The sequence below is a fragment of the Leiobunum rupestre genome, chromosome 10 (genome assembly GCF_980474605.1).
Source record: "Leiobunum rupestre chromosome 10, qqLeiRupe1.1.hap1, whole genome shotgun sequence".
Taxonomy (NCBI): Eukaryota; Metazoa; Arthropoda; class Arachnida; order Opiliones; family Sclerosomatidae; genus Leiobunum; species Leiobunum rupestre.
Genome location: NC_143393.1, coordinates 36,375,803 through 36,436,750, shown reverse-complemented (window position 1 = coordinate 36,436,750; position 60,948 = coordinate 36,375,803). Strand labels below are relative to the sequence as shown.

At 38.0% G+C, this 60,948-nt stretch overlaps 1 protein-coding gene across 1 annotated transcript; it reads right to left on the bottom strand.

Annotated features, from left to right (window-relative positions):
* Positions 1-529: 529 nt before the first annotated feature.
* Positions 530-50,910, bottom strand: LOC149925545 (alkaline phosphatase-like). The gene is made up of 8 exons (XM_090160732.1): positions 50,517-50,910; positions 12,839-13,059; positions 12,606-12,780; positions 12,372-12,550; positions 10,402-10,750; positions 10,043-10,234; positions 6,758-6,880; positions 530-1,001 (listed from the first exon to the last, which is right to left on the bottom strand). Exons 1-8 carry the CDS (start codon positions 50,584-50,586, stop codon positions 616-618), a joined length of 1,695 nt encoding a protein of 564 aa, XP_090016858.1. The 5' UTR covers positions 50,587-50,910; the 3' UTR covers positions 530-615.
* Positions 50,911-60,948: the final 10,038 nt, after the last annotated feature.

Here is a 60,948-nt window from a genome sequence, read left to right as displayed (position 1 = left end):
TTAACGTCAATTTATTCTATAACGAATTTGCGTTAGTAAGTTTATAAAAATCCATTCATTCTGTAAAGTTTTTATTATTTATAGATTAAATTAAAAATAACTTATTTAATTTACGTTTGTGGACAGGAATCGAACCCAAGTCTTAATTTTAACAGGCAGATATTTCACCGCTAAACAGTCCTGGTATTGCTAGTCTTCGGAATTGTTTATTCATTATCCCCAAATTTTCCGATTTATTTAAAAAACGTTGGTAAAACGAATATCATTTTAACTTATTTAATTATGTTTTTTTACGCAACCAAGCATTTATTTGAATAAAAGTGGTATTTATTTAAATAATTGTTTGTTTTATTTATTCAACTATTGGTTATTTAAATAAATATTATTTAAATATAGCCGAGCTTATTTTATTCATGGATAAAAATTAATCGACTGCCGAGCACTAGGTTTTTCTCCATGGACAAGCTCTTCCGAGGAGAGGTATATTTTGGCTTGCCAACTTGTGTACATTTTAAAATAACGAAAAAAATTTAAAGTATAATTCTTTTATTTACAAACTGAGATAAATACAGTGAATTAAAAATCATAAATAAATAATTATCAGACTATATTGTTTTACCTAACGACAAAACACTCGTAAAGAGCCAGTAAGAGTAAACATAATTCGCGTAAGTATTGATGTCTGTAGCTCGTTGGCGCGCCGCCTCTCGGATGGTGGCGCATGTGTCGTCCGGAAATAGTCCTGGTGCTCTTGATTTCCGAAGGGCACTCTTTGGATTCTTCCTCGGCCACCTGGCGGCGTTCGTCTCGCCATTTTTCGCACTGGTGTTTGGCCGGCCCGATGCAGGCGGCGAAGGCCATGGCGTACGGCACGAAGGTCTGTTCCACGACCCCGCGAAACAAGTGCGCCATGGGCCCGTGGGCGTACACCGGCACGTCTTCTCCGCCGTGAGTGTCCCAGCGACGAGGCACGGCCGCTTGCTGCACGTAGTTCTTGTCCTCTGAAAGGATAAATAATCACCAAATCACAACTTTTAATTTATAGGAATCTACAGTTTTCAACTTAGGTCGACCACATTTGGTATACTATCTCATGGTACCCGGACTGTGGTGTTCGACGGTTACGGTCGGCAAAACAACTTTCATTAATTGAATTAATTTAATAATTAGGTATATCCACTATACACAAGATACTACACTTTGATCTTATCCAAAAAACCGAGTTTCTTAATTGGAAGTTCCGTCACTGGCGTTTGGTTAGACAAATATGCATATTTCCGGGTACCCTAGCTAGTATTTAATAAACCTAACGACAATATTTCATCAAGTGAGTTACATTTTCGGAAAACCAATCATCAAATGAACGATAAAAATATAAAGAAGTTAAGTTTCTATTCCGAAAGTCTATTTGCAACTTACTCTTTAATAAAAACTTTTTAACCATATCTGCCGACGTAAGACCAAACGTATCTGGGCGGCAAAACAACTTTCATTAATTGAATTAATTTAATAATTAGGTATATCCGCTACATAAAAGAAACTACACTTTGATCTTAGCCAAAAGACTGAGTTTCTTAATTCTTTAAGCTTAAATTATTGCAATTTTTAAAAGCCTTCTTCTACAGGGTGTTACGGATAAGAGTACCGAAACTTTCTACATGCATTCTATGGGTCTCTATGAGTAAAAAATGTCTAATAAAGATGGGTCTAAAAGTGATTCGTTTCAGAGATATGGGCTCAGTAGCGGCGCTAAGGTTTTTTCACAAGTGGGCTAATTATTTTGTGGCCCTTAGCGGGAACCTTGGATGGACCATATTTCGCAAAAGTGGTGAAATCGAATAAACCCAAAATTTTCCAGGAAGCGAGAAGAGCAAGGTCGTTTTATTGTTGCGGCTCTCGTCGCGTTTTCTGGACACCCTACTGACCTTGTATCTGACCTGGAGGGGACACGTGCATGCCTGGGATATTTCCCTAAATTCCCATAAGCCCCTTTCTTTTCAACTTTTTCTCAATTTCCGCTACCTTCCTCCCGAATCTATATGTTTATGGTCTACTACCTTTTTGAGTAAACAAATTGATTTTGAAAGATTTTTTTCCAGAAAAACGTTTCTTCGCAATAAAGCAAATTTCTAGAGATAATGAAAATTCATAAATTAAAATATGTGGCCTCTTAATTATGAATATGTGGCCCTTTTAATATAAATATGTGGCCCCTCTCAGAAATGCAGGGGGGCTAAAGCCCACTTCAGCCCACCCTTAGCGCCGCTACTGTATGGGCCCCCAAAAAACTACCCCAAAAAACCGGACACAGCCAAACAATATTCTTCCTTGAACCAAATTGTTTTCATTAAACTATCAATTGTTTTTTATGCTTGTCTTCAAACTCATTTTACTTCTAAAAGGACATTAATGAACGTTTGCCACTTGTTATTAAAGTTTCTCGCCTCACGAATAAAAAACAATTGATAGTTTAATGAAAACAAATTGGTTCAAGGAAGAATATTGTTTGCCAGATTTAAGGCTGTGTCCGGTTTTTGGGGTAGTTTTTTGGGAGCCCATATCTCTGAAACGAAGCACTTTAGGACCCATGTTTATCAGATATTTGTTTAGTCATAGAGACCCATAGAATGCACATAGAAAGTTTCGGTACTCTTATCCGTAACACCCTGTATAGACACTAGGCCATATAATAAAAGGTAAATTATTATGTTATCAACGTATAATTGGTTAAAATTATCATTAACCAGTTGGTTATATTGGGTACGGTATCATGCGTGGAGACAGTTATTGCAGCGTTCTAATTTCGTGTTTACTGTGTCGGAGTTCCGTCACTGCCGCGTTTTCATGGTTATACAAATAGGCATATTTCCCCGTTAAATACCAGGTACCCCAGCTAGTATTTTAATTTCAAAGTAACGTGTCATTCTTGTTAAACCGGAAATGGCACAAAATTTTCAGATTCAAATACCCTGACTATTCCTGGTTTTCCTGATCATTTTAAGAGATTTCCTCGATTTTTAAGGCCAAAATGTTTATCTTATATTTTACTTTTATCAGATGTTAATAAATTTAAATGGACTTATATACGAGTAAAAAGGTTATTCTAATGTTGAAAACATTTGCCAAACTTTCAAGGAAATAAATGATAATCATAGAGTTTGTCATAGATCCAGAGTAAAATTACCTTCTAAAAGTGACAAGATAAAATTAAATTCCCTAACTTTTCCCCTGATTTTTTTATAAATTCTTAAAATTCCCTGACCTTTCCCTGACTTTTTAGGCCCATTTTTTATATTACCTGACTTTTCCCGGTTTTCCCTGACGTGTGGCAACCCTGCCAAACATTTTACATAAAAATATACTAAAAGTCCACACTATATTGATAGCCAGTTGATAGTTAAAATTTAAAATATATATATATATTTTTATTATTAATTTCCTTATGTTTTATAACATGAGCAAATGAATAATTTTTCTTGTTAATTAAAAAGTAAGAGGGCGAGAAATGGGTTAGTTGGAGACATCTTGGAAAATGTCCGCCGTTGGTAGTAAAAGTACAGTTAGTATATTTTTTTGGTCTAAACATATAGTAAAATTATTGTTAATTTTTCTAGTTATATAGAAGAAAGTGTGACTTATTATTGGCTTTAACTGAACTATTTTCTCTTCCCGTTTTAACAAGTTGGGCAGGCGAAGCGGCCTTTATTTGTATTATTGTTTCTGTAAAAGTGAACTAATTTCAATAGGCGGTTCTATAAATGCCATTCTCTTTTTCTTCCCTCACTCTACGCGCATGCGCGAGTCTCTGAATAAAATAATCAAGCAACGCGCATCCCAAAATATCGCGCTTTTACAAGTATTACTACTTCTAGGAAAATCGCTGAACCGGTTTTATTAAAACGTCTATTGAGATCAAACCTACCAACTAATATTATTAATATTAATCAGCTAGGCCATGGATAGTAGATTTTAGAGGATCGGTAAAAAGCCTGGTTTTTAGTCCCCGTAAACCAATCACACTAAGGGAGTCGTCCAAGGTTATTTGAAAAAAAAACAAGTATCGCTAAAAGTGGACGATACTGTTCGAAAAAAGAAAGAAGATAAACACGAAGTACATTTTTACGCCAAAAGGTATTTTTTCGCGTTTTTATAGATTAAATATGATATACTAAATATCAGTTGATAGTTTTTATTGAATTAAAAAACCAAAATTAAAAATTACTAAAATATAAAGAGCAAAAAATTACGTAACAATATCAACCGGATTAGATTGCCATTTAGAAATTTTAAGATCACGTGGTACAAACGACCTTGCAAGACTCCTTCGGAGTCTCTCGAGCTGATTGATACGCGGGGAGAAATAAAATGCACTGTGGAAGGGTATCGAAAACCTGTCCTCTTAATTTACTGTCCATGGCTAGGCGAATACCCAAGGCATCAAGCGACTTTTAAAGCCATTATTTCAGGTGCCCGGGTTACTACGCGTAGGAGGGTGGTGGCAAACCCTTCATGGCACGCGAGCCAACAGCTCCCTACACTCACTATTACCATTACCGTTAACCTCCGCTAAATTTTATGGAAGGGGAAACCGAAGAACTCGAGGGAAAACCCCTTAAACCAGTGGAGGAGAGAACTTGCAAACTCAATGCAGAAGGAGTTGTTCTGAGTTTTCATCCAGAGCCACAAGCTGGGTTCGAACCTACTCCTCTTGCTGCGAGGCGAAAGTGCTAGCCCCACAATGGTGCTTTTTTAATTTCATTTATTTTTCCAATAATTAAGTATTACTTACCTTTACGCTTAACAGAATAAACTAGAACCTCAAAATAGGTTATTATGAAAAATATCGGCGGTCACGTGATTTGGTTAAGTACTACCAAGTTGAATGTATCAAAATTGGCCCTTTTTGTAAATTCGTCTGGCTAGTTGGGCAAGGGTTAGCGAGATTTCTATAATTTCATTGTTCAATCGAAAGGATTTTTCGTTTTTCGTTTTGAGAGAAGTTTGCAAAGTCGTTAAATTAAGGTAATTGATTTATTAAATGAAATATTTTAAAATGCTATCCAAATTGATTTTAATTCATTTTCAGGTTTAATCTAGATTTAAATCCTAATTATAAGTGTGGTCATTTATTTTACAGCCTTTGAAATTTCAACTAAAATTGGGCTTGTTTCTTTATCAATACTTGGTCTAGAACTATAAGAAATAAAAAAAATATATAATAAATTTGTTAACTTCATGTATTTTTAATAATTTTAGAAAAATACTAACTTTTCAAACAATCAATCCATGGTTGGTGCTTTTTACTAAACGCGGACGATTGGGGGCTCGGTAGGTGCAGACGAATTTAAGCAGCCGACGCTTTGTCAAAAAATAACCAGTTCCCGTGAGCCTCTGCGCGCAATTATTTTTCATAATCACCTATTGTAGGTCTAGGTTCATAACCGAATTATACGTGATATCAGAAGTGTATAATATAATTCTTACGAGATAAGTGTCCATCTAGGTCGCTCGTAGCTTACTCGTGGGTGTGACCTGTGTTCGTTGCCCTGGTAACGCGTTAAGATCGGCCATGAAATTAAGACGCGTAATTATTTGCATCGCAGGATCGCGTGAAGTTTTGCCTCGTGATCTGTGACGTGAAATTATGTCATGGTGGCTGTTTTAAGGCGGGGCTTAGCTAAGACGTAGGCATACGACGCTACGAGTGAGCACCCAATCAAAATGAAACACGTACCTTCGTACTATCTTTTCATTGCCATTTTTCTTTCTAACCTTTCTCTTAACAGAAATATTAACGTAAGATGATAACAAGCGCCAAATTGGTACCGTTGGAGAGTTAATGGGTGGAGGGGCGGAGTGGTTAGCACTTTCGCCTTGATTGTGGCACCTAGGAGCAACACAACACCCCACACAAGGAGAACGCAACCCGCCAAAAGTCGTTCATTTTCTGGTGTACATTTTTCATTGGGTTAGACGCTTTAGCGCTTGCTGCCGTCGGAAGGGGAAAATTCTGAAATTGTCTTCCCCCCGCCCGTAAAACGTTCAGCGTAAAGCCCCGTCCAATGAAATTTGTACACAATACTGTTTTAGCGGGTTTAAAGGCTAGCTGCGTTCTCATTGTGTTTGTTGCTCCTAGGTGGCACTGGCTGAAAATTCGGAACAACTCCTTCCTCATTGCGTTTGCAAGTTCTCTCCCCACTGGCTAAAAGGCTCTTAACCGAAATCTCCTTCCATAAATACTTGTAAATGTCAACGGTAATAGTTAGTGTAAGGAGCTGTTGGCTTGCGTGGCATGAAGGGCTCGCCACCACCCTCCTAGGCATTGTAACCAGACAACCTGATTTGAGCCTATGCTCTTGCCTTGAGCATTAGCCATAGAAATAGAAATGAGACTAGACGCACGATTAGATTGTGATGAGATGCACGAGTTAGAAGGCTGCCATGAGAGTGGAATCAAAAGTATCCTTTGTGGGAGCATGCCATCTATTTTTAAAAATTTGAAGTTTCAATTGTTTTTAATAGATGGCGCGATCTTACGTGGATTGGTGGCGATTTCACTCTCATTACAGCCTTCTAGCTTGCCCGTTTTCCTTGAGATTACCAGATAGCGCAGTGGTCCTAGTCTCATTTCTATTTCTATGGCATTAACCGAGCATTATCCTAGCTGATTAAATATGTAATTTGGCAGTAAACTTGAATTCTAATGTGGTAAACGTAAATAGATTGATTGAGAAAGAAAAACGAAGGTGCCAGTTACCTGTGTTGATGTAAGTGAGGTTTTCTCGTCCAGCGGGGTGTTGTCGGCGGAACCCAGGACCATTGGTGTACAGCAGCGTCGTGTACGGCATTCCGTCCACGTCCGACACTTTGTCGTCCACACCTGTGTCAAAATGATCAGCTTTAGGAAGATATACTTAATGAACTTAATAAGTGTTTTTGTGATTATTATTCAAAATGTTTCTACGATATTTAGTAACGCCTGGGTGGACAAAATTACCAGGTTGTATGAATTTTTTTATGTGGTAGCAATCTCGAGATGATTGGTAGCTAACCGGGAAAAGAGGTCCAAAGGTCGTTTTGGTAAATGTTTCGATGCTTGTATCTCGTCTCCTTATGCTCCGATTAGAACACGGATTACACCATCAATTTTGATGGGAGAGGTCACGTGCAAACACCACACCCCTAATATATCATTTGGGACGACCAAATAGACTTAATATCACCGTGTTTATATTCGAGTTAAAGCTGCAATTCCTAAATATATCACTTAACTACTAATATTAATTATATATTAACGAATATAAAATGCGTACATATGAAATAATTTTTAGTTTACTTTTAGGTCATATTTAGGTTATATCGCGTGTGCCAAACATTTCTACAAAATAAAATTACAGATCGTCTTTTGATTTGTAATTTTGTGATAAAAATTAAATAAAAGATATTAAAAATGAGAAATTTTACAACTCTTAAGAAATCGCTATTAAAAATGGCCAAATTAAATCTAGGTTTTTCAGATTTTAATCTACTTCTAAAATTGAAACGATAAAACACGCAAAATTGTTTTTTAGAGTTACATTAGAAGTAACGTGCTAAATTTTTTCAAATATTATTTTATCTAATACGACAATAATGTTGTCTCACATGGCTTTCGCGCTAGCCTCAAACATTGCTAATCTTGGAGGTCGTGACAAACAGTAGCCTAAATTAGGGGAGACCTTAAAACCATACAAAATAACGTACACAAATATTACCCTGATTCAAGTTTGAAAATGGTTTGGAAAGATAAAAGCAATGTCCGCTCAGAGTTTAAGAGCATGTTTTCTGTGAAGAGGAAATGTTTTTTACCATTTATTAAATGCTGTATCTCATGTAAAAATTAGTGTAGATAAAAGCTCTGAAAATACATGTGCGAATAATTAAGTGTAGTTTGTAGAGATATAGTTAGCACACCATAAGTAACATAATAACAATAAGTATGACACTTCCTATTGCTTTAATGCTAATTTTCTAACCGAACCTTTTTTCGGCACTGATACTATCTTCAAGCTGTGACTTGGACTCGGGACTTACCGTTTTGGATGACTACTTTTTGATTAAAATTTAAGCCTTATTCGGAGAGCACGTTCTGGAGTCGCGAGGGGCTTTGGCTTTGTTTCGAAGCCCGCGTGCGAATCACGCGTGATAAAAAAACATGAGCTCGTGGCGCCGAGAAAAACATTTTTAATTTTTATCATTTTAGACTAATATTCCGTCTATCTATCGGAAACCAGATATTTCGGCTTATAGGAATACTCGCGTATTTTAGACGCTAGAGGGCTCTGAGCTGAGAAAACATCTTGATTACGCAAAAGCTGTGAAAATCAGTTTGGTTGTAAATCTCGTTAATTGTCATACTTATTGTATTAAATCTGTGGGCTAGCGTGTGGTACCTGCGGTTAAAATGTATTCAAAAAGGGCTTAAGGGGGAAGAATACAGAAAAACCTCTTTTTCGTTCAAGCTGAACGTTTCTGTTTGAACAATTACACAATTGAATTATAATTTTGTTATTAGGCTGAACCTTCCTCTAGTGCTTAAAATAATTTTGATAATTCTAATATTAATAGTTAACGAGATATAAGGTTCTAACTAAAGGGTAGTTTGGGCGCTTGCCCAACTTGTTTAGCTCCGGGGGTCCGATTTAAAACGTAATAACTTAATTACTTTAAAATATTAATTTTATAAGTTAAAATACACAACTAAAAGAGTTTAGCTTGAAATAGCCCGAAAGTAGACAATGGCCACTGTAGTCTTCCCCCTTAAGACATAACATTAATTAAAAGGTCTAAAGCACCTCGAGACGATAAAGTTGCTATTCCTCTTTTATATTTGCTATAGGTAAATAATAACAATATTTAACTTTATAAATGGTCTCATCTAGTAGCAACAAACACAGCACCCGACACAAGGAGAACGCAACCCGTCAAAAGATGTCTATTTTCTTGTGTACAGTTTTCATTGGTTAAACGCTTAAGCGCCTGCTGCCGTCGGAAGGGGAAAATTCGGAAATTTTCTTCCCCCCCCCCCCGCCCGTAAAACGTTCAGCGTAAAGGCTCGTCCAATGAAATTTGTACACGTTTTATTTTAGCGTGTTTAAAGGCTAGCTGCGTTCTCCTTGTGTTTGTTCCTAGGTATCATTGGCATAATACCCAATCGCTAAACTATATCCTATCAGATTATCCGCATTTATTTTCCGATATTATCAGATCAGTTGATATGGATCCAAATACAAACCAGATAGTTTAAGCTCGAAACTAATCTGAATTCATTGCAAATCGTCAGACCGATTGCGAGCAGATCTCAGATGCCTCACAGTTATCGATTTTAAATATCCCTTGATTACATTACTTTTGAAATTTTAATTACTGTTAATTTGGATTTGCTTCCAGAATATTATATATATTTATCACATTTCAGCTAAAACTCCTTTTAACTTATCATTTCGTATATACTATTCTCCACCATCTCCCCTATTCGGCTTCCTGTTGCTACGCAACGCGTTTTGAAATTTTAAAGATTAAGCTTAGTTTCTCTTTTTGGGTGTAATAGTTGCGAGCCAGATTTCCAGCACGGTACTGACGGGTCCCAAATAGGCTATTTTAATTTAATTTAGTAAAAATAAATTTTTAACTCGAAAATCTATTTGGTCCGAGTTTCGCGTTCTTATGTTTGCTCGAAAATCTATTGGTACGAGCAGTAGTCATGTCTACTGGTACGAGCTACTTGTAAGTTTTTTTAAATACCTTGACAATTATATCCCGAGTAACCCGAACAGTTGGCCGTTGAAAGAACCAACTTGCGTAAATTAATTCAATCATTATACTTTTTAAATGGGTATAAATAAATTATGTCGTATTCCTAAAAGTAAGCTTCGATAAAAGCGAAAACCGTTTCTAGGTAGATGGTTTCCTTTCCCCGAAGTAATTTGAGAGAGGGACTATTGAGAAACGCGTCGTGTTTCCAGAGAAGGGAAAAACGGTCCCCGAAACTTTAATCTCTCACCGAATATTGGATTTCCTCTTCGGGGATAACCTCCGAACGTAAAAACGTGCGAATGGTCAGCGGTGACCACGATTAGAGTCTCGTCCGGTTTGGTCATTTGCAGGGCCGTGATGACCGCGTCCTCCATAGACAGCGTGTCCACCAAGGCCCGATGAGCGTTGTTGATGTGGTGCGAATGGTCGATCCGACCAGCTGATGCCCCAGACGAAAGACGGAAAGAAAAACATATAAACGTGTAAAAAGGGAAATAGAGAGTTTAAGGCGAAAGGATTTACGATCATTGGCGTTTGCCGCCACTCCGGAACGCGCTCGTAACGGCGGCGATCCGGAGTGGCGGCTTAAGGCGGCGCCCTCATTACCTTCGACCATTAGAAAATATCCGTGGGGATTTCTGCGCAGAATTTCGATGGCCTTTTTGGTCATTTCGGCGATGGAAGGTTCTCCGTCGGGGCCCGAATCGCGGTCGGCTTCGAAGGCCAAGTGACTGGGGCCGAACAGACCCAAGAGATAGTCTGTTTTGGTGGGATCCACGTTGTCAAAGTCCTCTTTCCTCCAGACGTATCGGAACGGAAGATCTCTGGACTTTTTATCTTTTTGCCAGTCGTCGATGAGGTTCTTGCCGTCCACTCTGCGACCAGCCTCCCCCGGTTTGCTCGGGTCCCGTTCGAAGTTGGGCAGGAACTGACGACGACCCCCGCCCAGGATGACCTGACAAATATACCAGTGGGAGAGAGGACAGAGTGATCAAATTAAACTGCTGATCGAGAAATCCTTAGAGGGACTCGACGCAACCTATTTATAAACTGAGTAAGCGTGTCCTAGAAACTAGAGCTTAAAACCCAGTTTAGGTCGTTTTGAATGCCAGTTTGACCATCGACGATAATTCTTGGTTCACACGTGCGAAATCGCTTCACCCCCGTTCGCTTATAGCCAAGGCTTAACGTCATTTCAAATTATGACCAGAATTTTGAAAATACTAAAATATATCCCACAAAAATTAGTTAATCATGTTAATATACACACAGTAATATTATTTGACATTATTTAGAATTTATTCCCATTATTTTGGAAAATATGAGAAATTTTACTTGGTCCCGCCTTGTCATTTTGAAAGCATTCTAAGCGAAACGACTTGGATGAGTTGCTTCCCAGCCGAACCAACACCATGGAAGAAGTAGAGAGCGATTTCTCACGCTGGTTTTGAAAAACTAGTTATCTAAAACCAAGCGATTTTTGGTGCTAGTGTTAACCTGGCTTAAATCAATTCTGATACCTTGGATTAAGAATGTGTTGCAGCCTATTTCCAGGGGCTAGTAGGCCACACTTTGAAGCTCTCTGGTGCTCTTTTAACTCATCGTTGGAAAATGGGTAAAAAACAGGCATACTTCTCAACTCACCCCCTACAACTCCTTCAATTTTTTTAATAACCTTTTGAAACACCCTCTATAGCCTTCTCGAATACCTCTCAAAAGAGATTATAAAAAAAAACTAGCTCTAGACGCGTTGTCATGGGAACGGTGGTACAATTTTTTTCCCTTTAGTTTGGCGTATTTGTTAGTCCCACCAAAACGCGGAAAACCGCTCATCTGATTTTTGAGATCGAGTCCCTCGAAGAAGTTTTTCGTCCATGGTTTAGTAAAACATCTTCAGAGCTATCTCCCGTTGAAAGTTTTCAGATTTTATTTGGTAACCCCGAACCGTTCACTGACGAACCCCGCCATTAAATATTTTGGCCGGAAGATGGCAGTGTGGCAGTGATGCCAATTCAATTATCATAGTGAAACTTCGGTGACGTTTATTGGTAAGCGAACCGTTCGTCAGTAAACGGTTCGCTTACCAAATAAAATCTTAAAACTTTCAACGGGAGATAGCTCTGAGCTAGGAGCAACAAACACAAGGAGAACGCAGCTAGCCTTGAAACACGCTAACGCCGTGTTGTGTACAAATTTCATTGGACGAACTTTTACGCTGAACATTTAACGGAAAGGGGGAAGACAATTTCCAAATTTTCCCCTTCTGACGGTAGCAGGCGCTAAAGCGTCTAACCAATGAAAACTGTTCACAAGAAAATGCGCGACTTTTGGCGGGTTGCGTTCTCCTTGTGTGGTGTGCTGTGTTTGTTTCTCCTAGCTCTGAGGATGTTTTACTAAACCATGGACGAAAAACTCCTTAGAGGGACTCGATATCTTCTATCTGAAAATTACGCATTTATACGGAAAAATATTTCGCCCGGAAGATGGCACTTCCATCCCCCTCCGGTGCCAGAATAATATTCGACCATGAAGCCAGCAGATCAGTTCAAAATAAATAAATTATCAATTGAACTAACGTTTAGATTTCTGCCCGGATCGTCTTCGACCATCTGTCGGGCAATGTCCTTGCACGTCCCAATCGCGTCCTCTGGCATTTTGTCATCGCTCTCCCAATAGCGGCTGGCTGAGTGGGCGTACACGGCGGCCGGGGTCGCGTGGGTCACTCTAGTCGTCGTCACCAGTCCAGTCGCTTTACCTAATTCATTGGCAATGTTTTCAAGGGGATATTTTAAGAAATGGAGTGAGCGTACCGTCTTGTTGAGCCCAATCGGTCAAGCTGGTGACCCTGGCCGTCACGCTTTGAATGCACTTGTCGTAGATGCCGCTATCGTCCAACCCCACCGTTTCGCGGCGGCCTTTGACACCGCAAAGAAGGGCCGTCGCGCAAGCCCCGGAGTCGCCCACTTGACTGTCCGTGTTGTAAGTCTGCAAATTAAGTCGTTACATTACCACTCTGGATATCGATAATTCCCGGTACACCTGCCTTTGCCAAGGCGACGTAGTCGAATTTGTCAAAGGCCAGATCGGAATCTTCCCCGCTTCTCTCTTCTCGTTGACCGCGCAGTATTCGGGCCGTGGTCACTGTGGTAATCCCCATCCCGTCGCCCACGAACAGAATGATGTTTTTCGCCTTATTCAGATTGCGCTCTTGCGTCAGGTGGCTCTTTAGTTGGCCCTCCGCTTGGTCGTACCAGTGCCATCTATCTGTAACGGATCACTCGTTCAAAACAATGCTTTTATTCGTTCCTTTCGTTATCGACGAGCTCTTATTTTTGTGACTTTGTTTATACCAGTTATTTTTCTGACTTTTTTAATACCGGTTTCGGAGCAACGGTTTATATCGATTATTTTCGGAGCTATGTTTCTACGGTTAATTTGTTTGTTTATATCGGTTATTTTTTGAGAGGCTGTGATTATATCGATTATTTTGGAGAGCAATGGTTATATCGGTTATTTTGGTGGGCTAGGTTTATATCGGTTATCGGTTATTTTGGAAAGCTTTATTTATATCGGATACCTGTTATTTTTTGGGATATGTTAATATCGATTATGGGTTATTTTTTATATTGGTTATTTTGGACGGCTATGTTTATATCGTTTATCGGTTATTTTGGACGGCTATGTTTATATCGTTTATCGGTTATTTTGCACGGCTATGTTTATATCTGTTATCGGTTATTTTGCACGGCTATTTTTATATCTGTTATCGATTATTTTGGACGGCTATGTTTATATCGTTTATCGATTATTTTGCATGGCTATGTTTATATCGGTTATCGGTTATTTTGGAAGGCTATTTTTATATCGGTTATTTTGGATGGCTATGTTTAAATCGTTTATCGGTTATTTTGGACGGCTATGTTTATATCGTTTATCGGTTATTTTGCACGGCTATGTTTATATCTGTTATCGGTTATTTTGGAAGGCTATGTTTATATCGGTTATCGGTTATCGGTTATTTTAGAAGGCTATGTTTATATCGGTTATTTTGGAAGGCTATGTTTATATCGGTTATTTTGGAAGGCTATGTTTATATCGGTTATTTTGGAAGGCTATGTTTATATCGGTTATTGGTTATTTTTGGTCTATGTTTATATCGATTATTTTGTAAGTCTATGTTTATATTAGTTACCGGTTATTTTTTGGGCTATGTTTATATCGGTTATCGGTTATTTTGGAAGGTTATATTTATAAAAGTTACCGGTTATTTTTAGGACTATGTTTATATCAGTAATTTAGACAACTTACTTACAAAATATGTTTACGAGTTTCGTCTATATCTTTAAATTCATTGTTTTCCTTATACATAGTTTGCACCGAAGGGAGGGGCCTATGGTCTCCAAGGAAACTGGGAGGGCGATCAAAACTTCAAACCATTTCGCGCGTAGCTACTAAATAGGTAGCCATTTTGTTGGTAATCTCGTCAAAGCTACAAAACGTATTAGATTTATGCTTTAAAATTTTAAATGGGCCCTAAACAAAGCCAGATAAGATTCTAAGGCCGGGTTATTTAAATAAAATATCAAATTACGACAGAAATATCTACGAAAAGAAGTTAACAAAGCTTATCAAAGTTAGGCCTTTGCGGTCATCCTTTTTACAATTACCTTCACTATCGTATAAAATAAACAATTTTCGCTCTCCCTTGGTAATTGAAATACTCGAACAATTTTTAACCAGGCAGATAACCATTTTTAACGTGAAAATAATTCCTTAATAATTTGAAAATAATTAAAATCCGCAAACAGACGATTGAAACTGTTAACCCTCCCGTTTTACTAAGAAATCTACACCTTCAAAATGGCGGCAAAGAACCGTTCATTCTTGCTCAAATTAAATATTTATTGTTGGTTCTTATATCTATACTTGGAACTGCGTCATTGATGACGTAGGGATGCAAACTATGTATAGCCGAAGCTTCGTTTGCGACCAGTTAGTAGCGTGCTAATATTTCGATTAGACTTATATGGGTTTAATACAATAATACCGTTATAATGACGCCGTTCATTATACACTGTATAGAGAGGGACATTTTCTAAACCAGCAATTTTCCTCCCCCTTTGGAAGAACGACTCCAGTCCTGAGCGAAATATAGCCAATATCATAAACCCTCATTTCGCGAAAAATATAATAACAGTCGAGACGGTCTTCGTCGTCAGAAAATCTCCTTTTCTAATTTGCCGTCCACGTATCGTACAGGGCTCGCGTAATTCCTTCCCTACCATCCCCGCTTTCGCTACAAGAAGTATAATTAAAGCTTAACACCCTTGTTTAAGTTCTCTCGGCGTCGTCTAGATGTCGCTCTCGTGGACATCCCCCTCTTTATTAGCGCTCCTCCGACGATATCCTGCCTCGTTCGTGTCTCCCTATTTCCGCGCTGTATGGTCATTTTTACTTCAGCGCTGCCAATCTCTGTACCCTCCCCTACTTCCTGCCCCCCCCCGCAACACGGTTCTTTAACTCATCTTCGGCGTTTCATCCCATCTAGCGGTCGTGGCTGGAATTTTTTCTTTCTTTTTCCGCTAATGATCTAATTTCGTCGCGGAAGCTTAGCCGCTGATAGAAGAATTTTCGTTTATTCTCTTCCCCCCTATTCTGCCTTCCCCCTTCTAGTCTTTTATTTTGAAGAAATTTTGCTCAATTTCTCTTGGCCACCAATCGGAAGACTGTTTCATTGTCCAAGGTTTCAGAAAGTGTCTGAAACTTCCTTTTCGCGGTATTCGGCTGTTTCTCGTTGTCATATATCGCTTCGGATTGTTGTTTTAAAAGAAAATGTACCGCATTCCGTTCAAAATGAACGTAAATGTTCAACCATAAATCTATAGCTACGTTCCGTAAGTTCTTCAGTTACTGATATCTATATGTGGAGTGACGTGGAATGGACGTTCTACTTAAAAATATTTGAGCCTCTAGCATGGACGTCAATTCAATTCAATTCATTTTTTTATTTACTATAAATTGTTTTACATTTTGAGATTTACGGGCCAAGTCATGAGTGACTTATAGATCTTTTTTGGACAATTGGATTAGGGTAGGGCAATTTTTATGAGCTAAATAAGTTAACGAATTTTTCTAATACCACCTCAGAGTGGTTAGCACTTTCACCTCGCAGCAAAAGGAGCAGGGTTCGATTCCAGCTTGTGGCATTGTGTGGAAACTCGGAACAACTCCTTCTGCGTAGAGTAATAATAATAATAACTCGGCCACCTGAATTAATGGCTTTAAAAGTCGCTTGATACTAAGGGACAATGACAACGTAGATACTTTTTTTCAGAGCTACTCCCAACCCACCTCAAGGCCAAAGCTCCTCCTAAAAAGTCAAGTCAACCCGGGTTAAGTTGTTTTCCCCAAACTTACGTCTCTGCCCAAATCGGGGAAATTTCGAACAAAATGCAATTACGAATGGTCTGGGTCATTTTGAAAACGAACGTTTATGAAAGGTATGGGTTATCCAGAAGACGAGCATTGTTTAATGGCCTGGGCGATTCCGAAGATGAACGTTATTTCAATGAACTGGGTATATCGAGAAGACGAGCGTTTTTGAATGGACTGGGTTTTTCGGAAGACGAGCGTTTTTAATGGACTGGGTTTTTCGGAAGACGAGCGTTTTTAATGGACTGGGTTTTTCGGAAGACGAGCGTTTTTAATGGACTGGGTTTTTCGGAAGACGAGCGTTTTTAATGGACTGGGTTTTTCGGAAGACGAGCGTTTTTAATGGACTGGGTTTTTCGGAAGACGAGCGTTTTTAATGGACTGGGTTTTTCGGAAGACGAGCGTTTTTAATGGACTGGGTTTTTCGGAAGACGAGCGTTTTTAATGGACTGGGTTTTTCGGAAGACGAGCGTTTTTAATGGACTGGGTTTTTTGGAAAACGAGCGTTTTTAATGGACTGGGTTTTTCGGAAGACGAGCGTTTTTAATGGACTGGGTTTTTTGGAAAACGAGCGTTTTTTAATGGACTGGGTTATTCAAAAACGAGTGTTTTTGATTGGACTGGGTTAGGCAGATCTTTTGTGGTTAATAATAGACATATAAGAGGAAATGGGTTAATCAGACATCAACCGATATAAATTTTTCAGTCTTTAATATTATAAGGAAATTGTGGAAATTTGTGCGTCCAAACTTTGCTACTTTTAATTGATTTTCTCTATTATTTTTATCGCAATGTTGTGAATGGTTATCGTAATTTTCTGTGGCGAATATGAAGTGTTACTTTTTTACTAATATGCGAAACTATAAATTCCAGGGGGGCTAAGAAGATGGTAGTCACGTGACTTTGTGGAGAACTACAGCGCCATCTATCCTAATTAATACGAACTATTATTCATTTTATGTTGATAATGATGGTTTAAAATTTGATCGATAATCTATTTAAAACACTTTGTAATAGAAAGGTGGAAGTTAATTAGCTGTCTGCAGTATTTGGAAGGAATAATTTTTTTCTTTAACGTCGCGCGGCCAACTATGAGCACGAGTTACCGAATCAAAGTTGGCTGTGAAAAGGTAGTCACGTGATTTTGTTTTCCCATTTTCACAAGTTGGTTAAGACCAAATTTACTTTATAGTTTCGCCTATTGGCATGGTGTTTGAAAAATCTTTATTAATGATTTTTCAGGGCCGTTAAGTAACTCTTAGGGCAGGGGGGGGATGAGTGAAAAATATTTTTTAATAAACAAAGTGATTGAGAAAGCGGCGAAATAAATTTTTCTTTGTGGAAAACTCACTTTTTGAATGGTAATGCTTAATGTTAAATTATGTTAAAAGACAAAAAAATCTATTAAAGTAAAAATAAGTTTTGTAAATTATTCAAACATTAGCTTAAATACGCAAAATAAAGGTACTCATATGTCCAGGACATCTTATTTTAAGAAATAATACTTAGATTTGCTAAAAACACCAAGTTAACTAGCTAAAAATATTTCGTTACATGCGATAAAAATTGCTTCTCTGAGGCTAAACAAGTTATTTTAAGTTTTACGGAGTTGTCAACGACGGATTTTATTCGAGGTCGAATTAAAATAAGATTTTACATAAAAATAAACAGTTAAAATTTAATATAAGGCAAATCGACTTAAGCCAATTTTTCTAATCTGGAAGTTCTATTGTTGAAAATTGAAATAATTGGTTTCTCAAAATTAATTTTTTTTAGCTATCTAGTTCGATCGAACTGAGCTAGTGATTGTAAGTTGCAGCCTTTGTAAAGTCAAATCAGGAAATTACCGTGCTGCCTGTGAGTCTGAAGAAACAGGCGCTGCTTAAATATCTTCGAATGTATTTTAAAAATCTTTGACTGGCCGCCGTAGCGAGCTAGAATCTCTGTAAGCCACGCCCGTTCTATAAGAATCATCATAGTATCGCTTAGACATTGCAAGTGTATACGTATATAAATTCCTGTTCAAATATTACATTTACTTACAAAGAGGCATCCCGAAGTGTAACCCACCGATTTCGTTCAAACTCGGGGGATTGGTTAACGTTCATGCATCATGAACAATCCTAAAGGGAATTTATTCAATGGGCAACCGTTTTGTCATGGCAACGAAAAATGTTTTTGACAATACAAATTTTCCCATTGAAAATAACATGGGATTTTGAATTCAAATTGATCAAAAGTTGATCAATTTTGATGTTTTTACTGTCAATTTTAATTTATTTTTTCTTTTTTTGGCATTTTCAAAATTTTGAAATTTGTTTAAATTTTTCACAGGGGGGGGGGGGGCAAGGAATCGGTCAGAATCCCATGTTATTTTCAATGGGAAAATTTAAATTTTTTGTTGTCAAAAACATTTTTCGTTGCCATGGCAAAACGGTTGCCCATTGAATAAATTCCCTTTAGGATTTTTCATCATACATGAACGTTAACCAATCCCCCGAGTTTGAACAAAATCAGTGGGTTGCACTTCGGGATGTCTCCTTGTTAGACTTTCAAACTTGATCCTTTCGTCGTCAAGCTCAAAGTAAGGAATATTTTCTTAAAATCTCCACAGCTGCGGTGTATCCGCTGGAACTTTTTCCGACGTTAGTTGTTTTAACATACTTTAAAATTTAAAATATAATAAAAATTAACTGTGAACCGAAGACGCAGCTGCGGCTTAATCCTTTAAGACTAGCGTATTATATTCTCAGAATTTTTCCTTGAGTTTATTGTTGGAAAGAAGCCAAAATGATGAAAGCACTGCTGAAACTGAATACATGTATGATGAAGAAGATATTGGAGATAAAAAAATCGAGTCCTTTTTTGGAATATTTAAATTTCCGACGACTCAAATTACTAGAGGGTTTGACTAAGAATTGCATATATCAAATTCTGAGGAAGTTGGGACGCGAAATTTTCCAATTAAAAAATGTCATTCTTAAAGGGGCAGTGAATGAATCATTGAAGCGCAGTTGTTAATTAAATTCGCGGATGAAAGTGGCTGCAGTTCGATTTAATATGAACTTTTCTTTCTATGAACAATGGTTAGTATTAACGTAATCCAACTCGCATCCGGTTTTAAAGAATCCACTAACTGTTATTTAACCGCTGTTATTTGACAGATTTCGTTGATATAGATATAGTTTAGTAATGTTAGCTATATTTAACTTTATAGCTTATTAACTTCTAATCTGTTTAATTTTTGCGTTTCAAACTTCATTATATCGAAGTCCGGTAAGAATAAGAATAAAAGAATATATATAGATATAAACAAATCGCGGTTCCGCTTCCGGTGTTATCTATACGATATAAACAAATCGCGGTTCCGCTTCCGGTGTTATCTATACGATATAAACAAATCGCGGTTCCGCTTCCGGTGTTATCTATACGATATAAACAAATCGCGGTTCCGCTTCCGGTGTTATCTATACGATATAAACAAATCGCGGCTCCGCTTCCGGTGTTATCTATACGATATAAACAAATCGCGGTTCCGCTTCCGGTGTTATCTATACGATATAAACAAATCGCGGTTCCGCTTCCGGTGTTATCTATACGATATAAACAAATCGCGGTTCCGCTTCCGGTGTTATCTATACGATATAAACAAATCGCGGTTCCGCTTCCGGTGTTATCTATACGATATAAACAAATCGCGGTTCCGCTTCCGGTGTTATCTATACGATATAAACAAATCGCGGTTCCGCTTCCGGTGTTATCTATACGATATAAACAAATCGCGGTTCCGCTTCCGGTGTTATCTATACGATATAAACAAATCGCGGTTCCGCTTCCGGTGTTATCTATACGATATAAACAAATCGCGGTTCCGCTTCCGGTGTTATCTATACGATATAAACAAATCGCGGTTCCGCTTCCGGTGTTATCTATACGATATAAACAAATCGCGGTTCCGCTTCCGGTGTTATCTATACGATGTAAACAAATCGCGGTTCCGCTTCCGGTGTTATCTATACGATATAAACAAATCGCGGTTCCGCTTCCGGTGTTATCTATACGAAGTAAACAAATCGCGGTTCCGCTTCCGGTGTTATCTATACGAAGTAAACAAATCGCGGTTCCGCTTCCGGTGTTATCTATACGAAGTAAACAAATCGCGGTTCCGCTTCCGGTGTTATCTATACGATATAAACAAATCGCGGTTCCGCTTCCGGTGTTATCTATACGATATAAACAAATCGCGGTTCCGCTTCCGGTGTTATCTATACGAAGTAAACAAATCGCGGTTCCGCTTCCGGTGTTATCTATACAATGTAAACAAACCGCGGTACCACTTCCGGTTTAATCAATACAATGTAAACAAACCGCGGTTCGCTTCCGGTGTTATCTATACGATATAAACAAATCGCGGTTCGCTTCCGGTGTTATCTATACGAAGTAAACAAATCGCGGTTCGCTTCCGGTGTTATCTATACGAAGTAAACAAACCGCGGTACCACTTCCGGTTTAATCAATACAATGTAAACAAATCGCGGTTCCGCTTCCGGTGTTATCTATACGAAGTAAACAAATCGCGGTTCCGCTTCCGGTGTTATCTATACGAAGTAAACAAATCGCGGTTCCGCTTCCGGTGTTATCTATACGATATAAACAAATCGCGGTTCCGCTTCCGGTGTTATCTATACGATTTAAACAAATCGCGGTTCCGCTTCCGGTGTTATCTATACGATATAAACAAATCGCGGTTCCGCTTCCGGTGTTATCTATACGATATAAACAAATCGCGGTTCCGCTTCCGGTGTTATCTATACGAAGTAAACAAATCGCGGTTCCGCTTCCGGTGTTATCTATACGAAGTAAACAAATCGCGGTTCCGCTTCCGGTGTTATCTATACAATGTAAACAAACCGCGGTACCACTTCCGGTTTAATCAATACAATGTAAACAAACCGCGGTTCGCTTCCGGTGTTATCTATACGATATAAACAAATCGCGGTTCGCTTCCGGTGTTATCTATACGAAGTAAAAAAATCGCGGTTCGCTTCCGGTGTTATCTATACGAAGTAAACAAACCGCGGTACCACTTCCGGTTTAATCAATACAATGTAAACAAATCGCGGTTCCGCTTCCGGTGTTATCTATACGATATAAACAAATCACGGTTCCGCTTCCGGTGTTATCTATACGATATAAACAAATCGCGGTTCGCTTCCGGTGTTATCTATACGATATAAACAAATCGCGGTTCCGCTTCCGGTGTTATCTATACGATATAAACAAATCGCGGTTCCGCTTCCGGTGTTATCTATACGATATAAACAAATCGCGGTTCCGCTTCCGGTGTTATCTATACGATATAAACAAATCGCGGTTCCGCTTCCGGTGTTATCTATACGATATAAACAAATCGCGGTTCCGCTTCCGGTGTTATCTATACGATATAAACAAATCGCGGCTCGCTTCCGGTGTTATCTATACGATATACACAAATCACGGTTCCGCTTCCGGTGTTATCTATACGATATAAACAAATCGCGGTTCCGCTTCCGGTGTTATCTATACGATATAAACAAATCGCGGTTCCGCTTCCGGTGTTATCTATACGATATAAACAAATCGCGGTTCGCTTCCGGTGTTATCTATACGAAGTAAACATACCGCGGTACCACTTCCGGTTTAATCAATACAATGTAAACAAATCGTAGTTCCGCTTCCGGTGTTATTTATAATATTTTAACTTTCTACTGATTTGTATAAGAAAATTTTATCGATTGCCCGCAAATTGTATCAGATTCATTTACTGATTAGCAATTTTGCCTCGCAGCAAGAGGAGCCGGGTTCGATCCCAGCTTGTGGCACTGGGTGAAAACTCGGAAAATCTCCCACCGTGTTAAATTTGCAAGTTTTCTCCCCACTGGTTTAAGGGGTTTTCCTCCGAGTTCTTTCGTTTCCCATTTCTATAAAAACTTCTTGAGGTTAACGGTAATAGTTAGTGTATAGGGAACTTTTGCTCGCGTGACATGAAGAGCTTGGTACCACCCTCCTACGAATTGTAAACCGGCCACTAGAATCAATGGCATTATAAGTCGCTCGATGACTTTGGCCTGAGGTGGTGCCTTGGGTGGTGCCTTGGGTATTCGTCTAGATGATGATGATTATCTGATTAATACTTTTAGTAATAAAATAAATATAAATATTAAAATTTAGAATGTAATTTAATAATAGTAATAAATCCTGTAGAGGTTGGGGACGGTTAATCATTATCCATGATTAAATTGATTTTTTTCGGGAAAAAATGTAAACAAAGAAATTTACCGGTTAATATTTTGGAAAATGATTAAAAAACATGTATTATTCGTAAAGTTTGAGCTTTTTATCGAAAAAAACGTCGTTTTTCCGATTAATTTTTCAAATTTACCAAAAAATTAATCGGATAATACGGAAATATAAATTACTTGATCAAAACGGTTTACGAATTTTGAGAGCTTTAGCTATTGAATAAAAGTTAACCATCCCCGACCTCTAAATAAAGGGATATTTAAAACTGATAATTCTAAGGCATCTGAAACCAGCTCAACTTCTATCTATCGTCTTAGAATTAATTCAGATTCGTTTCGGTTTTTAAACTATTTGAGCGTAATTTCATATAATCTGATATCTTTATTGATCGACTCGGATTACAATAGTGTTAAAAGAGTTTAAAAGAATCAAATTTCAGTTTTTGTAAAATTTAATGTAAATTCTCGTCTAGCAGTTAAATCCCGGTTCAAGTGAAGTTTCAAATTAATACAAAATTTAGTTTAATCGATTAAATAATGTAAACCTAACGTATTTATCATCTACTCAATAGAGACTACGTTATTTACCTACGCAATTCCCTGTATAAAAAGGTCTTTTCCGAGCGCTGGGAGCACCTTGCACAGAAAGATTAACTGGCGGAAATATTTACATAAACGATCTTTTAGATCAAAAGAACTTTATTTCGTCTTTCTTTTCGTAGTTGAAAAATTCTGGAAATCTTTTTCTTAATAAAAGCTTATCTAACTGGCCGCCTATTCAACTACTAAAATACGTCTCCTGCTAAAGACGTCTCCGAAAAACTTGGAAAATCGCCTGCAGCGTCCCCTGCCGTCGTACTTAAAAGTTTCGAACGAACTTAAAGAGAAAAGTCTATAATGTAACTCTATAGAGAATATTTCGCCAATGTTTGCATTCGCTAAAAGCGCCATACAGGAACTTGTTTCATGCTGCGCAGATGTAAAAAAGAAAATTATGCTATACTAGTGTTGTAAGTCGGAAAAATTTCCATATTTTTACGAAAAAAATAATTTTCCCTCCAGGATAAGTCTAATATATTGTTTGCAAATTTAATAAAAAGCGGCATTTTCACCTAATTGTTTCGAATCTAAAAGTGAAACTAAACCTCTAGACTAGTTTAAACTGATTAACAATGTAACACTATTAATGTTTTGAAGTATGTTTACTGATATTAGACATTTTATATCGATAAAAAGTTAAGAACAATAAAAACCCTTAAAAAGTAATTTATGTTTCAATTTTTAATTTTTCCGATTTGCGGAACATTTTCCGCAATTCGGGAAATTTTCTGGAAATTTTTCTGCATTTTATTTTTCCGGAAAATTAACAACATTATGCAAATTATTAGATTCTTTGCAAAATTATTTCACTATCATTGTGTAGGCTAGATAATTTAAAAAAAATAAAAGTAAATTTTATGAAAATTGCCGTTGTCGACTGCAAGATTTAATTTAAAGAAAAGCTGAACATGAGTGCAAAATGTTAGTGGGTTCGAAACTTATTGACAATATGGTAAGACCTATCAGAGTTATTGAAATATTTAAATGATTGCAAAAAGGCGTACCATATGGCACACTGGGGAAATTATGGTACGTTCCAAATTCCTAGCTAGAATTATTGAATTGTACCATAATTATGGTACGTCTCTCAACGCTGCTGAGTTTTCAATGAAATCACCCGAAACAATCGGTCTAGGAAATAAGACTGATTTTACTAATCAAAAACCAGTTTCTTCATTGCTTGGGTCAGTTATATTGTTTCACCAACGCGGGTGACAGTTAAGCCTTAAAGCTATTTCAACCGGACGAACCAACTCAAAACCAGACATTTTGTCAATTCTTCAATCTTTTTTTATGAGAAAGGCGTAAGAGAAATGAATTGGGTTTGCTTTATTGGTTAAATAAGTAATAATTTAAAAATGTTCAGAGCACATTTAAACCCATAATTATTTTATAAATATTATTATAACACTTCTAAGAGTGAAAGCTCAAGTTAGATACTAATTAATGGAGCATTACTCTACGCAATACAGAGTGATGCTAAAGTAGGCACAAAACAGGGAAAGAATAAATTTCTTAAATGTAAAAAACCCCGTACACTCTTGAGAAAAATCATATTAGAAATTTTGAAATCAACTTGAAAATCCAGAAATCTGGACCAAAATCGGTTTAAAAAACTCGAAGTCAGCCTAAAAACACCAGAAATCAACACGAAAATTGTGCTCTGAAATGACAAAATTACTTTCCGATTTCTGAAATCTTAAAATCAGTTTTTACTCACAATCCTAGGGATTTGTGTGTAGGCCTACTAGATTCACGTACAATGTAGCCGATGCCGATTCCGCCGATGCCGCCGTGTCGCGAATATCTCTTCAACAGTTAGGTCTAGAAAGGTCAATTATATCTCGTTCGAATGTACATACCTCGGCATGGATAGCCTTTAATAAAGTTTTGAAATCGGAGCCCTAGAAGTTGGGCATTTGCCCAATTTACTATTTTTGGTGGTTTCGCTTTGTGTGGTAGATATTTTAGTTAAAAATAAGTCCGTTAACATTGAAAACAATATTTTTGGTTAGGTTAGGATTCAGCGGATCTACACCTTTGGTTATATCAGTAAATATTAAATTTAAGTATAGTTTCCAGGGTAATTTACGGGACCCCAATTTTCGTGGTTTCATATTTTCGAATAAAAGTCTACATAACGTTCCTTAATTTAAGTCCGATTTTTATGAGATTTATATTTTTGAATAGCTGTGGTTTCCAGATAACCTAGATTTGCAATTCGTTGCTTAATTTTAATTCTAATTAAGGTTTTTTGGACAGCGTATACGGACCACCGCAACTTCCGACATTGTAAATCGGCGTGCTTATATAAAAAAAGTGAGTTGCAGGCTAAGAAAGACTAAATATATAGTACAGTCGGCGCAAGGATACCTCAGACCATTTCCGGCCAGTCGACCGCGCGAAATTTGAATTTGACCACTTTACGGTCAATTTCAAATTTCGTGATTTTCACCGTATTTCCGCGCCATCTAGGAACCGAAATTGGAATCTATTTTTTAATTTCATGTTGTCATTAATTACTAAATACAGCGGAATTATTTTGCTAAAGAAGGTTCGATAATGACAGCTCCAAATATTTTAAATAGTAGCCCAAGAGGTCCCTATAAAAAGCATGATAAAGGTTTATTTTTAACAAGTAAAGAGATAAAAATAATTTAAACGTCTATAGCTCATTAAGACAACGTTACTCCCATGAAAGCGTGGTAACTATTTTAAAAGAAACTGCCGATTTAACTGGTAAGACGTAGAAATAAATTTACAAAATTAAATAATTATACATACTATTTTAAATTTAAGGATGATAAGAATGCTCGCCACCACAATTATGAAATTAAAAAAAAGATTCCAATTTTGGTCTCTAGATGGCGCTAAAAGCCGATGAAAAGAGCAAAATTCGAATTTGACCGTAAAATGGCCAAATTCAAATTTCGCGCGGTGGAATGACCGGAAACGATCTGAGGCATCCTTGCGCCGATTGTACTATATATTTTGTCTTTCTTAGCCTGCAACTGACTATAGAGGTTTAATTATCGCATTTTTCAAGGCCGTTCGCGTCGCACTTTCAACGTATGACCAGAACTAAAAATTAGAGTGACACTTAACGTTTGCGCAGAAGTAACAAATAAGTGTGACACTCAACGAGTGACCAGAAGTAACTAATAAGAGTGACACTTAACGTGTGACCATAAGTAACAAATAAATGTGATACTCAACGTCTGACCAGAATTAACAAATAAGTGTGACCACAGAAGTAACAAATAAGTGTAAGTGCAAATAAGTATGGCCGTGGGTATATATTGGTTATATCACCTGCGTTGCAGGTTGCTGTGAATAGCTCAAACAAACTTTGTGTATACGTCTTGTTTATTTCTGAAATCACTTCGATATTCAAAATCCCGTTCCGGAGTACCCGGGTGTACCAAATGAAAATGAGATCCTTACAAAGCCTTCATCTATAACTGCCCCAATTAATTTCAAACATATTACGACCGATAGACCTTATTTCTACTGTTGAAAGCGATTCAAATTTCAACCAGCTTTGTCTGATCGTTCACGTAGACAACCTTTACCTGGCACCTACATAAACTACTAACAACTTGCGGATCATTTTTAGCTCCACGTGAGGTAGCTCTTTTTCCAACAGATGTCGCTATCGTCCAAATCAAAACAAGATGCTTAAGCTACATTTTGACCCAAAATTCGGGACATAAAAGTACCCTTCGCGTTAATTGGCTCATTTGAAAATTTCACAATAACTTAAATTATAGCAATTTTTAACAATATATTTTACATGGGATATATAAATTTTATTAAAGTCCACTAACGATGTAAGTAGAGTATAAGTTATCTAATTACAATACTTTGCACAGCGGCGTAGCTAGGGGGTTGTGGGGGCGGTCCGCCCCGGCTTCCACCCATTTGGGCGTGATTTAAGGGTGACACCCGACCGTGGAAAAATAAAAACTGACACAAACTAGAGTAAGTAGCACACCATGATATCCGCCCCGGGTGTCACCCATGCTGGCTACGCCACTGACTCTGCAATGGTTCTCTGACGTTATAGTTTCGCTATTTTGAATTTTAGCTTCCTTGTCCATTAATAGATGGCACCACGCTCTCCAGTAAAGTCGTTTTTAATAACAAGGGCCTTATCATAATACAGGTGGTAATGATAGAGCCGACACTAGCTTTTAATGGTTATTTTAGATAGAAAATTTTACGTCGGGAGAATGGAAAGTGTAATAAGTACGATTGCATCGTGCCATCTCTATAGAATCGGATTTTTAATCTCGATTTCCGAATTGTCGCTACAGTGAATTAAGTCCTAATCAAAGTTGAAAAGTATAAGCTAGTTTCCTAGACGGACGAACAGCTGAAAAGAGGCTGCAAGGCTTACGACTGTTTCGTTCCCGCTGCTATCAAATTACGCCTCGTCCTCCTCTTGCCCGAAATAAAAAAACACAAAAGGATATATGTAGGAGGTAATTTAAACACTCCTAACGTGATAGGCCAGAGAGATAGTAGGAGATAGAGGAAATGGGAAGTTGTAAGGAGACTTTCTCTAGAATTCATAATTCAATCGGGTGTCTTAGGCGGCGCGAAATTCTCCACCTTTGGCGTTCAGCCTATTCTTTTTCTGATAAATTGAGCCTAAATCTCGTTGGACATCTCATCTACGCGCGCTTTGAGTGCGATATACGATCTTCCGAATAGGAATCCGGAAACGTATTAAGGATTTCCGAGTACAAGAACGTCTTAGCTTGAAGCAACCTGAATCGGCGTCTGTCTTTTCCAGTCAGCTCAAACTACGCGAAGTCCAATTTTAAAGATTTCAACTTGGGAGAAATATGAGTCGTGGAAAGGCTTAATTCTAGTGTTATTAATTTTCCGGAAAAATAAAATGCGGAAAGGTTTCCGCAAATCGGAAAAATAAAAATTGAAACATAAATTACTTTTTAAAGGTTTTTAATGTTTTTAACTTTTTATCGATATGAAATGTCTAATAACAGTAAACATACTACAAAACATTAATAGTGTTACATTGTTAATCAGTTTAAACTAGTCTAGAGGGTTAGTTTTACTTTCAGATTCGAAAAAATGAGGCGAAAATGCCACTTTATTTAGATTTGCAAACAATATATTAGACTAATCATGGAAGGAAAACTTTTTTTATTTTTCGCGGAAAATTTACAACACTAGTTAATTCATTTATATGGCCGTCTTGTTCAAATTATTATTATGGCCGTAGCTTCTCCGCACCTCGGTTCGTCGGAAACACGTGGTTTTTGTTAGTGGGAAGCAACCTAGGGGTATGAAATGTTGTATCCTTTTCAGTCCCACTTGCGACTGCGCGGACTTTAAGTTCCCCCTGGTGGTTGTCTAGTAAAAAAACGTTTATCAACACTGACATTGGATTTAATGTGGCCTTGGTTTAAAATTAATTTTAATATTAAATTCCAAACACGCCACGTGTACAAGAGGTCGGACATTCAAAGAAATCTCGTACGATTTCCAAGAAATACGAAATACGAAGATTTTATCAAAATCTGGAAATGCGGCAAGAAATCTAGAAATCCAGAAATCCGACGAGAAATCCCGAAAAACGACGATAAATACCGAAATCTGACGATAAATAGAGAAATTGCAAAATCGTGAAATCCGACGACATATCTAGAAATCCGACGGGAAATCTCAAAATCCAGCAAGAAATCCCAAAATCCGACGAAAAATCGAGAAATTTCAAAATCGTGAAATCCGACGACATATCTAGAAATCCGACGGGAAATCTCAAAATCCAGCAAGAAATCCCAAAATCCGACGAAAAATCGAGAAATTGCAAAATCGCGAAATCCGACGACATATCTAGAAATCCGACGGGAAATCTCAAAATCCAGCAAGAAATCCCAAAATCCGACGAAAAATCGAGAAATTTCAGAATCGTGAAATCCGACGAGATATCCAGAAATCCGACGGGAAATCCCAAAATCCAGCAAGAAATCCCAAAATCCGACGAAAAATCGAGAAATTTCAAAATCGTGAAATCCGACGAGATATCCAGAAATCCGACGGGAAATCCCAAAATCCGACGAAAAATCGAGAAATTTCAGAATCGTGAAATCCGACGAGATATCCAGAAATCCGACGGGAAATCTCAAAATCCAGCAAGAAATCCCAAAATCCGACGAAAAATCGAGAAATTTCAAAATCGTGAAATCCGACGAGATATCCAGAAATCCGACGGGAAATCCCAAAATCCGACGAAAAATCGAGAAATTTCAAAATCGTGAAATCCGACGAGATATCCAGAAATCCGACGGGAAATCTCAAAATCCAGCAAGAAATCCCAAAATCCGACGAAAAATCGAGAAATTTCAAAATCGTGAAATCCGACGAGAAATCCCGAGAAACGACGATAAATACCGAAATCTGACGATAAATCGAGAAATTACAAAATCGCGAAATCCGACGAGATATCCAGAAATCCGACGGGAAATCTCAAAATCCAGCAAGAAATCCCAAAATCCAGCAAGAAATCCCAAAATCCGACGAAAAATCGAGAAATTGAAAAATCGCGAAATCCGACGACATATCTAGAAATCCGACGGGAAATCTCAAAATCCAGCAAGAAATCCCAAAATCCGACGAAAAATCGAGAAATTTCAGAATCGTGAAATCCGACGAGATATCCAGAAATCCGACGGGAAATCTCAAAATCCAGCAAGAAATCCCAAAATCCGACGAAAAATCGAGAAATTTCAGAATCGTGAAATCCGACGAGATATCCAGAAATCCGACGGGAAATCCCAAAATCCGACGAAAAATCGAGAAATTTCAGAATCGTGAAATCCGACGAGATATCCAGAAATCCGACGGGAAATCTCAAAATCCAGCAAGAAATCCCAAAATCCGACGAAAAATCGAGAAATTTCAAAATCGTGAAATCCGACGACATATCTAGAAATCCGACGGGAAATCTCAAAATCCAGCAAGAAATCCCAAAATCCGACGAAAAATCGAGAAATTGCAAAATCGCGAAATCCGACGACATATCTAGAAATCCGACGGGAAATCCCAAAATCCAGCAAGAAATCCCAAAATCCGACGAAAAATCGAGAAATTTCAGAATCGTGAAATCCGACGAGATATCCAGAAATCCGACGGGAAATCCCAAAATCCAGCAAGAAATCCCAAAATCCGACGAAAAATCGAGAAATTTCAAAATCGTGAAATCCGACGAGATATCCAGAAATCCGACGGGAAATCTCAAAATCCAGCAAGAAATCCCAAAATCCAGCAAGAAATCCCAAAATCCGACGAAAAATCGAGAAATTGCAAAATCGCGAAATCCGACGGGAAATCTCAAAATCCAGCAAGAAATCCCAAAATCCGACGAAAAATCGAGAAATTTCAGAATCGTGAAATCCGACGAGATATCCAGAAATCCGACGGGAAATCTCAAAATCCAGCAAGAAATCCCAAAATCCGACGAAAAATCGAGAAATTTCAGAATCGTGAAATCCGACGAGATATCCAGAAATCCGACGGGAAATCCCAAAATCCGACGAAAAATCGAGAAATTTCAGAATCGTGAAATCCGACGAGATATCCAGAAATCCGACGGGAAATCTCAAAATCCAGCAAGAAATCCCAAAATCCGACGAAAAATCGAGAAATTTCAAAATCGTGAAATCCGACGACATATCTAGAAATCCGACGGGAAATCTCAAAATCCAGCAAGAAATCCCAAAATCCGACGAAAAATCGAGAAATTGCAAAATCGCGAAATCCGACGACATATCTAGAAATCCGACGGGAAATCTCAAAATCCAGCAAGAAATCCCAAAATCCGACGAAAAATCGAGAAATTTCAGAATCGTGAAATCCGACGAGATATCCAGAAATCCGACGGGAAATCCCAAAATCCAGCAAGAAATCCCAAAATCCGACGAAAAATCGAGAAATTTCAAAATCGTGAAATCCGACGAGATATCCAGAAATCCGACGGGAAATCCCAAAATCCGACGAAAAATCGAGAAATTTCAGAATCGTGAAATCCGACGAGATATCCAGAAATCCGACGGGAAATCTCAAAATCCAGCAAGAAATCCCAAAATCCGACGAAAAATCGAGAAATTTCAAAATCGTGAAATCCGACGAGATATCCAGAAATCCGACGGGAAATCCCAAAATCCGACGAAAAATCGAGAAATTTCAAAATCGTGAAATCCGACGAGATATCCAGAAATCCGACGGGAAATCTCAAAATCCAGCAAGAAATCCCAAAATCCGACGAAAAATCGAGAAATTTCAAAATCGTGAAATCCGACGAGAAATCCCGAGAAACGACGATAAATACCGAAATCTGACGATAAATCGAGAAATTACAAAATCGCGAAATCCGACGAGATATCCAGAAATCCGACGGGAAATCTCAAAATCCAGCAAGAAATCCCAAAATCCAGCAAGAAATCCCAAAATCCGACGAAAAATCGAGAAATTGCAAAATCGCGAAATCCGACGACATATCTAGAAATCCGACGGGAAATCTCAAAATCCAGCAAGAAATCCCAAAATCCGACGAAAAATCGAGAAATTTCAGAATCGTGAAATCCGACGAGATATCCAGAAATCCGACGGGAAATCTCAAAATCCAGCAAGAAATCCCAAAATCCGACGAAAAATCGAGAAATTTCAGAATCGTGAAATCCGACGAGATATCCAGAAATCCGACGGGAAATCCCAAAATCCGACGAAAAATCGAGAAATTTCAGAATCGTGAAATCCGACGAGATATCCAGAAATCCGACGGGAAATCTCAAAATCCAGCAAGAAATCCCAAAATCCGACGAAAAATCGAGAAATTTCAAAATCGTGAAATCCGACGAGATATCCAGAAATCCGACGGGAAATCCCAAAATCCGACGAAAAATCGAGAAATTTCAAAATCGTGAAATCCGACGAGATATCCAGAAATCCGACGGGAAATCTCAAAATCCAGCAAGAAATCCCAAAATCCGACGAAAAATCGAGAAATTTCAAAATCGTGAAATCCGACGAGAAATCCCGAGAAACGACGATAAATACCGAAATCTGACGATAAATCGAGAAATTACAAAATCGCGAAATCCGACGAGATATCCAGAAATCCGACGGGAAATCTCAAAATCCAGCAAGAAATCCCAAAATCCAGCAAGAAATCCCAAAATCCGACGAAAAATCGAGAAATTGCAAAATCGCGAAATCCGACGACATATCTAGAAATCCGACGGGAAATCTCAAAATCCAGCAAGACATCCCAAAATCCGACGAAAAATCGAGAAATTTCAGAATCGTGAAATCCGACGAGATATCCAGAAATCCGACGGGAAATCCCAAAATCCAGCAAGAAATCCCAAAATCCGACGAAAAATCGAGAAATTTCAAAATCGTGAAATCCGACGAGATATCCAGAAATCCGACGGGAAATCCCAAAATCCGACGAAAAATCGAGAAATTTCAGAATCGTGAAATCCGACGAGATATCCAGAAATCCGACGGGAAATCTCAAAATCCAGCAAGAAATCCCAAAATCCGACGAAAAATCGAGAAATTTCAAAATCGTGAAATCCGACGAGATATCCAGAAATCCGACGGGAAATCCCAAAATCCGACGAAAAATCGAGAAATTTCAAAATCGTGAAATCCGACGAGATATCCAGAAATCCGACGGGAAATCTCAAAATCCAGCAAGAAATCCCAAAATCCGACGAAAAATCGAGAAATTTCAAAATCGTGAAATCCGACGAGAAATCCCGAGAAACGACGATAAATACCGAAATCTGACGATAAATCGAGAAATTACAAAATCGTGAAATCCGACGAGATATCCAGAAATCCGACGGGAAATCTCAAAATCCAGCAAGAAATCCCAAAATCCAGCAAGAAATCCCAAAATCCGACGAAAAATCGAGAAATTGCAAAATCGCGAAATCCGACGACATATCTAGAAATCCGACGGGAAATCTCAAAATCCAGCAAGAAATCCCAAAATCCGACGAAAAATCGAGAAATTTCAGAATCGTGAAATCCGACGAGATATCCAGAAATCCGACGGGAAATCTCAAAATCCAGCAAGAAATCCCAAAATCCGACGAAAAATCGAGAAATTTCAGAATCGTGAAATCCGACGAGATATCCAGAAATCCGACGGGAAATCCCAAAATCCGACGAAAAATCGAGAAATTTCAGAATCGTGAAATCCGACGAGATATCCAGAAATCCGACGGGAAATCTCAAAATCCAGCAAGAAATCCCAAAATCCAGCAAGAAATCCCAAAATCCAGCAAGAAATCCCAAAATCCGACGAAAAATCGAGAAATTGCAAAATCGCGAAATCCGACGGGAAATCTCAAAATCCAGCAAGAAATCCCAAAATCCGACGAAAAATCGAGAAATTTCAGAATCGTGAAATCCGACGAGATATCCAGAAATCCGACGGGAAATCTCAAAATCCAGCAAGAAATCCCAAAATCCGACGAAAAATCGAGAAATTTCAGAATCGTGAAATCCGACGAGATATCCAGAAATCCGACGGGAAATCCCAAAATCCGACGAAAAATCGAGAAATTTCAGAATCGTGAAATCCGACGAGATATCCAGAAATCCGACGGGAAATCTCAAAATCCAGCAAGAAATCCCAAAATCCGACGAAAAATCGAGAAATTTCAAAATCGTGAAATCCGACGACATATCTAGAAATCCGACGGGAAATCTCAAAATCCAGCAAGAAATCCCAAAATCCGACGAAAAATCGAGAAATTGCAAAATCGCGAAATCCGACGACATATCTAGAAATCCGACGGGAAATCTCAAAATCCAGCAAGAAATCCCAAAATCCGACGAAAAATCGAGAAATTTCAGAATCGTGAAATCCGACGAGATATCCAGAAATCCGACGGGAAATCCCAAAATCCAGCAAGAAATCCCAAAATCCGACGAAAAATCGAGAAATTTCAAAATCGTGAAATCCGACGAGATATCCAGAAATCCGACGGGAAATCCCAAAATCCGACGAAAAATCGAGAAATTTCAGAATCGTGAAATCCGACGAGATATCCAGAAATCCGACGGGAAATCTCAAAATCCAGCAAGAAATCCCAAAATCCGACGAAAAATCGAGAAATTTCAAAATCGTGAAATCCGACGAGATATCCAGAAATCCGACGGGAAATCCCAAAATCCGACGAAAAATCGAGAAATTTCAAAATCGTGAAATCCGACGAGATATCCAGAAATCCGACGGGAAATCTCAAAATCCAGCAAGAAATCCCAAAATCCGACGAAAAATCGAGAAATTTCAAAATCGTGAAATCCGACGAGAAATCCCGAGAAACGACGATAAATACCGAAATCTGACGATAAATCGAGAAATTACAAAATCGCGAAATCCGACGAGATATCCAGAAATCCGACGGGAAATCTCAAAATCCAGCAAGAAATCCCAAAATCCAGCAAGAAATCCCAAAATCCGACGAAAAATCGAGAAATTGCAAAATCGCGAAATCCGACGACATATCTAGAAATCCGACGGGAAATCTCAAAATCCAGCAAGAAATCCCAAAATCCGACGAAAAATCGAGAAATTTCAGAATCGTGAAATCCGACGAGATATCCAGAAATCCGACGGGAAATCTCAAAATCCAGCAAGAAATCCCAAAATCCGACGAAAAATCGAGAAATTTCAGAATCGTGAAATCCGACGAGATATCCAGAAATCCGACGGGAAATCCCAAAATCCGACGAAAAATCGAGAAATTTCAGAATCGTGAAATCCGACGAGATATCCAGAAATCCGACGGGAAATCTCAAAATCCAGCAAGAAATCCCAAAATCCGACGAAAAATCGAGAAATTTCAAAATCGTGAAATCCGACGAGATATCCAGAAATCCGACGGGAAATCCCAAAATCCGACGAAAAATCGAGAAATTTCAAAATCGTGAAATCCGACGAGATATCCAGAAATCCGACGGGAAATCTCAAAATCCAGCAAGAAATCCCAAAATCCGACGAAAAATCGAGAAATTTCAAAATCGTGAAATCCGACGAGAAATCCCGAGAAACGACGATAAATACCGAAATCTGACGATAAATCGAGAAATTACAAAATCGCGAAATCCGACGAGATATCCAGAAATCCGACGGGAAATCTCAAAATCCAGCAAGAAATCCCAAAATCCAGCAAGAAATCCCAAAATCCGACGAAAAATCGAGAAATTGCAAAATCGCGAAATCCGACGACATATCTAGAAATCCGACGGGAAATCTCAAAATCCAGCAAGACATCCCAAAATCCGACGAAAAATCGAGAAATTTCAGAATCGTGAAATCCGACGAGATATCCAGAAATCCGACGGGAAATCCCAAAATCCAGCAAGAAATCCCAAAATCCGACGAAAAATCGAGAAATTTCAAAATCGTGAAATCCGACGAGATATCCAGAAATCCGACGGGAAATCCCAAAATCCGACGAAAAATCGAGAAATTTCAGAATCGTGAAATCCGACGAGATATCCAGAAATCCGACGGGAAATCTCAAAATCCAGCAAGAAATCCCAAAATCCGACGAAAAATCGAGAAATTTCAAAATCGTGAAATCCGACGAGATATCCAGAAATCCGACGGGAAATCCCAAAATCCGACGAAAAATCGAGAAATTTCAAAATCGTGAAATCCGACGAGATATCCAGAAATCCGACGGGAAATCTCAAAATCCAGCAAGAAATCCCAAAATCCGACGAAAAATCGAGAAATTTCAAAATCGTGAAATCCGACGAGAAATCCCGAGAAACGACGATAAATACCGAAATCTGACGATAAATCGAGAAATTACAAAATCGTGAAATCCGACGAGATATCCAGAAATCCGACGGGAAATCTCAAAATCCAGCAAGAAATCCCAAAATCCGATGAAAAATCGAGAAATCAAAATCGCGAAATCCGACGAGATATCCAGAAAAACGACGATAAATACCGAAATCCGACGAGAAATCCCGGACAAAAGTTAAAAAATCCGAAATCCCACAAGAAATATTGAAATCTTCTAAACCACGTACACATTTTTGGGGATGTCTGACCCTCGCCCAAATACGGCAGCTTCAACTCCTAAATGCAATTATCCTTCTTATTAGCTGCTCCGATTCGGTAAATAGTTGTTTGTAAAAGCTCTAGGGAGAGCATTTTGATACAAAGGGTACGTTTATTTGCAATGAAATCGGCTTACGCTCGTAATTCAACTCCGAATGTGAAAATAACATCCCAGACGCGTTTTGTAGAAACGAATGGGCCTTCAAGATTTTTTATTTATTTTTATGATTATTTCCGTCTTTCAGGCGGTGTTTCTCGTAATGGCTTATATTAAGCGGGGGGAATCTGCCTTTATTTTTCCAAAATAACGTCGTAAATTAGTTCAAGAATTGCCTGGTATTCTCCTCGTGGCGCGCCGTATAAAAATAAGCGCTTTCTAGCCGCTCTCCGGGGTCTTCTCCGTTTGGGGGTTTCGCGAGAAAACTGGTCAATATGGCCGCCAGGCCTCAAAGGCTAGGCGTGAAGGGGAAATAAGGCGATCATACTGGCTTTCCGCTATAGAGATGACGACGTCACTTGAAAACCACCGACGCGTTTGATTCATTCCTTTCAAACCGTTTCCCCGAAGATTTTTTATCGCGCAATCGCTTTTATTTAGCGGCGAAATAAGACGCTTATGAATTGCTCTCCCAAAATAATACCTTCCTCCGCAATCACCTCAAATTTTGTTTCTTAATATTAGCGTCAGCTGAAGCGATTTGATTTAAAATTGACTTCTTAATCGGTTTTATTGCTTGGTAATAATAATAGGTGTTTCTATAGATTAAAACAATAAAAATTAGCAACACGAGCGAAAGTTATTTAAGTGCTTTACTTGCACGCGGGTTTCAGATTCCGAAGGTCTCGCGACTGCAGCGCGTGCTCTCTACCTTCAAGTGACGCTGACAAAACATTGCCACATATGGGCGCGTCAAAATTCTAAGAATTCTTCCCTTGTTGGTGAGAATTCCCAAGGTTCTTACAAGCAGCACTATATGGAGAATTCCCACTTCTCAAAATTTTGAAGGTCCTTCTCGCAGGAAGTGACGTAATCTCTTCTCACGGGTTATCTTCAGGAGAGTCAGAATGCCTCCGAGCATTCTCACTTACAGTGTTAATTAAAATTATAAATAAAAATGGAAGCTAATATTCTAGTTAGTTTACTTGATGCTGAAGAAAATAAACAGCATTATATTTTTGTGGACGAAAATGAATCTCAGAGAAAACCGAATGGTAAGTTAATTTGGCTTAGTTTACTACTTTCGTGGCATTCTCGTACGCCGCCATCTTTAGAAAAATCTTTTTACATTTGACACTTTATAGAAAGTTCTCACGCGGAGCTAAATTCTCACGAAGAACTCCTTCTCAAGAGAAGAATTCGTTCTTAGAATTTTGACGCGCCCATGACATCCCGTACTTTATATAAACACCTATTCAAAGTAGAGATTAAAAAAGCCACCGATCAATTTAGTACACATTTTTCGGCAGCGCAAGATACCGAGCTGCCAGGCAAATGTGTATCCATGGTGTATCACATTGAGTTGGGAATATTAATCTAGAGGTCCAATCAAAACGTCGGATTTCAGTATTTCTCGAAACAAGTTTTTAAAAAATAAGAATACTGCCGTCTGCTCCCAAATGACGAGAAAACTTTATCATTCTACCCGTGGCGCCGTCTATCTCTCAATGGTTCGTTCAAATAAGACGCGTTTTCCGGCAAAAAGATTTTTTTTCACAAAAATAATGGATGGCGCCACAGGTCATACGATAACGTTTCTCGTCATTTTAGAGGAGACGGCACATTCGTAATTTTCAAAAACTTGTTTCGCGGGGAGCAGATTTGATTGGATCTCTAGATTAATATTCCCAACTCAATGATGTATCACTCGCAAAAAAATAGCAGTGTTGCCAGAGTAGATTTATTTGGTTTAACTTTCGTTTTCCCACCAAAATGGACGCTTCAATAAAAGATACTCGGTTTCTACTCCCCTCTCCAAATTCATCTGGGAAGGAACTATTTCCGGTCGGTCGGTTAAACGGTTAGAATGGCTAGCCAAAAAGTCATATTTTAGCCAATTGGAGACGCGTTTTGGCCCTCATGAGAATTTTGCGTCAGATAAGAAACGCGTCGGCTCACGTGTATAAGGAACATACTAATGTTCATTTTCGATAATATATTTTAAGGTAAAATATATAATGTTACTAAAACTAAGTATAAGAAGATAATATTATTATTATTATCATCCTCTTATGGTATAAATAATTAAAATTATATGTAATATTTTTATAATACCGGGCAATTTTAAGGCTTCTCATGGAGGCAGAGTTAATTCATTTCGTATAAAATTATCTTTCGGAAAAAGATGAAAACTCATTCCTTTAGAACTAAACGTATTATTTTTGCAGTACGGTATGCAACAAGTGTTTCCTTTTAACCAGGTAACTTTTTTGGCATGTTAAGGCTTAGCAAAAAACCGATGTTATGTTCGAGAAAAGTTTCCAGCTTTCTAATATTTCAACAAGCACTATATAAATAGTAACTTATGAGTCCTGGCTGTCGGAAATATTACTTCTTGGCAATTTCTGGGAAGATGTTTTATTGAAGCGCCTATTAAGGTGGAGGTAGGAATGATAATGTTCGTGGAGAGCTGTCGTCTCGAGTTGGTTTAAATTAGTTGTTTACATCTTTCCACCAAAAATGCGTTTATTTCAATTTTGGTGGGTCGCGATAGTACAACTATTGTCCACACGAGGGCTAACGTTTTAGGGTCCTTCAACGGTATTATTCGTGTTCTATTTTATCGTCTGCTCTTTCCTCTGCTATACTATTTCATGAATGAAATTGATAAAATTCGGTTTATCCTATCCAAGTTATTTACATACAAAAGACATTAGATGCTATTTCAATCACAGTAAATACTAAGCAGATGACGGATCACATGCCTTAAAGCTTACGGAATTACTGCATTTCATTGATTGAATTTCCAATCGTTGAATATCTAAAATAAGTGACCAGCAATAATTCGAGCACCTTCCCTAAAAACACCGCGATGGTGAGAGCATGGGGTGAGAGTGTCGACGCGAAAAACTAGTGTTAGGCCTAACGGAAATATTTTGGGTTGACGCAAAAAACTTGTGTTAGGCCTAACGGAAATCTTTTGGGTGACGCAAAAAACTTGTGTTAGGCCTAACGGAAATCTTTTGGGTTGACGCAAAAAACTCGTGTTAGGCCTAACGGAAATCGTTTCGGCTGACGCGAGAAAGGTGGTGTTAAATCGAGGGGTAAGACACTCTCGGATGACTTGTACACCGAGTTCGAGTACTTAGTACTGTTAAAGGTACGGACTCTTATTAGCACAGTCAGAGGTACGACAGTGTACACCGAGTTCGCGGAGTGACCTACCCCTCGTGTTAAATCTAACCAACATTTTTGAGTCGTCTCTCACCAAAATAAAAAATTAATACCTTAAGAAACAAATTGCATTTATTAAGTGAATGTCGAACCTAGTTGACTTCCAAAACCAGATATCTCGAAAAATTTGGTTGGTCTACAAATTAATTTAAATTAATGTCTTCACGGTTCGCTACCTTATTTCCAAAACCAGGTAACTTGAAAATTTTGGTTTGTCTACAAAGTAATTTATATTAACGTTTATGCGTTTGGCTACCTTATTTCCAAGACCAAGTAACTCGAAAACTTAGTTTTTAATAAAATTCCTCTTGAGTTTATTAAGTTAATGTACAATATGATTTGTTCAAAGTTAAATTGAATACTTGAATCTTGTTTAAAACTATTTTTACCTCTCCGAGGGGACTTTGTACCCTAGGAGGGGTTATACAACCGCCGTGTCTGTCTGTGGGTCTGTCTGTCTGAGCTGCGAACGCGTTCGCATTTTCGGAGCAAAGTGTAATCGCTGCGTACGCAGTTTCTTAGAATCAGGGAAAAGGTTTTTCCAAAAACGCCCTCTTTTTGCCATTGGGTGCAGTATAATATTTTCTTAGGCTGAGATTCGAACCCGACAGGTTAGCGTTCTACCGCAGAACCACGGATACAGTTACGCTTCACTGAAAATTAAAAACTCCTCCGAGGAGAGGTATATTTTGGCTTGCCAACTTGTTTAAGACGCGTTCAATTGATATGAGAGCCAAGAAGGTTCTGTTGCCAAATATCAACAAATTCTGAGCCACAAACCAAGAGCCTAGATAAAAGGGACTTACAAAATACGCTTTCCATATTTATGGCGGATCACATTCTTGGTTATATCATAAGTAACTTAATAACAATAAGTATGATAATTAACGAGATTTACAACTAAACTGATTTTCATAGTTATTGCGTAATCAAGATGTTTTCTCAGCACAGAGCCCTATAGTGTCTAAAATACGCGAGACTTCCGCTAAGCCGAAATATCTGGTTTCCGATAGATAGGCGCAATATTAGGCTAAAATGACAAAAATTAAAAACGTTTTTTTTATCACGCGTGATTCGCACGCGGGCTTCAAAACAACTCCAAAGAACCTCGCGACTCCAGAACGTGCTCTCCGATATTAGGCTTAAATTTTTATCAAAAAGTAGTCATCCAAAACGGCAAGGGCGCATCCAGGATTTTATTTCAGGGCGGGTTTTGAGGGAAAATTTCAAGGGGGGGGTGCTGACGAACGATTTTCACTGATTTTTATTAGGCACCGCCCCCCCAGTCTTCAGCATTTCGGGGGGGGGGGGGTTTAAACCCCCCAACCCCCCCCCCCCCTTAAATACGCCCTTGCAAAACGGTAGGTCGCGAGTCCAAGCCACAACTTGAAGAGAGTATCAGTGCCGAAAAAAGGTTCGGTTAGAAAATTAGCATTAAAGCAATAGGAAGTGCCATACTTATTGTTATTATGTTACTTATGGTTATATATAACTCAAATTACTTTCTTAAAGCAAGTTTTTGTTAGTAAGTAATATTAATGTAGTTATAAAACGTACTACCTTTAACGTCCAAGTTTATTTTCGAAGCAAACTTTAAGCGTTACGGAAACATTCTTTGTTTATGGTTTTTCTTCCTACAGAATAGGCAATTGAATAGGATCTTGTTGCAGGGCCTAGCTGTAACTGCTTTTGATTTAGTTTAAGGATTTTCCCTGCTCTTAAATTCCCCGCTACGAATTATTCAAGGCCTCTTTTTTTTCGGAAATAATTAAATTTTAATCTTTGATGTTTGGAACCGCGTTCTCTTTGTACCGAAAATAGTAAAACGTTCTACACTATTTATACCCTATTTCTTTGATCTGGTTTCCTCTTTTCTAATCCCTAACTCTAAGCCTAACAGCAACAGCGCCTCGCTTTATTACCTCAATGAGGGAAGAATTGAATTTGACGGAGGGGTAAGACAGTCTCAGATAATCTATTCACTGAGTTCGTGCATTTAGCACGAACATAGTAAAGAAATTAAGATTTATATCTTACAATCTATTTTTTACGAAATATTTTGCCTTATACGACACTGCGAAATGTGTATTTTGCCTTATACGACACTGCGAAATGTGTATTTTGCCTTATACGACACTGCGAAATGTGTATTTTGCCCTTGTACAGTCGTATTTGCAGTGCCCAAAATCGAATCATTAAAATTTGTATGAATAAACCGATAGACTATCAATCTTACCTCTTATATAAAGAGTGCAAGGTTTTAAATGTTGATCAATTGTTTAATCTTGCCTGTCTAGATTTTGTTTACAAAAATTTAACTAATAATACTAATAGTAAATATAGGTTTAACTATTTAACGCGATTTCAGTTTGATAACAAAATTGTTCCGCCCAAAGTGTCAAGTAGTCACGCGTATAATCATGCATTCTCATATGGGGTATATTTATTTAACCAATTACCAAGTTTAGCTAGAAATCAGACTTCATTTGCATTGTATAAAAAATTAGTTAGAAAATGGTTGTTTGAAACTTATGATTTATGTAAACGGAAATTATATTGACGTGTTATTCTTTGAGATATATTTAAATTTTTGTAAATATTGTTATTAGAATTGTAATGAAAAAAAAACCCCACGAACAAGTTTTCTTATGTGGGGAAATAATTATGTATATTTATTTAAATATTAAATATTTATTTATTATTATTAAAGGTACATATTTTCCAGAGTTCACGAGTTCCATTTAGCACCGTCAAAGGTACGGCTATAGATATAAGAAATGTATATAAAGATCTAGATAAATTTCGGGGCGTCTAAGCCTAACATAAAATACGGAATTTACACCAAGCAGACACCGACGAAGGCACTTGACCAAGAGCGCATTTTAGTACTAAGTGCTGGACCTTTCCACAGGCCGTAGTCTTTAGACACCATCTGTTGGTGACTTTTAGTATAATTTTTAAGCAGGTCACAATGGCTCTCGCGACTATAGCACGAGCTTTCTTACCGATAGATAGCGCCTTATAAGGATAGCCTGCAGAAATTACGCGTTTCTGCTAGTTGTCACCTCCGTATTCACTCCCTTTGAAATATTTTATCTAGACCTTTATACACGTTTCCTATATCTATGGGTACGGTAGTGTACACCGAGTTCGCAGAGTGTCTTACTCGAATTTGACCGATCCCACGTACTGTCATGACAATTTCGTAATCTCCTAATTTCATAGACTAGTACCGCCATCTTTCGACGAAGAACGGAAAAATAATTTAACAGACTATCAAAACGTCTTAAAACGGCCACCATGACATTATTTCACATCACAGATCACGAGGCAAAACACCACACGATTCTACGAAATTATCACGTGACCACCATTGGCGTGTTAATGTCATGGCCGACCTAAACGCGTTACCATGGCAATGAACACACCCCCGAACAAGCTAAGAATATTATCCTTAGAGTTTTCCAAAATTTGAGTGGCAGCGCCATTTGTTGAAACACGAACTACTCAATCGGCAAATCTAAGTCATGACGCTGATACGGTTGGTTAATCGGCCAATTGAAAGCGAGTTAAGTGACAGGTTACAAGCCACCCTCTTGAAAACGTGAACGGAGGAACGTATAGGAGTGAAGCTTGCACAGAATAAAGCTACGTCTACACTCAGCTACAAGTTTCGCCTACACGTTTTCGATGTATTAAAAGACATTTAACAGAAACTAAATCTCTAAAAATTATAATGCGTCTACGCGTTCAATAACTTTATACGTTTCCTAGATGAACCAACTAGACAGTTTAAGCTAGGAGCAACAGACACAAGGAGAACGCAGCTAGCCTTTAAACACGCTAACGCAGTGTTGTGTACAAATTTTTACGCTGAACGTTTTACGGGCGGGGGGAAGACAATTTCCGAATTTTCCCCTTCCGACGGCAGCAGGCGCTAAAGCGTCTAACCAAGGAAAATTGTACACAAGAAAATAGACGACTTTTGACGGGTTGCGTTCTCCATGTGTGGGGTGCTGTGTTTGTTGCTCCTAGGTTTAAGCCAGCGTTAGAAAACTCAAAGGTATAGTCTTGTTGTACACCGACTGTTTATCTACACGTTCACCCAACTCTTTCTTTAGCTCGGGCCTAACCTGATAAAGAGCGCGTTCACACGTACCACCAGAAACTTTGCGAGAGCTCCCGCAACGTTGGGATCAAGCACTAATAAATAAATAATAGGCTAATACCAAGGCACCACCTTAGGCCTAATTCATCATACTCGTCGAAGCTTTTCAGATCGGTTCGCTGAGCATTTTCACAGCGATTCAGATTTCACGTACCAAATGATCTTACGAAATAAAAAGATATTTTTAAATTAGTTCTAAGGCCCATGACAAAGTAAGTAAGTTATAAGGTACAGCCCCGATCAAACGTTTCTAGCCGTTTTCTCTTGGCAGCCATTTTGTTTCTATTTTATGTAGAGAATCGACTGGCGGCTTTTTGAAAAAAATACGGTCACGAAAATAATGCGCTAGCACCATTTGGGCGTGAGCAAACCCGGAAATAGAAAAACCCCTCCTAAATGACGTAACGGAAAAATGAATAAATTATATCGCTTGTTCGACGCGTGATCACACTCAGAAAACAAATCTAGTTCCATTCTGCAAATCGGATTCGAACTTTTGAAGTTATTTAAGAAATAGTGACGACTAAAAACATGAAAATTAACCCTTATTTCATTTAAGGGGGAAGAATACAGTAAAAGCCTCTTTTTCGTTCAAGCTGAACGTTTCTGTTTTAACAATTACATAATTGAATTATATTTTTATTATTAGGCTGAACCTTCCTCTAGTGCTTATAATAATTTTGATAATTCTAATATTAATAGTTAACGAGATATAAGGTCCTAACTAAAGGGTAGTTTGGGCGCTTGCCCAACTTGTTTAGCTCCGGGGGTCCGAGTTAAAACGTAATAATTTAATTACTTTTAAATTTTAAATTGTCAAAATTATTTTAAGCACTAAACAAGAGGCTGTTCTACTCTTAAATATTAATTTTATAAATTAAAATACAAAATTAAAAGAGTTCAGCTTGAAATAGCGCGAAAGTAGACAATGGCCACTGTAGTCTTCCCCCTTAATTGCTCTTATTTCACTGAAAAATGAATAAATTAAATTAGATCAATCTGGGCCCCCTCCATAAAAAAATCCTGGGTGCGCCACTGTTACGTTAAAATACAACAACATTCCATCAAAACATGTAGCCAAACACGTCTAGTGGCTGACTCGGCTTAAATACTTTGTTTAGTTAGTCCTTTTAAAGATGGTTTGGTATTAATTTTGTATCAAAACGAATCTCTAATGAGTAAACAATTAAGCTTCAAACAAATTCTTGACTCTCAAATTACGGTGATTATATTTTGGTTCGGCCATTGTGATGGATACGCCATTTTCGTTTGTCTTACGAGTCAGAGCGGCGGCTTTTGGGAGTTGTAAGCCATTTGATGTCAGGTCGTGGGGGATCAGGGGAGATCATTAAGCGAGTTACATGACTTAAACATACGCTTTCTACTAGTCATTTGTGCGTAAGTAAAATAATTATTGATATAGATTTATGGGCGCGTCAAAATTCTAAGAATTCTTCCCTTGATAGTGAGAATTCCCAATTCTTAAAATTTTGACGGTCCTTCTCGCAGGAAGTGACGTAATCTCTTCTCACGAGTTCTCATGAGAAGAGTCAGAATGCCTCCGAGCATTCTCACTTGCTCAAAAAGTGGGGATATTATAAATAGAAATGGCAGCTAATATTCTAGTCAGTTTACTCGATGCTGAAGAAAATAAACAGAATGATATTTTTGTGGACGAAAATGAATTTCAGAGAAGTTAATTTCCGATGAAATATTTCCTTTTAAATTATAAATAAAATGTTTTCTTCCTTCGTATATTGTTGCGAATTCGTGTGAAAACTAATATTTATTGTCAAAGGTTTAGTGTACAACGTTTCATAGCATTCTCGTAAGCACCATCTTTAGAAGAATCTTTTTACATTTGACGCTTTTTAGCGAGTTATCCGATGTTGTACACGTAAATCCTAATACCGGACTAAGCAATCCAAGGAAAGATGCCAAACCTGGAACCCAAAGTATATTTAAAGCAAGTGTCGGCTCCACGTGAAGTAATTTTTTTTCCAACAAATGTCGCTATCGTCGAAATCAAAACCAGATGGTAAAGCTACATTATGACCCAAAATTCAGGACAGTTCCCTTCGCGTTGATTGGCTCGTTTGTAAATTTCATAATAACTTAAATTTTAGGAATTATAAATATATTTTATATGGGATATATAATTTAGATTAAGGTCTACTAAGTATACTCTACAATGGTTGTCTAATGATGATATGGTTCTCTGACGACGTTATTGTTTCGCTATTTTGAATTTTAGCTTCCTTGGCCGTTAATAGATGGCACCACGCTCTTCAGTCATTTTTTCGAAGAATCAGACAGATACATTGCCACCTCTAATAACAAGGGCCTTATCATAATACAGGTGGCAATGATAGAACCGACATTTGCTTTAATGTCTATTATGAAAATGACTTGATCATAGTGTTGTATCTAATTAGAACACATACAGTTTGAATCTAATTCTGTTTGTAAGATGATACTAAAGTTGATTTAACTACTTTATAAATAGATTTTGGATTGCAATTTGATCCATTTTAGTGACAGACTATTTAATGAGCAGCCCGCAGTAGTTCTTAAATTCATTTGCTCGCTGTTAGGCCTTCTAAAGATTGTTAAGTAAATGTCCTAATTTGGCATCAGAACGAAACTGTAATGAGTAAACAATTACGTGCCTAACCCATTCTAGACTTTCAAATTACTGTTTTAGGGCCCTGTGGTTCGGGCTGATTCGATCTTTTGAACCCTGAGTATATCAAATCTTGTGAATATATATATATATAAGGTCACTCATTTAGGGCAAATCTGTGAAGTTTTAGTAACGTTTTCTGCCACCAGATGGGATAAGCATCGCGCTGTATTTTTTAAGTAGTCCTTAAATAAATAGTCTCTGAAACTATAAGGCGCTACAAGTATCAAACACAATGGCTAAAGTGAGACTTAAAACGCCGATTTTAATTAAGTTTTATCAGAAGCCTATAATAAGAGAAGTCTCTAACTCCCTACACCGCCAACGTAAAACTTTTGAAACGTCTTGTTTTCGACACGGAGCAAAGAAGAAATAGGACTAGCGAATCTAGTGAGCGCTATATTTAGTCTTTGTAGCGAAAAAGTAGTTTTCTCTCCAAAACGTCGGTTGGCAAACCTGAAACGTAGATATAGATCATCCTTGGTTTGAAACTTTAAACGCGAAAGGCGGGCAAGGATTAAGGTTTTTCAAAGCGTTTTGAGAAAATTATACGGAGATATCGCCTTCAGATTCACGATTATTGTTCATTAGTTTATATACTTATGATAGCAAATAATAGTTTTAACATTTATTACCTTTATAATGTAGAAATTACCAAGTTCAATCAAAACGAGGCGAGTCTCTCAAAATTTAAAATCCCCAGCAAAATCCTATGGGAATTCTACGAGCTAAAATGTAAAGAATCGTCTGCAATTTTTGGAATGTTTTCTCCGCTACCGCTCGCGTATGAATGGAGGGGCTAGCCAATCATTCCAATGATAGAAATTTTGTAATCTGATTTCAGATTTCAAGTTATTTCAATATTTAATTGATTAAAGTTATTAAAGCTACTAAATTTACGTGATTTCAAGTGATTTCACAGCTGATTTGTACCCCTGAAGTCCCTCGGTATGAATATACCGAGAGGACTATATTTTCTGGCCACATATCGCCTTAACAAATCTGTATCCCTCCGAATACCTCTAGTTCCAAAACGAGGCGTTTCACAATTTTGGGCGAGTTAGAGGCTTCTCTTATTATAGGCTTCCGGTTTTATTAAATATTTAAGGGTGTAAATTGGAAATGTGTTCTGAACAGATTTAATATTATTATTTATTTAATAAAATAAAACAAACCACGTCCATAGCTATATCGATAAAATTAGTTAACTTTACCACAATTTTAACTTAAAATCTTGAATTTTATAATTGCATTTTAACTTTTCCAATTCAGAAAATAGCCTTAGTTTTGATCTTAATTTATTTCATGTTGTTTGTTGTAACTGTTAGGAGCAAATTAAAAATCATTATTATCTTACGCCATTCTCGTAAAAATGATTTTACAAATTATCAAAATGTATTGTTTTCAGTTGGTTCGTCAAGTTTAAAATTGATTTAAACAATAATTATAATAGTTAATAAAAAAATTGTTCTTAACAAAATTTCAGAATACATATCATAGTTTTCTCTCCAATAAAGAACTATTTTAAGGGCCGGATTAAGACTTTATGGGGCCCTAGGCCCAAGTTAATTTTGGTGCCCCCCTTTCTTCCTCAATTTATAATTGAGAAATGGAAGGAAAATTCATTTTGCTCCCAGATTTAGTATGTCGTCAGACGGGAGGGGCTAGACGGCAGTCCGTCAGAGAATGTGACAATCAAACGTTTTTGGTTCATAGGGGTGGACGCATTTACTAAAATAACTCCGGAAAATATTTTGTGAAAAGCAAATGATTAAAGTGTTGTACTTTTATTTTTTTCGAACCCTACAAGGGCCTTGTAGGCTTGGTGCCCTAGGCCCAGGCCTATTCGGCCTATTGGTTAATCCGGCCCTGACTATTTTGTTTTAGAATATGTAATATTTTTTCTTCCCATAAAAATGTAAAGAATTACCAACCAAAAGTAACGAAACTAATTTGCCGTATAAACGTTTGCCAAAGTAGTTTGAAACAAATATTTGAAGGAGGTATAATTAATTAACTTCGAACGACATTTCCGGAGCCTCTAGAGTTTCACTGAGCCCAATTTCGCGATAAGCAAACGAAGCGCGTTAAAATGAATAATATTCATAATCGAATCTGAAAAGCCCAACTTTTATTAAAGTTTCATTTAATATGTAAATTTTGTAAAATCGCTCAGATTTAACATTCCGACAATAACGTCGATCATTAATATCTTAATTCTTATAAATATCTACAAACAATGGAAACTACGGTACCAGTCCGTCAGGTGGCGTATATTTTTCGGGATTTTTAATTGGCTAATTAAAATTTGGTCCGCCTCGCGGAAGGGACGCTACTCGCACCAATGAATAACGTATAACCCGAAAGCTGGCTTAGCGGCGCGGAGTATAAATCATTTTTGAGAATCCCCTTCTACGTAATAATTAATCTAGCCAAAACGTTATTTCCGGAAACTGCCGCGGCTAAAGATACCGTCGTTAGATGAAACTTCGAAACATATGTTCACCTCCTTGCGCCACCGTCGTGTTACTCTTTGTACGACGGATAAGTTACGAATTGGCAGTATACGCGTGCACCTTGGGCGAGAATCTCGTAAATATGACTCCATTTGACGATCTTATTACCCCTAGCGACCTCTATGCGTAAGCGGCGGGGCGAGCGCCCAAGCGCTGCAGCTGACGCGAATGTGGCCATACGCCTACTTGATGGTACTTAGTAAGTATTTATTGGGTGGGCGGGGACGATGGACTTTAAAAGACTAGTATTGTTTTCGGAAGCGAAGCAGCTAGCCTACTTCTCCCAGTGGGACTGCCCATTGTAGGTGTCGCTGACCTGGTCGTTGAAATTTCAATTTTGCTATAGACTCTATATTTTGAAGACAAAAGTATTCTAAACGCAAAGGAGTTCATTGGTGATATTTAAGAGGGTCCAAATTTATGTTTATTATTTATTTATTTATTAATTTATTTACGTAATCAATTTGGATTTGGCTTATAACAGTTGAGAATAATAATATCGTAACTGAACTTTATACGCGTCGTAACTTTGTTTTAAGCATTTTCTCAAGTCTTAATACGCCATACTTTCTGATATGGGCAATAGATTTGGCGATATTACGTGAATATGAATATTTTTCCGAAAACCTCGAAAACTTTATAACGTCAGATTTCTCCGATATTTTACGTGGTTTCATAACCCAAATAAAAAAAACTGTAATAACACCAGCAAAAGTCCGGAATTCGGTTCGTCATTTTAAAGTCTAGTTCACACCGGGCGGCAATTTCCCTGTTTTTGACGCTCGGTTTTTTAAGATTCTTGGTTTTGAAGATGGTTCAAAAAGAACGATTTTGTCTTATGAACCACACTTAACAATTAAATTCTACTTTTAATTTTTTTTAATTTGAGGAAACATCACTACGTGGAGCAGGGACGTCGCGCGCTGGTCCGGGCCCCGGTAAAATATAAATTCCGGGCCCAAGAGAGCCGTTACTACTGGGGGTAACTATACTTTATCGGAAAGCAACCTGGGATAAGTATTTCTCGTTTTTTCAAACCAGGGCCCCTAATCTGCATGGGCCAGGCTTGGAAATAAGCGAGGGTCACTGGGTCAAAGACCAGTTTATTAATTGCTCGGACCAGTTTTTTTATTCAAAAGCTAGGGGTTCACTGGTCCAGTGTCCAGTTTATTAATTCAAAATTATCTACCGTATTATTAACTAACTGGTCTACGTGACCACTTAAATAATTCAAGAGTTGGGAGTCACTGGCCAAATATACCAGTTTAGAAATAAAACTTATTTCCAAGCCTGGCATCTGCATGAGCCCCAATAATTTGTAAGGCTTCAAAAACCTTCGATTGGGCTTTTTAAAAAACGTTCACCATCCGAAATGTTTTACTCAAATGTAAACAAGCTTTTCTTTAACAAAATAAAAACGCCGTGAAAAATTGTAATGCTAAAACTTTGCAATACAACTAAACGATTTTGTCCGCACTATATTCGATTTCATTCTCTGGGAAATATAGTTTAATAAAAACATACCTTGGGCGTTTGACATTCTTGGTCCGGCGCTCCATATGAAACAAAACAATGCGAGAAGAAAACCCGACATAATCTAGCCGCCTTAGACGAAATAAGATCCAAAACAGAGAATAAACCGGCTGTTTTTCCACATCACATTTGATTCCTTCTCAAAGTACTTGTAATTACTGGCAATTGAGAGTAATCATGTGGACTCGTTCCTTTCTTAATTCGCGAATGGATGAGACGCGAAAAAACGCGGCCACTTGGAAGACGTTTTCCCACCCACTCGTTACTCGTCTACTACGTCCGTTTGTCCGGTACTGGCTTAATAGCTTCTCAGACAATCGTCTATGATGTAGCCCTACATTGTCGCCACTGAGAGATGAGAGAGTAGCCAACGTTCGAGCTCAAGAATTGCAACTTTAGTAATTTGACGGATGATACGTTACTCTCTCGGCTCGCGCCAAAAAGCGCTTGCCAAAGATTCGGCGCATGCGCCCTGCCCGACCTTGTTCTCTCTCTCTCTCTCTCTCAGGCTGACGTATACACGTGTTTCGATATGATAAAAGCAGACCGATAAACGATTGACTTTCGGTCGGCTTGTCTTGACGAAACTTTGCGCTGATTTATTATCCATCCTAGGCCTAATTGTTTCACTCGGGGTGGTCATTGGCCAGTGGTGTATGGAGAATTATCTCTATGTTATAAATGTTTAAAATCCATCCAGTACCGTCACCAGAGATCAGAGCGCACTTTGTGGATATTTTTGCGTCCATATCATAAATATCGTAAAAGGTATAACCAGAAATATATAAGATATATCTGGCGACAGAAGTATCCAGAGTCAGAGCGTCGTTTACGCAGGGAGTATTTCACGCCCCTATCTTAAATATCATACAATTTAAAACCAAAAGTATATAATATATCTTATGAGAGAAGTGACCATCTCCCTATAATGCTAATGTTATTTGCTGGAGACGAGTATTAGCCTAGCTGTTTATTATTATTATTATTATTTATTATTACCTTCGCAAGCTCACATTGACGTTTTATTCGCGACCGAAACGAATCTAGATGGCGTAACGGCGCTAGTTAAGGGTCTTAATAACGTTTTTTCTTAAAGGGGAACGGTCAAGCTTTAACCAGTTAGATAGCCCTATAGCCCATTAAAAACTAAAATTTATGGCGAAAATATTGAGTGGTTAATTTTTAATAAAATAAAGAAATTTCGGGAAATCGAAAAGCGCGCGTCCGCCGCGACACCTGGTGAGAAGTCAGTGAGACAGAAAAACAACGTAAAAGCGCGCGCTGCTGAAGACGCGAAAAATATGTTTCCCACGCGCGGCGCGTTCCAGTTATAAGAGACCTAAGCCTAAATTGCGCGATTTTAAAAGTTAGGATAGTTCGCAAATCGCTCATACGGGGTTAGGGGCGCTGGCGGCAGCCCCTAAGATGGCGGCGAAAATTCAAACCCAAACACCTGGCGTTATTTTTCGTTTCAACTTTTTGGGCCAAAAGCTATGTTTTCAAGACAAAAAAAAGGTACGTGTTAGTATATTGAAGGTCTTGTTAATCTTTTAATACGGAAATAAGGCCATATTTGGAAAAACCTGGCCGTTCGCCTTTAAATAAGGTTATTAAATTATAAGCAATCATCATTATTTATTAAAATTTACGAATAACGATGAGGAAAAACTAATCTATCTTGGTTCCAATGGCGAACCAAAGGGGGCGTTGCGTTAGTTTTCGGTCGCGAATAGGCGTTTCAGAAGAAAAATAGTAAGAGACGAAATACCTCGAGCCAGACATCTCTGTTGAGAGATATAAGATAAATTTCAGGTAGAACTAGGCCTCGTTAGAGAGAACCTCTCTTAATCTATATTTTTGACGTCACTGGAAATCTAGCATATTAAAGGGTTATACAATCGTTTTGAATTTTGAAGGTGGATCTATGTAATCACGCGTTTAATGAGAAGGTATTTCTTACTAGCAGAATCGTTTACAAAATTCAAACCGAATTTTTTTTAATTTAATTCATACATCCTTAAAGTTAAATATATTTTTATTCTTAGTTGTAGTTATTTAGTTTAGTTTTCTGCAGATTTGTTTTAGAACTAACTTACGCTGTCGGCCACAGTATTCTACGGATATGTACCCGAATACATTTGGTCATTTATTATATGTAACGTTAAAAGGAACCACCTATGGACTGTAATGCAAAGGATGATAAAATTAGCGAATTAGTAGATTAGTCCATTTAATTTATTATTATTTATTTTATTTATTTTTAGTTTAGTTTTTCACTCGAAGATCTATTGGTCCGAGTTTCGCGTCTTTTGTTTGGTACGATCTATTTGTAAGTTTTTAAATTTCTCCAAATTTGTTTTAGGGTTTTTATCCCTTTTTATAATGGACTAATCTACTAATTCGCTAATTTTATCATCCTGGTCATTTATTAGACGAATTATCTCATAATTCCTGGTCAGCAACAAATACCAGTTTATTTGTATAAATGTGTAATCCTTCAATTCGGCTCTCGTGTCCGAAATATACTTAAAGCCGAGTGTTTCCAGTGAAGGGTTTGTCTCCTCGGTAAATCTATTTGACGCTTTTAGTTGTTCGACTCGACCCGAACTCGGTGTCAAGCAAACGAAAGTTTCTACGCGGAGCCAGTTGCCAAAGTCGTCCTCAACTTTAAAGGGTCGGTTTTTTTTTTCAGGCTCGAACTCATTCTGTCTCCGGAAAGGAAACTCGCGAGATGGCGGCGTATAGTGTCACCCAGCGTACTTAGGGGCCGCCCTACACGGATAAAGCATTAGGGCATTTTTCGATATATTCTCTCATTCGGACGCTTATGGCAGAAACGCGTCTAGTACCCGCTACTAAGTGCCGTTGATTTTTTAGCCTTCTGGAGTGCGTCAGGGATCAACTTAAAAGCGTAGCGCGGACCACTGTTAACAAAGTATACAGGGTGTTTCAAAGGTTATGCAAAAAATTTAAGGAGTTTTAGGGGGTGATCTGAGAAGTATGCCTGTTTTTCCCCATTTTCCTACGACGAGTTAAAAGAGCGCCAGAGAGTTTCAAAGTGTGGCCTACTAGCCCCTGGAAGTAGGCTGCAACAACCGCCAAACCAAGCAGCAGGGAAACGCGAGCATTAAGGTTTGGGTTCGTGTGATAGGTAAAAAAGGATTTTGTAAACAAGTGGAAGTAACCAGCGTAAAAAAGTAAACTTAAACAGTATTTAAAGTCGCTGCTGCTTGGTTTTGCGCTTGTTGCAGCCTACTTCCAGGGGCTAGTAGGCCACACTTTGACCTTAGACCAAGAAACTCAGGGACGTCACACGGTAGATATTTCGCGCCCGTGCTTCGTTGCGGCTGCCTATTTCCTATTTATCTCGCGCTGTGTCGCTAGTAGCGAAGGTGAGTCCATTTTTATTGGCTATTTGAGTCACGTGCACATCCTTCAATCTGTCAGCACGTGGCCTGCAACAGCGTGGCTCCAAAAAACGAAATTATTTTTATGTTTTTTAATATTTGTGTCCCTAAAATATTTAAAAAATATAAAATAATTTAACTAACTCTTAGCTGATTATTTTTTTTCAAGTTCTTTAAAAAACGTTATTGTTATATCTCATGGATGGCGCCTATTGACTATCTGTATCACCTAACCCCCCTCTCCCTACCGCAGCCGCAACAAAGCCCCGCCGAAAAATAAAGCATTGGGTGTGCTATGAGCGAGACGTGCCTGTGTTTCTTGGTGGCGCTCTTTTAACTCATCGTAGGAAAATGGGAAAAAACAAGCGTACTTCTTAACTCACCCCCTACAACTTCTTAAAAATTTTGCATAGCCTTTTGAAACACCCTGTATAGAAATGTGAGAAATGCACGATTCATCACAGCGAGTATCCGCGATACTATTTTTGTGTATTCCAAAATATTTCACGCTCTCCATCTTTCAATAGCCTCTTGTAGAGCTTGGAAATGAATGGACAAAACGCCTTTTTATTGGGCACTAGACCTACAACGACGTTTCTTTTGCGCAGGTTGATCTATATAAAAGCGAATGATTTTTATACAAATTATTATAAATTTTCCGTCAATCATTTTCAAAAATATTATATTATATTATATTAGATAATTTTCACGAAGAACAAGTTTTGTTTGATTAGACCATCTTCTTGAAAAATATTGGTTGAATTGGGGCGTTTTCATTAAGAAATATTATTGACGTATTATACCATTTTTTTTTACAATAATGGTTAAATTAGGTCACTTTCTTGAAAAATATTTAGTTGAATTACATCATTTTCTTGGGCAATAATTAGTTGATTAGATCAATTTCTTAGGCAATAATTAGTTGATTAGACCATTTTCTTGATCAATATTGGTTGAATTAGACCATTTTCTTGATAAATATGTGTTGAATTAGGTCACTTTCTTGGACAATAATTGGTTGATTAGATCATTTACTTGAAAAATATTGGTTGATTAGATCATTTCCTTGAAAAATATTGGTTGAATTAGACCATTTTCTTGATTAATGTTGGTTGAATTAGACCATTTTATTGATCAATATTGGTTGAATTAGACCATTTTCTTGATCAATATTGGTGGAATTAGACCGTTTTCCTGATCAATATTGGTGGAATTAGACCGTTTTCGTGATCAATATTGATTATATTAGACTCGTTTCTTGAACAAGATTGGTTGAACAATTTCTATAAATATTCGGTGTTGGTCCATTTGATCGAAAAATATGTGATCGACAGTCGATCATTATACGTTGCAATTGATCGAAATTCCATTTGATCGAATCCCATTTGTCATTTGTTTCATAAGATCGAACCTTCAAATGATCGAATACTATTTGATCGAATTCAAAAGTATTTATAGTACCAGTTGGTATGTTTTTATTTTACCGAATGTCAATATGAAGTGCAGAAGGAATAATGATGGAATAATTCATTGCTTTAACTGTATTAGGCCACAAAGATGAAGAGATTTTTACTTTAAACACTATATGATGGAATTTTTTATGACATCGACGATAACGGCCCGTTGTTTTTGATATATGTATAAATAGGGTCGGGTTAGGTTAGGTTAGGTTAATGTACGCGCGCCGTAGGCGCGTATGCACCGTTGCCTTTTCGGTTTACTCCCAAAAACTAGTAGTTTTACCCTACAGTAGCTTTCGATCAAATTTCGTTCGATCAAATGCCATTCGATCAAATGCAATTCGATCATTTGGGAATCGATCAAATAGACTGAAATCCAATATTCAATATTAATTAAATTGCAACGCTCTCCAACTGAATGAAATTTACGAGTTTTTCAACATTATGCCCTGACATATCTAGAAATATTGAGGAAAGTTCTATACATTACAAAGTTTGTTACTGGTGGATTTTCAATTTCCATGTTCAAAATTAATTGAATTTAAATTAACCTAATTTTAACTTTTAAAATAGAAACGATTTGGAGGAAAACTTTATCTTCTAAATTGTAGTCGAGTTGTACCTATGTCTAAACAACAATGTATTTGTATTCAACCTTGTAGATTTAAAAACAACTATTAAATAAAATAATAAACAGGGCAGTCCACAGTCCCGATCTAACAATACGGTTTTCTTCGATTATCATCATTATTATCAGCTAGGCGAATACCCAAGGCACAACCTTAGGCCTAAAGTCGGATGCACACATAGCCTTCGCGCGCGAAATTTCGCTGGCAAATCGCGTCGCGTCGCGTGACTTAAATAGAATGGAAGTCATGGCGCATGGGCGCGTGCGCAAAAATTCGCAGGCGAAATCGCTTGCGAATCGTATGTGTGTTTCGGCCTTTAAGTCATCGAGCGACTTTTAAAGCCTTTAATTCAGGTGGCCGGGTTACAATGTGTAGGAGGGTGGTGGCAAGCCCTGCAAGCCACGCGAGCCAGCAGCTCCCTACACTCACTATTACCGTTAACCTCAACAAGTTTTTTTTATGGAAGGGGGAAACCGAAGAGCTTGGGGGAAAACCCAATAAACCAGTGAGGAGAGAACTTGCAAACTTAACGCAGAAGGAGTTGTTCCGAGTTTTCACCCAAGCTGGGATCGAACCCGGTTCCTCTTACTGCGAGGCGAAAGTGCTAACCACTCCGCCACCCCACAGGAAAATGTATTTCTATGGTAACATCGAAATTGCTAGAAAAAAAATCTTATGTTGAGATTAACAAACACGTGAATTTTAAATGAAATTTAGAAATAATTTTATGAATTTATATTAGGGGTATATAAATCAGGCCTCCTCAAAAGATAATTCTAATTGCCCTGGTTGCTTCCTAAAAATTATGGTCGACTAAATCGTTATTGTTTCGCCGCCTTTACCACATCCATATGGGTCTTACAAGGAGACATCCCGAAGTGTAACCCACCGATTTTGTTCAAACTCGGAGGATTGGTAGACCTTCGTGTATCATGAAAAATCCTAAAGGGAATTTATTCAATGGGCAACCGTTTTGCCATGGCAACGAAAAATGTTTTTGACAACGCAAAATATTAAATTTTCGCATTGATCAATTTTGATGTTTTTTTTGTCAATTTTTATCTATTTTTTCTATTTTTTGGCATTTTCGAAATTTTTCACAGGGGGGGGGGGAAATCGGTCAGAATCCCATGTTATTTTCAATGGGAAAATTTCCATTTGTTGGAGTCAAAAACATTTTTCGTTGCCATGGCAAAACGGTTGCCCATTGAATAAATTCCCTTTAGGATTTTTCAAGTTACATGAAGGTCTACCAATCCCCCGAGTTGGAACAAAATCGGTGGGTTACACTTCGGGATGTCTCCTTGTTAGTGCGTTTGAACATCTCTTTGAGGGTGGAGATCTGGCAACCGATAATCTCGTAAGTTTATTTCTCCAAGGTGGTAGTATTTTGTGAGAGACAGAGCTAGCTTTTTTAGCTTGATCTTTTCTAATCAGTTTTAATCAGACGCCAGCCGCCTTAGACACACTAGAGTTTAACTTTTTTATTAAAATAATTGTGGATCCTGTAGTACGGAATAATCAACATCCTAGCGATGAAGACCACTCCAAAGACAGTACGTTTTGTTAAAAATCTCTCAAGGTCAAATTGCAGTACCTGAATCTGGTGAAATAAAGAATATCAGTTAAAATCGGTTATTTGAGATAAGGAATAGAATACAATTTAAAATTGCTGGGTGAAGGGAATATATATTGGATTCTCGCGACGAAACTAATTGATTGTCTTCGGTTGTCTGAAAATTAGGACCAGAAAAACCTGAAAAACTGTAAACGCTAACTTGCGACTCACACGAGGGGATTTGTCGTAAAACTGGAATCTACCGCGCATGACCTGAGCATTTTGATCAGTTCGTTCTCATTCGTTTTTACGGGATCCTTGATATTTGTATGCTGGTCACGTGGTTTGAAACATCACGAACCGGATGCCCCGTCCAAGTAACTATTCGTCGTCCGCGGGTCCTCTGGTCTCATGGGCCCGTTCTCGGTAAGACGTGAGGTGGATGGGGTTTGCAAAATTTCGACTCGTTATAAAAACGAAAGTGCCGACACTCAAAAGTAACTTATTATTTAGTACCTTAGAAGTACATAATATAGTGGGCTCCAGTCACTTTTCCGGCTAGCCACGTAAAATGTAGCCATATAAATAATTTCGCCTCGCCAACCCCCGAACTACTTTTTCTTCAGAAAGTCATTTCAGAAATCCACGGAATATTATTAGCAGAATGAAGTGATGGGCACCGCTCCTCTCATTGTGAGCGCTTCTATTATTGTAAGCGAAATTGAGCGGCAAAATGGTTTTTTTAAGAGCGCGAAACGAAAATGAGAGGAGTGGCAATTTCAGTACTCAAAAAAGAGCTAAAAGAGAGGAGTGCCGATTTTACCGCTAAAAAAACCGAAAAGATAGGAGCGCCGATTTTACCGCTCAAAATAGAGCGAACAGAGAGGGGCGTTTATTTTACCGCTCAAAAAAAGCGAATAGAGAGGAGCGCCGATTTTACCTCACAAAAGAGCGAAAAGAGAGAAGCGTTTATTTTACCGCTCAAAAAAGAGTGAAAAGAGAGGAATACTTATTTTACCGCTCAAAAAAGAGTGAAAAGAGAGTAGCGCTTATTTTACCGCTTAAAATAGATTGAAAAGAGAGTAGCACTTATTTCACCGCTCTAAAAAGAGTGAAAATAGAGTAGCACTTATTTTACCGCTCAAAAAGAGTGAAAAGATAGGAGATCTTATTTTACCGCTCAAAAAAGAGTGAAAAGAGAGGACCGCTCAAAAAGAGTGAAAACAGAGTAGCACTTATTTTACCGCTCATAAAAAAGCGAATAGAGAGGAGCGCCGATTTTACCTCACAAAAGAGCGAAAAGAGAGTAGCGCTTATTTTACCGCTCAAAAAAACGAAGAGAGGAGCGCCGATTTTACCGCTTAAAATAGAGTGAAAAGAGAGTAGCACTTATTTTACCGCTCAAAAAAGAGTGCAAATAGAGTAGCACTTATTTTACCGCTCAAAAAGAGTGAAAAGAGAGAAGCACTTATTTTACCGCTCAAAAAAGAGTGAAAAGAGAGGAGCACTTATTTTACCGCTCAAAAAAGAGTGAAAATAGAGTAGCACTTATTTTACCGCTCAAAAAGAGTGAAAAGATAGGAGATCTTATTTTACCGCTCAAAAAAGAGTGAAAAGAGAGGACCGCTCAAAAAGAGTGAAAACAGAGTAGCACTTATTTTACCACTCATAAAAAAGCGAATAGAGAGGAGCGCCGATTTTACCTCACAAAAGAGTGAAAAGAGAGTAGCACTTATTTTACCGCTCAAAAAAGAGTGCAAATAGAGTAGCACTTATTTTACCGCTCAAAAAGAGTGAAAAGAGAGAAGCACTTATTTTACCGCTCAAAAAAGAGTGAAAAGAGAGGAGCACTTATTTTACCGCTCAAAAAAGAGTGAAAAGAGAGGAGCACTTATTTTACCACTCAAAAAAGAGTGAAAAGAGAGGAATACTTATTTTACCGCTCAAAAAAGAGTGAAAAGAGAGTAGCGCTTATTTTACCGCTCAAAAAAGAGCGAAAATAGAGTAGCGCTTATTTTACCGCTCAAAAAAGAGCTAAAAGAGAGTAGCGCTTATTTTACCGCTCAAAATTGAACGAAAAAAGAGTAGCGTTCATTTTACCGCTCAAAAAAGAGTGAAAAGAGAGTAGCGCTTATTTTACCGCTCAAAAAAGAGCGAAAATAGAGTAGCGCTTATTTTACCGCTCAAAAAAGAGTGAAAAGAGAGTAGCGCTTATTTTACCGCTCAAAAAAGAGCTAAAAGAGAGTAGCGCTTATTTTACCGCTCAAAATTGAACGAAAAAAGAGTAGCGTTTATTTTACCGCTCAAAAAAGAGTGAAAAGAGAGGAGCACTTATTTTACCGCTCAAAAAAGAGTGAAAAGAGAGGAGCACTTATTTTACCGCTCAAAAAAGAGTGAAAAGAGAGGAATACTTATTTTACCGCTCAAAAAGGAGTGAAAAGAGAGTAGCGCTTATTTTACCGCTCAAAAAAGAGTGAAAAGAGAGGAATACTTATTTGACCGCTCAAAAAGGAGTGAAAAGAGAGTAGCGCTTATTTTACCGCTCAAAAAAGAGCGAAAATAGAGTAGCGCTTATTTTACCGCTCAAAAAAGAGCTAAAAGAGAGTAGCGCTTATTTTACCGCATCGCCTCTTTTTAAGTAATTCCGAAGTTCAAGAAGTAAAGCAACATTTTCTGGCAAACTTGCCGGGTTAAGGTTAGGAATGAATGTAGAGGAGAACCATTTTCCCAATACCGCGCGGGCGGCGCCGAAGAATTTCATTTCGTATTCAAGGAGGCACTTGTCTACAATCATTCATCACTCTTGGTTCCCTCGGCGGCGCGTTTACCATCCCGGTACATGCTTATACGAATCTCAAATCGAGTCGAGAGATATTGTAGCCGGAGAAATTGTTTACAAAGATCGTGGTTTCCGTGTCGTCTGCTTCAGTTCTTTACTTCGACGCGAAATGTGACTTCGGAATAAACCGATGCGTTAGTTGCCATAAAAACTAAGTCCTTAAAGGCCCAATGTTAATGCTTTTTATTAGTAATATCATAAGTAACATAAGTCATAACAAAGTATGACAATTAACGAGATTTACAACCAAACCAATTTTCATAGTTATTGCGCAATCAAGATGTTTTCTCGGCACAGAGCCCTCTGGTGTCTAAAATACGCGAGACTTCCGTTAAGACAAAATATCTGGTTTCCGATAGATATGCGTAATATTAGGCTAAAATGATAAAAATTAAGAACGTGTTTCTCGGCGCCACGAGCTCATGCTTTTTTATCACGCATGATTCGCACGCGGGCTTCGAAACAAAGCCAAACCCCTCGCGACTCCAGAACGTGCTCTCCGATATTAGGCTTAAATTTGAATCAAAACG

Coding starts and splice junctions, on each gene's coding strand:
- LOC149925545 (XM_090160732.1), bottom strand. CDS start 50,586: ATGTCGGGTTTTCTTCTCGCATTGTTTTGTTTCATATGGAGCGCCGGA. Junction 13,060..50,516: donor AAGAATGTCAAACGCCCAAG/GTATGTTTTTAT, acceptor GATCCGTTACAG/ATAGATGGCACTGGTACGAC. Junction 10,235..10,401: donor ATATTTTCTAATGGTCGAAG/GTAATGAGGGCG, acceptor CTGGGGCATCAG/CTGGTCGGATCGACCATTCG.